Source organism: Carya illinoinensis, chromosome 14 (assembly GCF_018687715.1).
Source record: "Carya illinoinensis cultivar Pawnee chromosome 14, C.illinoinensisPawnee_v1, whole genome shotgun sequence".
Taxonomy (NCBI): Eukaryota; Viridiplantae; Streptophyta; class Magnoliopsida; order Fagales; family Juglandaceae; genus Carya; species Carya illinoinensis.
This window is the reverse complement of record NC_056765.1, coordinates 24,318,963-24,391,051: the sequence shown is the minus strand read 5'-3', so window position 1 is coordinate 24,391,051 and position 72,089 is coordinate 24,318,963. Positions and strand designations below refer to the sequence as shown.

Here is a 72,089-nt window from a genome sequence, read left to right as displayed (position 1 = left end):
GCCAGATTGGATGTTTAGTGGATCGAGACCTATTGGCATGTCAACCTTAAATTGGATCAGTTTATGAGGGCTTTGGTTGGTTTCTGTTTATATACTTATATGTATTTTCCTGCAGACCGTACCGAATTAAATGTTTGTCTTTTTTTCTAGGGAGTAATTTCTTACCTTTTCCTTAAACTCTTTGAACCCATACTGATATGTTATGTTTGCATGGTTTTTTGAAGGTTACAAAGAAGAGTGACTTGAGTGATTTTTACTTCAACCTTGGAAAAAATGTTGCTTTTGGTGCAAATGATACTGAGTTGAGGAAGCCAGAGAAACAGGCCGACTCAAGGAAGGCAGAAAGACAGCCTGAGTTACGTGAGCCAGAGAAGCTTGGAGAAAAAAGCTCTGCAGGTGTATCAGATAAAGTTGGGCCATCAGATAACTTAAATTTACCTTTGGAGGTTTCAGGCATGGAGGAAAAGCATCAAAGTTCAGCTTCCACTCTACCTGAGAGACAGTTCTTGTCCCCAGATGTAATGCCAGCTACCAACACTTCAGCTCAAGAAACTGTAGGTGAACAACCATCAGCAGAACAGCCGAAGCAGGACCATCATAAGAGGAATGAAGATGCCGTAGCTGCAGCTAAAGAACGGTTTTTGGCACGGAAGAAGGCTAAAGAGCAGTAAAATCTCTCTCACAGCATGTCATTTGAATTTGGAAATTCAGAGCAAATCCTCTTTCTTTTGAATCTGAAAATAACTGGTTAAGCATTGTCACAGGAGCTGATTCCAGTCTATTCTTCACACGAGCTTTTGCCTGTGCGTGTACATCTTGGCTATTTGATCTTAAATTGTGGCTCAGCAATGTATGCAATGCAGAGACCTTAAAGCCAATGACCTGAGACTTACCACACACGGGTACGTAGAGTAGGCTTATATGAGTCCGTGTGAATCTTTGAATTTCAGGTTACCAAACATGTGGAATGTTGTTTGCTATATTATCATACCGCTGAGTTGGCGGAGTGATTGATTTATGCTGCCATTAGACACAGATATAGGCTGGAAAAGTGATAGACATCGTTGCGTCTCGCTCTGTCCGAGTCGTGATCCAGCGTTCCACTTATATTACCAGATTTTAATCATTAAAATTTCTATTCACAAAAAAGTAAAGGAAGAAACAGAAGTGTCTTGGGATCAAAAGATTTTGATCCTACTCCACTTTTTGGGAAAATCTAAAGGTAGTAGAAAAAAACATAGCCCTCGATTGGCTGTTAATGCCTCGTCTCCTTATTGGTGTTGACGTGGTGGTCAACGGCCACGTCACTAATAGTCAATAAATTAATTGAAAAACTAATAATAATTTCAAGTGTTTCTTCTAAACCTTTTAAATTACATTTATTAATTTTGAAAAAGTATAAGCCCCATAAACATAATTTTTTTAAATAAAAACATCAAAAAGACTAAAATTGATGTTTAGTAAATATCGAGGGAGGTAATTGCTCATTTACCATGGCAACCAATATTGAATTTGTAAATGGAGTGTTTGATGAAGTGTTTGATAGCTCAAATTGGCCAGATCATGTCCCCAATCAAATTGATCTCACTACGTGAGAGTTCAATGCCCAAGCATGTGATTGGATCACGTGGGAGTTTGGCTTTGAACATGCGATCCGACTCCCGATCAAATAGGTCAAGTCATGTGGAAACTTGATTTGAGTATATGATTTGACCATCGATCAAACTGATCATGATTCATGAGAGCTCAACTCCTGAGCATATAAAGCTTACCCGATCTCATAAGTATCCAACCCCAATGAAAGTGGTCGGATTACATGGGAGCTCAGCTCTCGAGCACAAGATCCGACTTCTGATGAAATAGATAAAATCACGTGGGAGATCAACTATCAAGCCTGTATCCAACCCTTCTTCAAGTTGCTTGGATCACATGGGAGCTCCTTTCTCGTTGGGCGAGCAAAGAGATCTCGAACCTTGAGTGAGCAACAAAGCTTGAAAGTGTTTGCATCCTCTAGCAAAGTGTTTGTACGAAGAGCAAGCAACTACAAGCAGCATTTAGCTCGGATGTGAGCTAAAGTCCTTGCATGCAAGAGGGTGAGTGACAACATTGAAGAAATCTTGTTCCGTTTTCGAAATACCACCGGAGGCAAGTGCTCGGACTTAGGGGCAAGCAAACAATGCTTGCACCCCCAGGCCAATAAAGAGTACTCAGACCCAAGGGCGAGCACCCCGGGAGAGCAAGGAGAACTCGCACCCCGTGTGAACAAAGAGTGCTCGAACCCTATGCAAGCAAAGAGTTTTCAAACCCCAGGGTGAGCATAGAGAGTTTGAACCTTGGGGTGAACAACAACAACTCCTATAAAAGGCAATTAAAAGTGCTCACCCTCAAGGTGAATACCGTAAAAGAGCATGAAGGTTTGACTAGTGGCCTAGAGTGCTTGCTTAGTGGAGTGGGAAGAAAAGTGTTTGGAAAATGAAGCTTGGTTGGAGAAAATAAGGTAGGACGAGAAAAAGAAGACAGATTGAAAAATGAAGTTTGGTTGAAAACATGAAGGTATGATGGAAAATAAAAATAACCCAAAAAATGAGTTCAGTCAGAAGATGAATGTAGAACATGAAACTTGGGTAGGATAGAAAAATGAACCTAGGCGACTAAAAGAGCTTGCCTCGAAATTTGCTCCTCTTAGGGGTGAGCATTCAAACAAATGACTAGCGTGACTTTGCACTTGGGGGCAAGCAAAAGTCCAAAGTTCTTGCATCCAAGGAAGGCTAGTGAAGTGCTTGCAGGTGCAAGCAATAATACTTCTCAGCTCTATTTTAGGGCACGGGCATTCAAAAAAAAAAAAAAGTGATCTTTACCAAGTAACCATCTTCGGGCACACAAAAGTAAAAGTTTCACACTATCTAGGGCGAGCAACAATATTTTATATCCATAGGACGGACACTTTGGTGGCATTACATTCTCGAGAATCGTGCCCAATTGTTGAAGGAGCTCATGCAAATCGTACCAGCTCCTAGAATCTAATGCTTACATGGAAGCTCAGATTACATGGGAGCTAAACTCTCGAGCATATAAAGTGTACTTGATCTCCATAAATATATAGCCTCCGGTCAAATTGATCGGATTATGTGAAGCCCCCAAATCCCACGTATGGATACGGAAAAATTGAGATATCCAGATGATGACATCACGAGTCACCATCTTATCACCAAGTGCCAAGTGTGTGTACATACAACGAGTGTGCAATAGAAAACACGCAGCGGATAAACAGAGTCATATAACTAAGTACCAGAATTTTTCTTTATTTAATACAAAACCGTTCAAAACATATATAATAAGATATTACAAGCCATAAATATAGTTTCAAACCAAACTATAAAGCAAAAACTCCAAATCAATACTCCGGCGGAGCCGTCTCCTCGGACTCAGCCTCCTCCTCCTCCTCGATCTCTACATCAAAACCTACGGTATCAAAAATGGTGCCGCAGGTAAGTAAGATCCAAACGCTACTAGATAATAACATATTAAACTCAAATAATATGTATGAAAGAATGCAAATGCACATAACCCATAAAAACCACATTTTTTCACGCATGCCAAAAAAGCCCATTTTGGCCCAAAATAAAACCTTTATCACATATCCTTGCCATTATCTCCCAAAACAAGAAACCATCATTTTTTCAGAAAATGGATCACATAGCCTCCATAATAACCTCGCCATTTTCCCTGAAAATGGCGTAACCAATAACCAAAACCCGTTCCAATTATGCATGCACCATGATCTCCCTTAGGGATCATCCGCACACTCTGATTCCTGTGCCACACCGTAGATAATGACTATGCGTGTGACACCTAAACGAACGATGCCCAATACTCCCGCCCGACGCATACCTGGACCAGGCCATCCTCTAGTCTCCGCTACTCTAAGGACCATGGAGTCGACACGACAGCGTTACCATATCGTGTGATCCGGCCGTCACCCGGCGACAACCCAGGGGATGTCACTCAATATTATCCACTCTTGAGTGACCAAAGGAGCTTCACCGAGTATTCCCGGCTTGGGATCGTGACACACACGCACCCGAAAATCCATTTACACGATTAAAACGAGATTTTCTTAATTTAAATAAAATGCACATAAATGTATCATGAAATGCACGCCTCGAGATACAATTAACCAGCCAATCACAAAATAACAAAACCAAACAACTCCGTCCTCAATCCATCCAACCCCCGAACTTCTCGGACTCAGTTCAGAATCAACCAACCAGTCCAAACAATTTATTGTAAGAGCAAAAATATATTTAAATCTAAAGTAGAGTTTGGAAAATACTTACAGCGCTATAAGGTATTTTTTGAAAGCTCATGACGTTACAAACGGAGGAGAAAAAGTAACATAACAGTGTATTTTACACTATGGCCGTGGGTTGTAAATTATCTACTTTTGAACGGGGACAAACCAAGACACGAAATTGATAGGGAATGATCTAAAGATGTTTATGAAACTAATGGAAGTGAGTTTTGGCCGTGGGTGGTTGTGAAAATGGCGGTGGAAGTGCAAAAAGGGGCAGATCGGAGTTGAGCTCGTGGGAGCTGCTTCGGTAACAGATCAGAGCCGGAAATGGGTGGGTTAGGATGGCAAGAGGTAGGGGATGAAGTGGTAAAAATATGGTGGCTGGAGGTGGAGCGACGGCGCCAGAAATGACTCAAAACCTTGCGGCTTAGATGGGCTGTAGGGGGTTAACGGCGGCTTGGATGGGTTTGATTTTTGGTGGGGGTGTTCACCTGTCGGAGGGGAGTTGATTGGTGGGAGTGGTGTCGGCCACGTCGGCCGGCGGCGGTGGGTCTGGGTGGCTAAGCTGAACGGTAACGGGGAGAGAAGAGAGAGCTCACGCGCAGGAGAGGAGAAGGAAAAAGAAGAAGAAGAAAGAAAGAAAAAGGAAAAATGGAAAAAGAAAAAAAGAGAAAAGAAAAAGAAAAGATGAGGGAAAAGAAATGAGATCCAATCTTCACCTTCGGAGTCCAAAAACTAAACCGACGAAAACGATTTTAAAAACCATAAAACGACTAAAATAAATTAAACACCACATCAATTAAAATAAAATCAATTTAAAATACAATAATTTAAAATAAAAGAATTAATATATTAATTAAATTAAAAAACTCATTCAGTGAAAATATACGTAAAAACGAGGTATCACAGATTACATGACAGTTTGGCTCCTATACTTATGAAGTGTAGCAGATCGCCAATAGTATGACTAGTTTTTTGGATGGGTTCTTTCCTTTTAAATATTTGGGTGTCCCTATTGTGGTTGGTAAACTTAAGGTCTATCATTTTGGTGAGTTGTTTGAAAAAGTTAATAAGAAAATTGTGGGGTGAAAGATGAAATTGCTTTCTGCTGGTGGTCGAGTGATTCTTTTGAGTCATGTGTTGTTGAGCATGGCCACTCATCTCCTACCTGTTTTACATGTTCCTAATGGGGTGCTTATGGCTTTGAACAGGATTATGAGTTCCTTCTTTTTGGGTGATTTTTATGGTAAAGGTAAGCGGAAGTAAGTTGCCTGGAAACACATTTGTTATCCTACTGAGAAAGGTGGGTTGGGTATCTGTGATTTTGGGGATATTCAAAGGGTTTTACATGTGAAATTTGCTTGGCGTCTCATTCGGGGTCAATCTTTGCAGGCTGATTTTTTAGAGGCAAGTATGTTCAGGGTAGCCATTTATCCCTTCTAAATCCTAATAAGGGTATGCAATTTTGGAAATCTATTATCTATTGTGTTCCGAAGGTTTTGAGTAATTCTAAGTGGATGATGAGAGAGGGCAATATCTCTTTCTGGTATGATAATTGGGAGGATGGTGGTCCTATTAGTGGACATTACCTGGTTCTTGAGAAAACTTTGTTGAAAATCAAAGAGTATTGGATTGAGAATGGGTGGGATATCCCTCTCTTAGAAAGGCTAGTGGATCAGCAAAAAGTTTTAGAGTTATATCAGTTTTTGGCTAGGAGGAAGGATGGGCATGATGTTCTCATTTGATTGAAGGATAATAATGGAAATTTTATTACAAATAGTGCTTGGGATTGTATCCGCGTTAGAGCTTCTTCTTTACCTTGAGCCCATTGGATTTGGCATACTAATCTTCCCAAGAAAATTTCTATCATGATGTGGAATACTTCTCATAATTGTTTAAGTGTTGATGATAAAATCAAGAAAATAGGCATCCCTATAATTTCTAAATGCAAGTGTTGTGCCAGGGGCCATGTGGAGGATTTAAACCACGTGCTTTGTACTGGTGATTTTGCTAGATAGATTTGGCATTTGGCTTTGATTCAATTAGGTGTTCATATGGGTGTTTTCCAAACGTGGCAGGAGCAAATCAATTTCTGGTTCCATCGTGCTGGTAAGTCTTCTCAATTACGGATTATTTTTGGTCTTCTTCCATCCATTGTCTTTTGGAAGCTTTGGGACAGGCGTTGTAAAGCTCGGTTTAAGGATAAGGTGGACTCAGCTCAGTCGGTTTGACATGTTATTAACCAGTGGATTCGAAGGGTTGTTTCTTTATTTATGAAAGTTTCTAGGATCTCTTACCATGATGTTGCTATTTTGCATAGATTGGATCTTCCGGTCTTATCTCCTAACCCTAGGCAAGTTTGTGTGGTTAGGTGGACTTGGCCCCCACAGGGTTGGATGAAGCTTAACTCTAATGGTAGTAGTTTAGGGAATCCTGGGCTGGTTGGTGCTAGGGAGGTAATTCGTGACCATTTTGGTAGGTTGCATTCAACTTACTCTGTGTTCCTGGTTCAGGGGCCTAATAATTTTGCTGAGCTGAGAAGCTTGTTGGAAGGGGTTAGGAGGTGCCATCAGTTTGGTTTTAGAAGGCTTGAGATTGAGACTGACTCTCAATTGCTTGTCAACTGAATTACTAAGGGAGTGTGTAATATTTGGTATTTAGATGATTTCTGGGATGAATTGCAGGGTCTCTTGGGCTATATGGAGTATCGTTTGACCCATATTCTTCGTGAAGGTAATGTTATGGCTAATTTTCTAGCCAAACAGGGGAGCTGGGAGTTTAAATATGAATTGGTCTATTAATAGTGAAAATCTGCCCGATCATCTCAAAGGACTTCTTCGTATGGATAGAATTGGTCTTCCCTATTTATGTCTCTCGTAGTCTTCCATTGGTAAGTTTCTTTCTGAGTTGATCTTATTTTGCTTGCATGTTCCTTTTTGCAGGTGTTTATTGTTTTTTATGTCCTTTGTCTTGGCTCTGTAGTTTTCCTTTGAACTTTATTGAAATAGTGAGATTTTGATGCGTAGGTTTTGGTTTTTATTATGTAACTTCCAGGTATCTGACTGTAACTATGGTTTTCCTCTATAAAAAATAAGAGTTATCAATAAAATTGGGATATTAAAGACAAAATTATCTACCACAAATTTCCATCTAAGACCAGTGACAACCGTCACGGTTTTTGGTAAAAGAGTGAAGATATTTCTAGTACTTTCTTTATATTTCCATCTTTGTTGTAGCCACAAGTCATGCCATGGTTGACGAATAAACATGGCATTGCAATTCTTACGGAGAAGAATAAGTCGTGAAGCAAAAGGAGAAGATGAAGAATATAAGAATTAATAACAAGAAGATGGTAGATGGAGAGTGGGGAGTACAATAGAAGATGAAGATGAAGCTGGTTTTGGAGAATTCTGGTTCTCATCGGCTAAATTGATTTGAATCAAAATTCTTTCTGTTTAATTTAATTTATTGTAGTGGTATTTTACTTAATTTGGATATGAGGCATGGACATTTTAGCCTAACCCATATCTTTTGCAGGGGCACTTTGGTCAAATCAACAAAAATAGCGGGCATTTCGATCTAACATGACATATGTAGAGGGACATTTTGGTCCAACTCATCACAATGAATTCATATATCTTAGGGTCTAAACTAGCTCTTTTATTATATAATAGATGAAAATAAAACAATAATAATGCTACTTAATCATTTAATGCCACGAGGTATATTAAAAAAATTAAAAACACAGACACAAAAGGGTGGAGAGAACTTAGAATTTCAATCTCTCTCTTTTTATATTTTCGAACCTCATTTTGGTTTGAATATTATTCTTTGTATTTTTATTAATAAATTACATGGCACTATATCGTGGTACCATGTCAAGAGGGTTATCTAGAGAGTGGCCCAATGGCAATACTTATAAAACAATGTCAAAAATGTGAAATAATATTCCTTGCGGTGGAATCATTGTGGGATTACCGTTTTTAGTATATCGCCAATAGATAATAAAGATTTGAAAATGATTCTACTTAAGCTTGTCCTCTTAATTTGACTATTCATGTATTTTATTTTATTTTATTAGATTTTTTACTTAATAATTAAAAAATTAATTATTAATGTATTGATATGTTTTCAAATGTTTAAATATATTTAAAAAATGTTTAAAAGAAATAAGCTGTAAATCGTATCACATAGATTTATGCTCCAAAAAAGCAAAAAAATGATATAGATTTAAACACAAACGGTGCCGTTCTTTACTAAACCCTAAAGAAAGTCCTGAACCCTCCTTCCTCCCTCAGTGATAGCCCAATTGTCCAGAAACCCTTTTCTTTCTATCTCATCCGCCGCTTACACGGTCCCGAACCCTTTTCTGCCTCTCCTCCCATCTCCGCCTTCCACTGCGTTCTGTGGACCGGCTTCTGCTTCAACGAACCAAGGGGGGCTTCCGTTACTTTTGGCTAGGGAGAATTGGAGATTTCTGCTTTCTCATAGGTAAATGGCTCTCGGGCTGGTTTTGATTTCTAGGGTCGTGCTACATTCCTTTTCAACCTTTTCTAATTGGATGTTTGATTTTGTTAATATTTGGCTTTCGTTAATTTTGTTTCGCTGCTTGAGTGCTTATTTTGAGTTCTGGGTTTTTGTCTGGACTCATCTTTGTTGCATGCTTTTTTCTAGGTTCGTGCTAAATTTCTTTGCTTGTTTTTTTTTTTTTTCTGTCCTTTGCAGGGTCTTCTTATTTACATATATTTACCGAGTGTTGCTTCCTTTTCGATATCTGTGATGGGTTTTATTTGGTTAGGCCTTAATAATCACTAATATTAGTTGTGTTTTCTGCAATGGATTCTTTGAAATTTTAGTGTTGTGATACATCAACAGATTTGCTGGGATTTCCTCGACTGTTTTGGATTTGGTAGTTGGACTTTTAGAAACATGCTTTCTACTTTACAAAAGGATTCTCTGTTTTTGTTCATTTTATTGTGAATTCTTGTTTCGTTCATTTTTGCTATGAACAGTAGATAACTCATGGATTTTAAAATTCCAGGTCATGTTTCAGTTGTGACTAAAGATGTTTTTGAATTTTTCTTAGGTTTGAAACTTAGCACAATCACAAAATGCAGTCCATTGAAGCGCCCCTCTCCATGGATGTTGAAGTAGTTCCTTTCGAACCAAAACCTGAATCTGGATCCTTGCCGGCAAAGCCACTATTTGAACCTTTGAAGGCTCATGAAATGTCTGATGGTCGAGTTCAGTTTCGGAAGGTCAATGTTCCACCACATCGGTATTCACCTCTCAAGAAATCATGGATGGAAATATACACTCCAATATATGAGCAGATGAAGATCGACATCCGAATGAATCTCAAGGTTCGTAGGGTTGAATTAAAGACCAGACCCAACACACCTGATGTTAGTAACCTACAGAAGTGTGCAGATTTTGTCCATGCATTCATGCTAGGTTTCGATGTAATAGATGCCATTGCACTTTTACGTTTGGATGAGCTCTATGTGGAATCGTTTGAGATCAAGGATGTTAAAACACTCAGAGGAGAGCACTTGTCTCGTGCCATAGGAAGACTGTCTGGTAAAGGTGGTAAAACAAAATTTGCAATTGAAAATGCAACAAAGACAAGGATTGTGATTGCCGACACCAAGATTCACATATTAGGGTCATATAGGAACATTAGAGTTGCAAGGGATTCTCTCTGCAGCCTTATTTTGGGATCTCCTGCCGGAAAAGTATATTCGAAACTAAGAACAGTATCTGCTAGATTAGCAGAAGGTTTTTGAGGGAGTTTTGTTTTTTGTAGTTTTGATACCATGGAAATCTGTCCCCGGATGAAATATGGAATTTTGATAGTTCATTGCAAGTGTTGAGTATGATATACAATCAGGTATCAACATTCTGTTACGAGGCTTTGCATTGCCGGCAACCATTATAGGTTTTACATTATTAATTGATGTGTTCCTTTTTCCTTTGGTTTTGTGCTATTACTAGTAGTATTTTTGGTATAATTTGTGCTGGTGGATACTTCTATGCAACAGTGTCAACCTTGAGATATGCAAGGAGTCTTTCCATTCAATGGAGGGAGGTAGATTTGTTTAGTTAATTTTTTTCACTTATTTTTCAGTGATGCCTTTTTTTCTCCTGAAATATTCCAAATCCTTCCATTGTTTGGAAGTTAAGATGGCACATTTTTGGCTTTGGTTTTCAAGTTCGTATTCAATGTGCAAGGTTTGCTTGTGTGTCAGTCTAGATGATATGGATTTGTTTAAAGAGAACATCAAACGTTAGTCTGTTATATTGGGGAATGGGGATCGGTATTTGCCGAAGCTTCTGCTATATTAATGTGAATATTCGCAATTGAATTTATAACCTGCTTGTTTAAGACTCATGCTGGTATTGTCAGGCAACAATCTTTCGAATTGATTGATATGAACATTTTCTTTTGGAAAGTAGTCCTATTTTCCTAAATGTGTGACGCCAATCTAGTTTACTGGGCGACCCGAGTCTACTCTATTTTCCCAAACGGACGCCAACTCGCTCGATGTAGAAGCTCTCTACTCTTCTCCTAGTTCTGGGTCAAACCAACGAGTTGTTTGGTAAACGGTAAGTTATTCCCATTGTGCACAAGCGTGACGCTGATATCTCTTCAAAGAGATGTACTTCAGAGGATGGGGTACAAAAAAATAGTGGCTCTTCAGCCACCAAGTCGGGACCCAAAATATAAGTGTATTTCATCTATTTCACCAAGTCGTTCTTCGTTGCTCACCAAGGCTGGCAAAGTCCAGCATGATTGTCTCTCCAATTCCTCTCTCCGTCTCTGTCTCTGTCCCTGTCCGTTAACGGTACTGAGATTCATTGAAATTCATGTTTTATCTTTGAAATATAAATTCATCAAAGTTTGATGCCTATGAAATTCATGTTTTGTAGCTATTAATATTTTTCAATTCACTGAGTTGAGCTTTAACTCCTTGAGCATTTGTCGAAAAAATCCCATTTAGAATTAGGGGCAGATGAACTTAGGTCTGTTCTGAAGATTGATCTTGGAGTGCTTGATGTTAATACAGTTGCATTCCCAGTCTTCCATTTCAAAGATCAGTAGCTGAATTTGCAGCGAACACTTGGATGTTTAAGTATTGGGAGGCTTACAAATACATGATACTGAGTTGTTATTCACTGCATCAGGTGTATTATTAGAAATCATGGAAGGCTTACATGTCAACCTCCCATTGGTTGGTATCAAAAGCCCATACTCACCGCATCCTGTCGAAAGAGGGAGTCATCCGTAAACCATATACAATCTGCTAATGAAATTCTAAAACTCCACAACCCCTATACCATTAGGGAAGATGAGATAAAGTGGGTGCCTAGTAAGAACCAAGATTTCTCTATCCATTGTATTTGTGAGAGATTCAAATGAGTTGAAAGTGCTTTTGATGAGAGGCTGGAACTGCTCATTTGGAAAAGTTGTATGGAATAAGTAATACTCTTGAAATTAGAACATCACTTGCCAGACTCATACAATCACCATGCCCCTCGCACAACAACTCTGCTAATTTAGAGACACAAACACTTAAACATCCAAGTGTTTGCTGCAAATTCCATTGTGGATAAAGATGACTATGGAACCTAATACATTCCAATGAATCTAACAACTTTCTTTTATTTGAGGCATAAATGATCCACAATTAATAAGAACTAGAGACAACGAGCATGGGTTAACACTAAAAAAAGAGAAATAATATTTACAGTCTTAACATATAGTACAAGTTTCATCCACTTTTTTTAGAAAAAGTTGGTAAATCTTGAACCCACATGAACAAATCAGTTTTTTAATTATGAATCCTTTATTTTTTTCCGAGTGTATGAGATTTACATACCTTAAAATTATATCTAGTATTATTCCTAAAAAAATGCTAGATCATCTTGAAACATATGGCTATCAAGGTTAGGGAACTCAAAGGAAGAAGTTTGGACACCGACACCACAAGACCACTTGAAGCTAAATTTTGATGTTGTAGCAAGGCCAATATATAATATGCTAGACAACAACAAAAAATCCTCCATGTGTGGATTCGAGTGTGCCCAAATGAACCAGGTGTGGGGGAGGCAAAAGCCAGCTATCAATGAGGCATAAACCATTAGTAGCTTTTACATTCACTCCATTCTTGCTACTCATCTTTGTGCTCAAACCCAACATTGCATTCTAGTCCATACGATGCTTTCCAACAACTTTGTGTATCTACTAATTATTCTAAATGTGTAATTATCAGGATTTTTTTTTCACTTAAAAAAACAAAAGTTGCCAAAATTAATATTCCCAAACAAGTTTTTATTTTTAATAGAATAAAGAATGAATATATAATTATTTTCAATTTTTAAAACACTTCTAAGCCATACAAGACATCCGCATGTTTTTCCGGCCCATCGGTTACAAAATACACATCCCTCATCTTTTGGAAGGCATGCCACGTCAGCAAACTATCTGAACCCGCCTGGTGGCATTTCCCAACCGCCCGGTCCACTTCTAGGGTCCTGGCGACCCGGTCCAGGCCGCCATATAAGCTCTTACAGAACCTCATCATGTACTTGACGTCGTAAACATTGTTTCCGAAAAACACCCTCAAAATTTTCAAGAATTCTTCCAACCTACTCGGCAGGCTCCGGCGCGTGAATATCTTCACCAGGTATCCAAAGTCGTATGCGCTGTGGAACGTCACCCAACTCACCGAATCGTTGCAAACTAGTCCAGATGACATCATCAGCTCGGCAAAGCGGGCCGAGTCAACTCCCTCCTCCCTATTTCGATCGAAGTCAATCCCTTGCCGTCTCAGCAACTCGATTGAGTCGGGGGCGTGGGTATCACGCGCCACGTCGAAGTCGCTGAAGTTGAATTCCCAGATGAACCGGTTCCCAGTACCGAGGTCCGGAAGGTTCCCGTCGGCGTCGGAGAGAGTGAGGCCCACCTGGATAAGGTTCAAAACGTCAACGTTGCTCTTCAAAACCCGGTAATGATCGGACGGCTCAAGCTGACCAAAGTACGGCTTGGCGGGATCCAAAGCAGGCCTGAAAACAAGGCCGGGGAACTCAGTGTCCATGGAAATAAAGGGATAGCTGTCGATAACATCCCTTATCAGCTCAAATTCAGAGTCCAAATTAGCCGCCCAGACCTCTCGGATCACAATCGGTCTCAGATGTGGACTGGGATCGTCAGCAACCATGGTCGAGGGAGTTTAACAAAAAACTAAAAATTGAGGCTGCTTTAGAGATTGATCTGAGAGAAAAAAACAAGCAGGTCTTCTTTGCTTCGTTTTTAGTGAGTGGGAGGGGAAGTGCCATAGTGGGGTTATATACAAGGCTGCGAGGAGATGTTGCTTGGAAGGAGACGGGAGAGTGAGAGGAAGACCGAGAGAGAGAGAGAGACGACTTCGGTTTGTTTTGACTGAGTCTGAGAGAAGTTGGGGATCCGGAGAATTGGTCCTTGATGGCTGGCTGAGCTTCTTTGGTCAAATATTTATTTATCGCGTGCACGTTTCGTAATGTCTATGTGTCATGTATCATTCACCGTTGCTTTATTGCGTGTGATTTTCGTTTTTAGGATATGTTTTTTGTGACGGCCTCGTAAAATGCCGGCCGGAATAAGTAGAAATGCTTACTCTTATATATAGGGCTCGCCAGTTTTTATTTTATTTTATTTTATTTTTCTACTTAATGATTAAGAAAATATTTTTTTAATAGTATTATAAAATTTTTAAAAATATTTAAAAGTAATAAAAAAATATATGAAAAAAAAGCACCGCCGAGAGTCGCTCTAGGTAAAATGATGAGTCAAGACTAATGCTAAATATAATAGAGATTTATACAAATAAAATTAACCTTTAATAGTAGTATCTATATATCATTGTCACTCTTTTCAAATGATATTATATACACTGTCATGAGTTTGTCGTTTATAGCAAAATATAACAAACTGTACAAAGTTTCTCGCCTAACCAAAATATACACTAAAAATGATTTTTCATAGAAGACATGCCTTTGGCACCATTCCTCGAGCTGGGCTGGTCATTCCACCTCGAGATAACTTTCATGGGCTACCTGCATCGAGATCTATGGCTCCAATAACGAAACTACACGTGGGACCACCATTGCAAAACTTTTAAAAAATCTGAGTACATTTAATACTCATGATAGTATTAATAATCAGAGACAGAAATGAATATGCGTGCCCTTTTCCATGTAAGCAAAGTCAAGAATACATATAATTTTTCATGGCAAGAAATCATCCTCTAGGCAAAATCACATGCATTCTTAGACATGACAATGTATCATCCTCTGAACAAATCTCAAGTATATAAACATGACCAAAAATATCATTATGAGCAAATCATGCATATGCATAATATTATCAAGGCGAGGTATTACCTTCTTATCAAAACACATAAAATCATCAAATCTCATCATATAGAGTAAACACATGTACAAGCTCAAAAGGAAGATTTTGGCTTTTGTCTAATATCTTTTATATGGAGGGTCTATCAATCACAATCCTGACGTCGATCTGAATCTCGATATGCTTGAATGAAAGACATTTGATTTCATCCATTCATTTGCCCTTTAGACTTGAAGAAATCAAGTGACTGATGGACAAGATATGCACGTTCGTGCAGCTTGCCTTGGGTCCAATCTCACTGTCCTAAACCTCATAAGATCTCCCACATGGTGCTAAGTCATATATCTAAGATCAAACGATATGACTTGTAAGTCGTTAATCTTTTTTCCATAAGCTCAATTCAGCTGTGACATCTTTGTTGGAGTATAGGCATCTCGTAGGACACCTACCGCCCTTTGAGCTCCCTGTGTTATCTTGGAGAGCCTCATGTCTGCATCGAACTTGTCCTCGCTCGTTACTCGTCCTGATACGTTCAACACATCATCTACTTGCCTGTTGTTAGGCAAACCATCATTCATTACTCAGTGCTGCCCCGCGCCTCCTAGGCTCCCTACAATTTGTTGTTCGCCTTGCTCCTCTACACGCTGCCCGCCTGGCTGCATTTTTGTCGTCAGTATTTTGCCCTCGCGAGGAGATCTCTGCTTTTGATTCTATGCGGTCCTCGTATTTTTTTCCCCATCTTTATGGGTTGTAGTTTCTTAGTGAATTTCGCTAGCACAGGATAAATAGAACAACTCCATTGTAAAACTTCCATAGGTACTTTTGACATATTCCACAGCTTAGTTCTTTGTTCCATTTTATTATGATTTTTTAAAAATTTTGGCTCATAATTTGTAGAAGGACATGAATGGAAATGAACAATCTGGGCCCTGATTGTGTATTGTTGAAGCAATTTAGATAATAAAATTATTTAAGGTGATTTTAATAGAGTTTACTACATTAATTAAATAAGAAAAGAATTAGGTTGACAAAGGTTTTGCTGCGTTTTTTGGCTTCTCACTTCGGAGAAAGAGCAAGAAGGGAGAGTGATATGAACGAGTTATGGTAGGGGTTGAACCTAGGGCTGCCAGCACAAGAAGCACCAACGGTCAAAGCCGCCACATCGGCCGCCTCCTTTTGGTGTTAAATGATTAGGATGACAATGACATAGAGATGGAGATTTCTCGGCAAGCTAGGAAGAACGAGTCTCTCAAGGACACGAGTAAAACTGTAAAAGCCCCCTTGCAGTGAAATATATCCTTTGTTTTGGGTTTTATTCTTTCTATGAATATGATTTCTTATGGGCTTAACTTGTTTATTAGTTTCTGCTTTCGAAGATGCGGGAACAGCAGAAGAAATTCCTGGAAGAGGATTCCTCAGAATTGGATTCTATGGAGTTCGAGAAATACTACAGCCATAAAAGATTTCAATAAAAATAAACCCACAAAATCACTTGGTTTGATATAATAGTTATTTTTGTTAAAAATAAATTTAACGAGTCACCTTAGTTTATAAGTTCACTTTTGTGTAATTTACTTATGTATTTAGCACGGAGTTTATGATAAAATCAAGCTGAAAGAAAGCTGTTCTACCTCGAGTGCAAGATTGTGAAGAGAGAAAAAGTAAATCTTGATCCTTTTCTCCCTTTGTCTTAAGCGCTTTAAGGAGCATAATTCAATCACTGTCAAGTGGCTGGCTAATCCGGAAACTGCTGTAACTTCTTAAACATCAAAGAACAACATGATTAGTACCCTATCAAGAGCAGAAGTTTGAAGTTGAGCATCATAATATCAACATCACTGGCACATGTTTTATATGTAATTTTGTTATGGCAGTTATTTGTCTTATGAATTCTGCCAGTCATACCAAATTATATTCCCCCTCCATACTTCATGCTCATTTTGAGGACACCTTTGTCTGAAGCTATTAATGAAAAAAAACCTATATTTCAAGTTTGTAGAATCAAAGCATAGAGGGAAGGAATGATCCATTTCGATTTTCATCCTTTATCTTCTTATGAAGTCAATTCAAATTCTGAAATTCTGTCGATTTATGGATTGCTTGGCTTTGATACAATTTAAGAGCAACTTGGGCTAAAAAAATAAAAATAAAAAAGAGAAGAAGAAGAAGAACAACTTGGAAGTTGACATGGCTTTGAATCTGTGATATGTTCTTAAGGGCAATATGGTACTTAATTTAGGATTGTGGTTTGCCCCTTGTCCCAGAGAGATAGAAGGGAGGGGTGGAGGGAAGACACCTTTCTGAAGTTGGAAGCTTGAAGCATCAGTTTCTTGACCGAGGTTAAGGGACTGGAGTTTTCTGGTTGGAAAAATGGGGATGCTTGGGATGGGATTGTTACAGTTCTTACCAAACCTTAAAATTAAAAATAAATAAATAAATAAAAGTGAACAATACGTGAGACTGTTTTTGAGAGATAAAAGGTTAAAAGAGAGAAGCAAAGACGACCACCTCTCTGAAGACATGGACAAAGTTGTCACTGGTTCTCAGAGAAAGAAACTTGAAGAGCAGGCAAAATGAATGGAGGAAGAACATAAGCCTGAACTGCGAGAGGCGAAGGATGATTTACGACTTCTTATCATGCTCTTGTTTTATATTACTCGTTCTATGTTGATCTTTTGTTATTTTATTTTCTGCAGTCTCATGCCTTCTATATTTCTCCTTGACGTCACTCAGGCTGACGGCATATGGGCATTTTAATAGTTGGATTCCAATGTGATTGATCGTGGGGATATCTAACACATTATAACATCAGCTTTTGCTTTGATCCGTTCCCTGTAATTGGTTGATATTCACTAAGGTCTTGATTCCCGGTAATACACTTCCCTTGAGGTTGTCCCGCTGCATGCATTGCTTTAAAATGTTATCTGCAGTTGCAATTAGGATGAAGGTCTGAAATTCCCAAATTAAAACTTCCAGTGAGAAACCACTTCAAATGATAATAATGCAACAACCACAAGGAAGTTTCCTAAGCAGGAGAGATGCTTCTGGGGATGTTAGGAGCTCTGGCTTATGAACAGAGACTGACATTTTAAATCTTATTAAAACCTTTTATTACTAAGTTAATTGTGTAGTGACTGGTCTCCTCAATTTTTATGCAATTATCGATAGCCTGGAGCAAGAAGGGGTTGGAATGCTATTTGATGAGATACAATTTTTTAAAATATTTTCTTCGTTGTGTTTGGTTAAGTTTGATGCAGCCATAAAAAAAAAAAAAAAAAAAAAAAAAAATTCTTGGAAAAACAAGATAAATTTTTAAAGTAATTCGAAAATATGGTCTGGTTTTGATTCGGGACATAATGGGAACCCTTCATAGGCTACTTTAGTAAATATTGAATGTTAGTATCAATTTTCTTTGGGTTACAAAGTTTATCAGTTCAGTTTTAATTAAGTTCAATAAAATAAGGTAATCAATGTCGTCCAAGAAGCCATCAAGTAGGGTCAATAAAGTAGGGTCATCAACCTTGTCCAATAAGCCATCAAGTAGGATCACCTCTTGAGCTAGCTTTTGAGGTTAAAAGAGGTCCAAAACCACCCAACACAATACTAGTTGTTGTGTAAAACACACACCAACAATGACAAACAAATAAAAGCAAGCAACGATCAAGATCAAGGTCCAGTGAGGTGCATTGAAATACAAGATTGCAAAAAGGCAGCCTTGATCGTGCGAAATATATGAGGAAGCCAAAGGAAGTCAGGGCTTGATCACGCGAAACATATGAGGAAGCCAAAGGGAGTTAACTTTGTCGTTCCTAATGTAAGCCTGGGGAAGTTGGCTGAGGTTGCCAAGATTGGTTCAAGACCAGATACTCTTAGTTCAGTGGGAGTTGTGAATCGCCCAGTAGATATACATGACAAAGGGTGATTGTGTTGGGTGGCCTTAGACCTCTCTCAATCTCAAAAGATAGCTCAAGAGATGAGGCTTTTCCTCACATTTATAAACTAACCACCAGTCATTTTTACAATTGATGTGGGACAACCTCAACAATTAGTGTTAGGTGGTCTTGGACCTCTCTCAACCCCAAAAGTTAGCATAAGAGATGAGACTTTCCTTTATATTTATAAATTGACTACCAAGCCCTTCCACAACCTATGTGGGACAACCCCAACAACATGTATCAAATCAAGATTTCAAATCATGTAATTTGTAAAGTTGTTTAGATGGGGGTGTTCACCTACTTTGTCAGCTTATATTTGTTTAAAATCAGGAAAAGCTTGATGGTTTTGATAACTGATTAGGTGATGTAGGCTGATGTAAACTTCTTCTTCATGCAATGTGGTGTGAAGATGGGTATTCCAGATTTTTGAGTGAAAGACTGATCCTGTGGTGTTTACCAGTTTGGCTTGCTTCATTTAAGAAATTGTGAGGTGAGTGATGATCAGAGAGGAAGCTTTGCATAGATTAAACTGATTAGCTAGGCCTACAATTGGTGTTATCGTGTTGAAATAGATGTCAGAAGATGGGAACTACCAGCACTACATGGCAAGATATGAAGACTAACCTGATTGAGGTATGTGCATGCGAAGTGTCATGATAAGTTGATCGAGCAATTTTTTTTTTTTTTTTTTTTATTTTATCAAAAACAGGGAAGCTCGTCAATGGCAAGGCTTAAACAAAATGTTTGTGAATTTAAGACTTGATGTAAAGGAGTGAAAGATGCCTGCCAAGAACTTCCTATATTTGTGGTTGGTCTGAGAGCTAGTATAAGGTGAGAATTGCATAGAAAACTGCTATTTAATGTGGAATGTCATCCCAAGTGATCCTTGACATAGAAAAACACTTGGAATACCTGAGTATTAGTAATGCTGAGTCTCAATCCACATACAGATTGATAGTACTTGATCAAGACCATCCAGCAAGAAAGCCTAAAATATGTTTCAAGCAGACGCAACAGGAAACCTGAAAGATAGAAGTGTGTCAGTGAGAAGGGAATGCAGGAAATCCAAAAGAAGAAGAAAAATAAAATAAAAAGTAAAAAATAAAAAAAAACAAGGGTCAGTACTAGAGCTTAATCAGCAAGCTGAATTTTGTAAACTACATACAGGAGTGGAAACCAGTCGCTGGAAAGAGAAAATCAGAAGCTCTTAATAAAAGACCCTAAAGCTAACCATGGCAGACACTTTTCCAGGAGTTAAATTAAAGAATAGAGAATCCTTTATTGTTGCAGCAACATAAGATTCCTCAAGAAGAATTGAAAGAGTGCAGCTCAAAACAACAAAAATAAGAAAAATATAGAAGCCATAGGCTCCGACTCTTATTTTTAAGTTTCGATACCTTTTTCTGTTTTGCTTTTGTAGTTTCCTATGGTTTAGTAATTCATTTTCTTCGAGCTTTGAGGGTGTGATTGTCTTCTTAACTTGTAAATTGATTAGATTCATTTCTTTCTCTCTCCTTCAATTCAATGACGTAGGCCCCGTCTAGATGTTGAGCTGAGTTGAATTTCTTATGAATAGTAGTGAGTTGAGATGGTAAGTAAGTTTTGTGGGACCTGCTTAAGATGACTTTAGATATGTTTGAATATTAATATAAGTTTAGATATATTTATGGGAAGTTGAAAAAAGTTGTAGATTCTACATGTAAAGAGGTGTTAAGTTGAAAAAAGTTAAAGGTCCCACATGTAAAGAGGTTTTGAGTTCAAATAAGTTTAGTGATATAAAAGTTAGATATTTAGATGTTAGACTTAACTTAAAATTAGATTAAATTGAGTTGATCTCGCTTCAATCCAAGTTCCAAACATGGCCTTAATAACAAACAGCCAACAAATTTTAAAAATTTTTAGTTCTTTTTGTAAATTGTAATAATAATAATCTAACCATCCCTCAGCCATTGAACATCAAACCCATCCAAGAAGCCTTCTACAGCTTAGTTTCTTAGAATACCAAGTCAATTTGGTATGAGAGACCTCTATGGTTTTGTCCCATATCAAAGTTTCTAGAGGTTATACAAGTGGTACTGTTTGGCCATTTGAATTTTTCATCTCAAACACAAAATTCTCATCTCATCATTACAACTTTCCCAAATTTCCATACAAAATATAATAAACAATTCAACTTTTTCTTAACTTTTTCAAATTCCAAAATAATAATAATATTAAAATATAATATTTTAATATTTAATCTTAAAACTCAAAATTCTCATCTGAGAATTCTCAATGGTCAAGCAGAACCAGATGAGAGATTCATGCTTTCGATTTGTGGAAGTCCTTATCATAAAGTTTTCCAATGTAAGTTGGATGGACATTTTCCACTTTCTGTTTTCCTCCTTTAAGACTGAAGGCTGAGGGGTGGGGGTGGGAGTTTTTGTAGAAGAATTGCCTCTATGGTCCTTTTTTCTCTTCCTTCCATAGCTTTTCCTTTCTGAATTTTGTATATCTTTGAAACATCTAAGTGATTTATGTTCTAGATTTGACGGATAAGTGGATATAATTCTTTGATTTGAAGGAGACCAAAATTTCGGTCGTGATCTCAAAAAAATTTGAATCCATCCATGATCTTAAACTCCAATAGACCCAAAGTACAGGAGTTATTGAACCTGTTTTCCCATTACTCATTTGAAGAAATACATTGAAAAGAGTTTATTCTGTGCATCTTTCCAAAAACATAACAAAAAAAGGCTAAAGAAAATAAGCCAGCTTATTGGTGGTTTCATACTATATCTCATTTATTTTCTTTAATGTCATTTCTGCTTTTTGGGGGGGGGGGGGGGGGGGGGGGGGGGGGGGGGGGGGGGGGGGGAAGTCTTAGTCGACTTCTACTCTATAAAAAAAATCATGATTTTTTATTTGAATCATCCATAATCAGCAGAGGAGCTGCCAGTCAGGAAGATAGGGGAAGTGCCTCTTGGTATTAAGTGGCTCTACAGCCACCGTCCTGACAAGTGTAAACTTTTTTTTTTAAAAAAAAAAAAAATGTATTTTTAAAATATTCTTAAATATTTAAAAAATAAATAGAATTACAATATCAATAACAAAATATTTACTTAAATCATAAATAATAAAAAAAATTAAAAAAAAAAAGTCTCGAAAGAAATCCTCAAAACCCATTACCAGAATCTCAAGCATTTCTCCTTGTATTTGTTTAATGTGACAGCCTTGTCTGGTTTAGAGGCTCTGATGCCCATTGGCATGACAACCTTAAATTTGATCAAATTATGAGGATTTGGGCGGTTTCTGTTAAGGTTAATGCTACAAGGCCGCCAAGTCCTTACTGTTGGGCTGACCACTAGTTCAAAATTTTTTTTTTACAACATTTTAAAAGAATGCAATTTCTCTAGTTGGCATTTAAAAAAATTAAAATACACTAACAGTTAAATCCAAGGGGCTAACTAGCAATTTCCTTCAGTTAATATGTTATATACAATGAATTGAATGTTTCTAAACATCATTGGCTGCCCATTTTTCTTTGATCCCATACTGATCGATAACTTATGTATCGCACTGTTGTTTTGAAGGTTACGAAGACGAGTGACATGAGCTATTGGTACTTCAATTTTGGAAAAATGTTGCTTTTAGTGCTGCAAATCATGCTGCTTTGAGGAAACCAGAAAGGCAGCTTTGACACTAGGAATGCAGAGAAATGGCCTGAGTTACGAGAGGTAGAAAAGCTTGAAGAAAAAAGCTCTTCAGTATCATCAGATAGAGTCCAGCCATCGGATAGCTTAAATTCCACCTTTGGAGTTTTCAGGAGTGGAGCAAAAGCATCCATGTGAAACTTCAACTGTGCCTGAGGCTGAGAGACGGCTCTTGTCCTCAGATGCAATGCCAGTTACGAACATCTTAGCCTTCCTGTTTTGGGGAGGATTCTGTTGCTTTTATGAGATATTTAATCATGGTGCATTTTTTGGCCTCAACAATATGGTCGATGACCCTCTCCATTCTCGTGGTGGTGTGCTTGGAATGGCTCGTCCCTAGCTTACTGAATGATAAATGATTGTAAGTAAAGAAGACAAATATTTACGTAATTTGGCATTGAGGCCAATGTCCACGGATTTTTGGTGTCAAATCCACTATAAATATAGTTGAATACAAGCTCTTCACTTTTACTAAGCTATCTACAATCACTCATGAAGTTTTCTAAGAAAAATAGTCTAGTCGCTCTTTGGTCCCCCTCCTTCCTCACCAAGTTCACCCCAGTTCAAAGGAAGCTTGATCCCTCTCTCCCCTCTTCAAGTCCCTTCCTTTTGTTTTATGTCTTGTTTTTCAAGTTTATGTATATTTTTGCTTTAGGACAATCAAGACTTATAGCTGACAATTTTCTATTTCTTCATCTCTCTTTTACACCCGTTGCTCTTGATGGGCTTTACAGTTTATGCCCTCACTCATTTTATCCCAACAAGAAGTCTTCCTCAGCAACGAATAAGAGGAAATAGGATCATGAAAAACTAGAGATCTTGGTATGTGATGGTAACGCCAAAACCTATTGAATTATTATAGTGCATAGAACACGCCTTGTGGCCAAAGAGACCTGAGACCAATTAAGATCATGAGTAAAATGTTCTTGTTATAAAAAAGTTACCACTTGAAAATGCTCTTGTTATAAAAAAGTTAAGAGAAAGAGAATAATAAGGAGAAAATAGTTAATTATTTATATCGCTTTCTATGCTATTGGCTATATGATGATGCCAAGATGGTTAAGTGGAAGTGCAAGCCACAAGGATGTTGAGAGGGTATGGCCCACTAGGATGTTATGAGCGACTCCCCTTGTGGAAACAAGCAGCAGGACTGGTGCACAACCTAGGCAGACAAGGGTTGATGTTTGTAGGCAATTGAGAGTTTACCTTGGTGCTGTGGAATGTGATGGAGTGACATTAATAACCTCTTAGGAAGGGGGTTCTACAGTATCCCCATGTCTCCCCTTAAACAGTTAAGGCCAGGGAAACAAATGCCATTGCTTCAAACAATATCATTCACATGCCATCAGTTTTTCCTCACCATCTATTGTCCTAAAACACCTTTATAAACCAAGGGAAATGGTCAGGACACATTGCGCAACATATTTTGGCTATGTTTTTGTACTTCTGAGTCTTTAGGAAGGATTGTGGTAATTATATCCTCTACCTTGTCAGTGCTGGGAAAATGAACAATAGTGCTTATAACATAAGATTATATACCCTTTTTTTTTTATATCCGTGGGTGTTCGGCCCAGCTTACACGCACCTCGACTAATCCCACGGAGCCCTGGAGTTAACGGCCAGGTAAACCTCCAGTGGCTCTGAGGGGACTCGAGCTGGTGATCATTGGGGAACAAACCAAGGCCTAACTAACTGAGCTACCCCTCAGGGTTCATAAGATTATATACCTAACATAAATTAATATAAATACATACGCCAAGCCAATGTTAATGAGCAAATGAACTCCAGTACACAGTCCACCAATTCAATCACTGAATGCTTACTCATGTTTTCTTACATAGATCAGCAAAATGATCCATTACAGACTATAGTTAGATGGGACACTCCCTTAACTCTATCGAATGTTTCATCAAAATATTAACAAAGGCATAATAACAAAGTCCTTGGTGTTTTCAAAGTGAGAGCACAGAAACACAGATAACACTCCAAAAAGCATGGCAGGGATAAAGACCAAGATAAAGCAAAACCAAATCAAATCATCAATGAGTGTCAGTTTACAAATTACTTATGGAGAATAAAAAGACAAGCTGCTAAGAAAACTGCTTCCCCAATGATGACAAGCCACAAGTATGTTGCCCTGATGGGCCAAACAAGCAAAGAAGAGCCTTAAAATAATCCAGAGTTAACATATCGTGAGCAAGCCTAGTTTGATCCAAACACATCAAAATTATGCCTCAGTGTCATAATTTGTGATCAAAACAAGACATATAAAAAGATTTGAGTATACAATTGAAACACAGATTATCATAGAGGACAAAGATATCATTGTAGCTATCTATCAGAAGGCCAATGTCGCAGCAACAATTTGCTTTTATTCATTCCATGATACCCGATTTCTCTTCATTTTGCACTTCTCACCATTTAAACTAAACTAATTCCCAAGTTCCAAATGAAAAGGCATACAAAAACTACATTTTTTCAAAATAAAATCAAAATACGTTCAAAGATAACAAACGTTAAAACCTATACATTTGACTCCGCAATGCGATATCAGCATGAACCGATACAGAACACAACTGAAGAAACTGTACAACTAATCATACTAATTCAAATGTAAAAGAGAATTACGATTATTTCCTCATATTTAAACAAATCCCCCATTTAAATATGGAGATACTGATAATTTTATCAAACAAAACTAGCAGTGAGAAAGCCCTATTTATTTACTCACAAACCAACCCTGCAGTCCTTGGCTCCACCGACGAGCGTCCCAGAGCCGCTACTATTGGAGGAGATACCGACCGACAAACCTTCACATAAGACCCTAAGCAACCGATTCCTCGCCCTCCAACCGCCTGCTCGGAACTGAACCCTAGCATCAACAATCACACTGAAGCTCACAGAACCACCTGCCCTGTCACCGCTGATATCATTCACGACCCATCTGTGCACGTAGGTGGCGGTGGCGGAGAAGGACGCGTCAATAACCGTCTGATTCCGCTTCCCCTGTTTGAACGGTGGGATACGCGTCTGGGATATGAGCTCCGATTTATAGAAGAGGAGGGATTGAACTTCCTCGTAGGAGATGGACATCTTCTTGTTGGGGTTGTAGACGGAGAACCCGACGTTCCATAAGCCGGTGATGGAGGAGGAGTAATTGGAGCCGGAGGAAAAATTGGAAACGGAGAGAGAGTCGACTTGGAAGGCGGGGAGACGGGGGCGGAGGACGAGCCAGAGGATGAGGATGGAGACGCCAATGAGGAAAAAGACGACGATCATGGCGGTGAGGAAGCGGCGGGCGAAGCTGGTTGAGGAGGAGGAAGGGTAGGGGTAGGGCTGGGGATTGTAGTAAGGGTAAGATTGTGGCGGTGGTGCCTGGTAAGGGTAGGCAACGCCGGGTTGGGGCGGCGGGAAACCGTTGGGGACTGGGTAACCGGTTGCGGGTCTCGAAGGATCTCCTTGCATAGCGCCCAGACGAACGAATACAGCGAGAGTGAGACAGAGACTCCTGTCAAATTTTGGTAAGAGGGAAGGGCTTGTTGTCAGTCGATTTTTTTTTTTTTGAGAAAATATTGGGAGCAGTCACTATTTAGAATCATCTGAATCACATCTTACGTGTCATTGAGTAAAATAACCAAAACACTCCACAAAAAAACTAACGTTCTGCGCTGTTCCGCACCGTTCCGCGCCGTTCTACATGTTTTATAGTCTTTTTTCTCCCTCTCTCTACCCAGTGTGTCGCCCAAGTCCCCCCAAGCCCGCCCAGCCCCAGCCCCCGCCCCTCCTCTACCCCCACCACTACCACCCGTGTCGGCATCCTCTCCCCCACCCCCACCTAGCGTCGCCATCCTCGCCCCCACCCACAACCTGCATTGCCATTCTCTCTCCCACTCGTACCCCCTGTCGCCCATCTAGACCAAATGAGAGGCATGACTGAGCATGGAGGGGGCTGAGAGAGGTGTGGTGGAGTTGGTGGTGGCTGATGGAGGCTCTAGGTGGAGGCTGAAAGTCGTGGGTGGCGGCATACGGTGGGGTAAGGGGCAAAACCCATTTCGGGTGAAACACATTTCGAGTCTGGAAGCCGTGGGTGGCAGCATAAGCCATGGGCTTGGTGGTGCTCGACGGTGGGGCTGGAGGCTGACGACGGCGGTGGTAGTAGCGGAAATCGTGTAGGAGAACCCATTTCGGGTTGAGAGAGGGTGCTACACGTTGGGGCTTCCATGGAGATTTGAAGGTGGCTGGAGGTGGCCAGCGTGATGGAGAGTCGAATAGTGGTGGCCAGTGGCACTACAGGTAGCGCACGGCGGGGTTGGGTGAGGTTGTGAGCTGAGAGAGGGAATCGGGTGAGGGGAGAGGGAATCGGGTGAGGGGAGAGGGAATCGGGTGGGGGAGGGGGAAACAGGATTTTGTTATTTAAAAAAAAAAACAGACACGTAATGTATGCTCCGGATCAGCCATGAACAATGGTTGATCCGTAGCAAAGCTCTTTCTTTTTTCTTTGAAAATGGTTGCGGTACAGTTACACAAAATTAAATTATTTAATTTTATATAATTTTTATAATATTTTTTAATTTTTATATAAAATATAATAAATAATTTAATTTTTTCAAATTTTAAAATAAAATTAATATTAAAAAATTATACTATAACAATATTTTATTTAAATTTTAACAAAACATCTCATCTCATCTGAAATATGTAACCAAACAAGATTAGAAGTAATTTTAAAAATAAATTTATAAATTTAATATATATAGTTTGATGTAATACGTTAAATTGTAAAATTATTTTTATTATAAAATAGATCGAATATGCCACATCAACCCATATCAATTTTATTAACTTATTTATGTTAAATTTCTTTTAAAAATCTTTTTTTCAAGTCTTAATTGAAATATCTTTAGCCTAAAGTAACCTCAATTGTCCAAGACTCACCGATTATTAAAACATGGTGTAAATGAGCTTCTTTATTCGTTTCATGGAAAGTTAACCAATTAGCTTTATATTGAAGCTATACTAAATTAAAGGTTTTAAAATTTAAAATAAATAAATAAAATATATATGTAAATGGTGGATGATGTTACCTCATGGGGTGGTCCGGTCACCCCACATGGGTGGCCAACAACTACCCCCTGAGTTGTCTAATACCACTCTAGCATTGGAGGTTGTGGCTGCTACGACAGTGTATCTAAAGTCATAGAGGCGATGCAGTGTCAAATCGAGGTTTAACAATAAATGAATCAACTTAGTGATGAATTGCAATTTGCATTGCCTCAATTTCTTATTCTATACCTTTGAATGGGGTACCACAGGAGAGGTTTCGGACATCAAGAGGGATTAGGCAAAGTAACCCCTCTTTCATCTTACCTATTCATCATGTGTGTGCTTTAAATTCACTAATCAACAATGTTGAGAAGCCTTGGCTCATAATGGCTTTATCCATTTCAAGAGATGTCCTTCACATTAACCACCTCTTCTTCGCAGACGACAATTTCTCCTTTGCTTAACTAATTCTTTGGAGTGTAACAAAGAATGCTAAAATTACTAGATTTTATACGAGCATGCTTCAAGTCAAAGATTACGTAAAGTGAAAACCTCAATTTCCTTCTACATAAACAATAAAAAGGAGGTGAGAGACAACATTGTTGATACTACAAGCGTCAAATTTTTCAAGACTTATGAGAAGTACCTAGAATTCCAACTTTGATAGGAAAGTCCATTTCAAAGGTGTCTTGGACATTTGGGGGAGAATTTCTATTTGAAAGACGAAATTCTTGTGCCAAGCAGGGAGAGAAATCTTTATGAAATCAATAGTTCAAGCTATTTCCTACTTGTAGCATTACTATGGGTGTAAAAAAAAAAAAACCTAATGAATCGATAAATTGGACTGAATCAAACTAAACTGGTGGGTTTGGTCTGGTACCGAGTTTGGTTCGGTTCTGTACTGGTTTTATTTTTCTTAAAACCCGTCAAAATAGGCTCGGTTCCGATTTTTTTTTTTTAAACTGGACCGGATTGGACCAATTCATATATATTTTAATTTTTATATTGTATATAATTTTTATATAATATATAATTATATATAAAATAATTTTTTATTATATGATAAATTATTAATTAATATAATATTAAATTTTAAAATCTTATATCAGTATAGTTTATTGTATTAATAGTTATACTAAAATTATACAGTGCATATTAATAGTGTATTAATACTATATCACTATATATATATATATTATAATATATCACTATAGTCTATAATACACTACAATATATTATATATCACAATAATCTATAATATACTACAATATATTAGTACTATGGTATTATATATATATATATAATATAGTATATAGTATATCAAAACCAAAAAAGCAGATAGAAATTGATAAAACCGGAAGAACCGGTTTATATTGGTAACTGGTGCGAAATCAATTCTTAAAAATGTAAAACCGATTTATATCGATTCGGTCTCAAATTTTATAAAAAATCAGACCAAACCGAATTGGTTACACCTCTACGCATTATTGTTTTTAAGTTCTTTATAACCTTGTCGAAAAAGATCAATATATTGATGTAGAGCTTTTTGTGAGGGCAAAAGGAGAAAGGGTCAAGAACTAGATGGGTAAACTCAAGTCAGACCAAAAAATCTAAGAACTCAGAAGGCTATGATTTCAAAATAAAATCTTTACAAGAAGAAGATTATAAACTGTCCTAAGTATCCCATATGCATAACCCAGCTAGAAACTATAATTCATGCCTTATGGGAATGTGACGCCAGACATAATATATATTATTCTGCAAGCTAGTTTCAACAGATAATTCACATATAATGAAGAGAAGAGAATCACCAAAAGATAGAGAAAACGATTCAATGTGCAATCGGACAACTTAGCATCATCTAACTTAGATGCTCCTTCATCAGAATGCCCAACTAATAAGGATGTATGGACTCTGTGTTCAAGAAAGTTGCAATAGTTTTATGTCAAAGGAACCCCTTTCACTAGTGCTATAGAAGATTTTACAAAGAAAATGGACGAAGAGGATGATGAAAGGCAAGTGTTGGCTACAATGAGAGTTGAAGATAAGCCCAAAAGCTATAATTGTGGAGACACAAGCAATACACTTAGTCATGAGCTTGTGTCATGATCTAGGCTCTTTCAACGTCATTTTGGAAGGAGATTCCTTGCAACTAGTAGAGGCTATTAACAAAGAAGAAAAACAATTGAGCAAGTGAGGTCAATTGGTAGAAGATATTAAGAGCATTCTGATTGGTTTTTAACTCATGGGAAGTTAAGCATGTAGGGGAGATAATTTTGTAGCTCATACCCTAGCAAGAATATGCTTTGAGTATATATGAGGACATCATAGATATTGAAGCAGAATCTCAATGTATTGGTTGAAAGAGAGAATAACAAACAAAAGACGAGGCACTATTAAGATATGATATAAATAATTAAACTTTTATTTTCTCATCAGCTTCAATTTTTCGGACAAATGGTGATTTGATATGGTATTATAGTGGAGATCTTGGTCTTGAACCTTGCTAATAACAACTTTTATCTTCCGTCTTTATTTTCAAAATCTCAAAAGTATAGTCTTCTCTAGTTCTAGCATTTATGCTGTGGAATATGTGGGTATTGTTATGGTCTTATTATGTAGCACACTCCACTAACAACAATGATGATTTTGGACAAACAACACCTGTTGAGAAGTCTATGGAACCACAGATTCTAATCTATGATTTGCCACTTGAGGTAAATGCTTCCATTGTACTCTAATCTAGTTTTTTCTAACAATCACCTTATTAGGTTGTATGGAAATCTAATTTAAAGAATTGTATCATAGCCTCCCATTCCACATGGTGACTACATGGTTTTGATTGGTTGGTTAATTTGCCCTTAATATCTTAATTATAAAATTAACCCTTGATGATATGATCATGGCAGTTCCACTTCCTATATATGCATGGTATAACAAGTATTATTATGTTAACCATTGGATAGGCAAAGGTTTATAGAGAGAGCAACTTAATGGAAGAAATATAAATTCATGTATAGTTGATTACTTAAATGCTATTTATAATTACAAGGTTGTTGCATTTTGAATAATTTTGGTATCCTCTTCCTCTTTAATGTCTGTGCACTATGCAACTTCATATATGTAAGGATCAGTTTAAGTCAGAATCTTTATAACCAGTCTCTTTCACCATACTATCAATTACTTTAGAGCAATGCTACTTTTCATTTTAAAATATGTTATGTTATTCCAGTCATATATGATGATATGTCACGTTTAAGTAGCTTCTTTTATCAACCACTTAAACAACATCCATTTAAAATATGTCAAATTACCAAATTTAGCAGGAAATGAGAAGAACTTCACGAAGAAAAGTATATTCATTAGTTTAATAGTTTAGTCTTTTTTATTTTAAACTTTTTCATTATTATGAAGAGGTTCGTGCTCAGCAGATATTCATATATTGATTGATAATTTGAGTTCTACTTTAGCTCCCTAAACACTAGCTTTCTTTTCTCTTATTCTTTGGTTTTTTTCTTATTCTTTTTATTTTTTTTCCTTTTTTCCCTTCTGGCTTTTGCCTTGATAATCAGAGTACCACAAGAATTCTAGTTGGGATTGCAAAACTTAACAATGATAAACTTCTTTCAAAATGGGTCTTTTATGGTGCTATGATTCACATGAATCATTAAATTCATTACTATACTTTCTAGGAATGTAAAGCTTGGCCTCGATCGGTCTAGATTTGGGCGCCCGATGGCGGTCCAGAGTGGCAGCACAGCACCCATACGTATGTCAACCGCAACAAATAAAAGATAAACTTAGCAAGCATAAATGAAGAACAAGACGCACAGATTTACATGGTTCAACACTAAGCCCATGTTTACGGGTCGTTTAGAGTGCAGATTCACTATAAATAAGAGTATTTTACAGTCTCTCCCAGCCTCTCTTAGCTCACTATATAGGTGATAAAATTGTGCCCATCGTTTGGAGATTGAAGAAGCTCTATCTCTCCCGGTATCCCAAGAGTCGTGTTGCTATCCTCTCCAAGTCTTTTGTCTACTCCCTCTTTTTTTCCTTCCTACCTCCTACTTAATGCTCGCTCCATCCTCCTTTATGTCATATCCCCTTTTCCCTTGACATCCTATCACATCCCCAGCCTTTGTCCCTCTCACTCCCCCCTCCCTCCCTCTCTCTCTCTCTCCCTTTTGTAGGGACACTTTTATCCTTTCTAGTCACAGCACGATTCTTAAGGTTGCCTTGCTCCCAAGAGAACTTTGAGAAAATCTCTAAATCAAGCTATTTGCAAAATGTTGGAAATGGGGCATATTGGTAGTAACCCTCACTTTGAATGGTCAGAGAAACCTTTGAACCCCTGGATGCATCTTAGGCGGTTGTCGAGCCCATCAACTCGTTCTCAAAGGAAGCCTACCAAAGGTGGTTGTGGAACTTGGAGGCTCATTCCCGAAGGTAACCTATTAGCGGTAGCTTTGGCACAAGTATGGGTACTTGGCGTTTGCCGGAGGAGAGGCAACTGTCGAGGCCTGAGCACATAGCATCGCCCCAAAGAACCAAGTGGGATCTAAAATTGACTGCGTTGGGTGGTAGGGGAGGACTGGAACACTTGGGAGAGGTGTTCCCCTCTAACTGCTAAGGTGCAAGCACAAAACATCGATCCCAAGAACTAGGTGAGAGCTAAAATCGACTGTGCTGGGTAGGGCTGTGCATAAATGGCCTTAGGCCGATCCGTCCGCAAGATCCGAAAGTGGCTCACTCGAAAAAAGTCGGGTTCATCGGATCAAGTTGCATAACGGGTTAGTTTACTCTAATACCCGTCGAAACCGATAACCGTGTAATCTCATGTTTTGAATCTTCTCCTCCTCCTCAAACCCTAGCCACCTCTCCATTCATCATCACTATTCTTCATCGCCGTTGGTCATTACAGTTCGTGGTTGCTGTGGGTTGTCATAGCTCGTGGTCGCCGTTCGTCATCACTGTTCTTCATCACAGGTTTCTCTCTTAATTTCTCTCTCTAGCAGATTTCAATCTCTGTTGGATCTCTCTATGCCCTCTCTGTTTTGTCTGTTGGGTCTGTTGGAAGATGATCTGCATGCCCCTTTAGCATAATACGAAACAGTATTTTGATAATCGAACAACAACTCAAAACCAAACAAATGATTCTTTGTGAAAAAGAGACTGTCGTCTGTCTTTAGAGTTCATACAGTCCCCTATGGCCATAGCATAAACCTCTTCAAAAACAGAGGAACAACCTACCTTATCACCTTTCTCTAAAGTAGTTCCTCCAGAAAAGAAAGGACAAAAAACAACGTTAGTATGAAATTATGAATTCTTCTCTCTGTGTCAATAATAGTAATTATATGTTCATATATTCTGAATCCCCAATGGGTATTTGTATCTGAAATCTCTTGGGGGTTTAATGAGAGTCTGCACAATCTTCTTATGGCTCTTGAAACCCATCTTTGCAGCTATGACCATCTGATTCCTCATCTGCTTTTGCTACCTTGCCGTCGTCTCCAATACTTAATAGACCTTGAACAAATAAATCACCTTGAACATGAAGTCTATATTTCTGCCATGGCATGATATCTAAATAAATCACCTTGAACTTGAACAAAAGAGAGGAAGGAATTATATAGGATAAAACTTGAGAAAACAGGCTATGAATACCCACTTGCAAATGGCTTTTCACTTCATCATTTGTTAGACCATCCCCCTGCATGAGTTCTCTAATTTGTTTCGGGGGAGCCACTGCAAAGGAGAGCCATCCAAACAATTAAGTACATCTGTTTCCCATTTGTCCAGCTCGATATAGCTGTAAATTTTTGATTAGTGTCGGCACAGACACATTAAAGGATATGTTCATCTACACAGCTATGTGGTTGAAGTTTTCTTTCTTTTTCTATTTTTTCTTATTCGTGTGGATAACCACTACAGAAAATTAGGCAGTATCAGGTTTTAAGACTAGGCCTCTCCCTCCTAAGCAACAAACACATGGACACACGCCCACAATATTATATATATGTATCATGTAAGTGTGTGTATGAAAGTGTAGTGTCCCACCTGTTAATGCATGCATTTATTAATAGTTGAGATTAATGTCAGTAATTGATCAAGCATTTATTAGTAGTGGTTGATGTTATTGTGGAGCCACGTGTATGCATGCTCTCATCATTGTTTGACTTACACTATGAGTTTTATGACTTATGCCGCATATATACACTACACATTATGTACCCGGTTGGGTTTTGCCTTCTCAAGAAAACTTCTTTTGTCGAAAAAGATAAAAAGAAAAAGAAATGTACGTGCATGCATATCATACTTTACTTTAGAAAAGTTCTCACATTTTAAACATTTTAGTAATATCTTGATTTTTATAAGTAATATTATAAGTCAGCTTATATATAGATTACTTCGAAGGTAACACTCATATAAATTTAAGAGATAATGAGACTACTACTCTTTTAAAAAATCGATCACAAATGATTTCAAATATTAACTTGTCTAGTGACACAAATCACCCTCCTCATAAAAGGAGGGCAAATAAGGACCCCTCAGTAGTGTGGGATCATTTTACTAAAATAGATGGATGCCCTTTAAATGATCCAAAAGCGGAGTGTAATTATTGTCACAAGATTTACTCTTGTCATCCCAAAAGACATGGTACATCAAGTATGCTGTAGCATCTTGGTACTTGTAAGCAATATCCTCATGGAATTAGACTTACGGATCAACAAAATATGAGTCGTGATAGGCCTCTTGAGGGAGTTGGAGATAGTGATGTTAATAACTCGGCAAATGCACATAAGTTTGATTTAGAAAATATACGAATGGCAAATGCTGAAATGATCATTTGTGATGAGCTTCCATTTAGGATAGTAGAAACCCAGGGATTTAGGAAGGTATGTAAATCACTTGAACCAAGGTTCCAAGTGCCATCTCGAATCACTGCAGCGAGAGACTGTATTAAACTGTTTAAAATGGAGAAGGAGAAGTTAAGGAAAATATTTAAGACGGTTAGGCGGGTTAGTTTAACCACTGACACATGGACGTCGATTCAAAACTTAAATTATATGTGTCTTACTGCACATTTTATCGACTCTAACTGGAAACTACATAAAAGAATTCTAAACTTTTGTATGATCCCTAATCACAAAGGAGAAACTATTGGAAAGTGTGTAGATTCATGTCTACAATATTAGGGCATTGACAAACTCTTTACTGTTACAGTTAACAATGCTTCCTCAAATGATGTTGCCATTGAGTATTTGAAAAATTTTGAGGTCATTTGTTTGAAGAGAAGTATATTCACATCAGGTGTTGTGCCCATATAATGAACCTCATTGTGAATGATGGGCTAAAAGATTGTGATAATTCAATCACAAGAGTGCGCAATGCAGTTAGGTATGTTAGATCATCTCCCGCAAGAATGGAGAAATTCAAAAAGTGTATAGAGAAGGAGAAAATTGATTGTACAAAATTGGTATGCCTTGATATTTCTACCAGATGGAATTCGACTTATCTAATGCTAGAAGTTGCAGAAACATATAAAAAACTTTTTTTGCGATTGGAGAAGGATGATGATTCTTTTGTTCGTTATTGTCGTAGTATGAACTTGGGCCCCCCTAACTCTACTGATTGGGAGAGAGTTAGAGTATTGATAAAGTTTTAGAAAATTTTTTATGATGTTACTGTGAGACTTTCTGGCTCTTTGTATGTCACATCTAATGCATATTTTCAGGAGCTTTTTGGCATACAATCACATTTGTCAAAAATGAGTTGAAGTAATGATGCAGTGTTGAAATGTATGGCGGAAAATACGAAGATTAAGTATGACAAATATCGAGGATCAATTGAAAAGACTAACTTGATGATATTTATTGCTGTTGTTCTTGATCCAAGATGCAAATTTAGTCTTTTGTATTTTTGGTTCAAAAAGATATATGGTGGTAGTTTAGTCGAAGAAATGATTGCAATAGTAAAACACTTGATGATGAATATTTATTGGGAGTATAGTATTGTGTATGGGAGTTCAAGTGGAGTTTCCTATTCTGAGCCTCCTTCCTCAGTTGATCCTACTATGATTGATTCTGATTCTCAACAAAGTTTTTGGATTGAGTATGAGCAAGAAATTATTGAGTCTAATTTAATGAACAAATCAGAGATTGATCAGTACTTAGAACATGGTTGTGAGGCACAAACTCCTAATTTTGATATTTTGGATTGATGAGAAATCAATGAAGTAAAATATCCTATTTTGGCAAGAGTTGCACAAGATGTAATAGCCATTCCCGTTTCTACAGTTTCTTCTGAGTCAGCCTTCAGTGCAGGGGGTCTTGTGCTTGACCCATTTCGTAGTTCACTATCTCCAACAACAGTTGAGGCACTTGTTTGTACACAAAATTGGTTGAAGGATCCAATACCCATTGATCTTCGTGCCTCCTTGGATAATATTGAAAGCTTTGAGGTGGAATTGGGTAATGAATTTATTTCTTATTTACATATTTATTAAACTTTTTCATAATATTTATTTTTATATCATTTTAATAATCATCATGTGTTTTTTTAGAGTTTAGTCCAAAATCAAGCTTTTCTTATGATGATGAAATTGAAGAGTAACTCAAGGCTTATGCCTTGCTGAATGGTATGATTTTTATTTTCACTCCTTTATATATGTTTTGCATGAATTAAAAATTTTGATTTGATCTTTCCCAATGTTATGAAATTGCAGATTATGGAATTGAGATTGAGGAATTTTGTTGCTGCCTTCTCAACAAATTATGGAATTGGTTTTAATAGTTTAGTAGAGGTTAAAGCTATGAGGGATGGCTTTGTACTAGAAAAAGATGTTTATTTTGCAATTTTTCTTTTGATAGCTTTGTACTAGTGTTTTGCTCATTCCTTAGTAGTGAAATGATATTGATTTGTATGGAAAAGAGACGTAATAGATAGAGTGGATGTAGAAATGAACTCACATGCAAGAACTGGAAAAAAAAAAAAAAAAAAAACGATCTGTCCGTACAGACCCGCATGTACGAACGGGTTGGGTCGGGTTGGCGCGTTCTGGACATTTGGGTCGGATCGGACCATGCACATAACCAACTTTAGACTCACAGGTTGTAGGCCTAGTGCTGGGTGGTAAGAGAGGACCAGGACACTTGGGAGAGGTGTTCCCTCTTTTAACCACCGAGATGTGAGTGTAGAGCATCGACCCCAAGAAACAGGAGAGGACTAAAATCAAGTGCGCTAGACTGCAAAGAGGGACTGGGACACTTGGGTGAGGTGTTCCCCCCTTTGATCGTCAAAGTGTGAGAGCAAAACATTGACCCCAAGAACTAGGATGGAGCATAAATCAACTGCGGTAGATGGCGAGGGAGGACTAGGACACTTAAAAAATGTATTCCTTCCTTTGACAGTTGAGGTACGAGAATGGAGCATCGACCATAAGAACCAGACTGGAGCTAAATTGACCGCATTGAATAGTGAGGAGGGAATGGGACAGTTGGGAGAGGTTTTCCTCTTTTGATCATTGGTTTTTGGGCAGGATTTATCGGCTTACGATGATGGGAGACTGAGACACTTGGGAGAGGTGTTTCCCCGCTGGTCGCCAAGTGCTAGCACGACTTTGACATTGGTGGGAGATGGATTCCACGGCGTTAAGGTGAGAAGTGACTGGTACACTTGGGAAAGGTGTTCTCCCGTTAACCGCTAGGTGCAATGGGAGACTGAGCTCGATCACTTTGCTCTAAAGGAAGTCTAAACTCGATCTTGTTGTTGCGGTGGGAGGCAAAGCTCAATTGTGTTGCTTCAACAAGAGTCTAGGCTCAACCACGTTGCTTTGGCAAGAGTCTGAACTCAACCGCACTGCTGTAGTGGGAGATGAAGCTCAACCGCACTGCTCTAGTAGGAGTTTGAACTCGACCTCCTGCAAGAGTCTGAGGTAGTCAATGTGGCATCTAATGGTGGTCCTGCCAACTCATTGCATATGTCTTCTTGGCCTTCCAAGATGCAAGACGACACATGTCCTCTACATGCATTGCATATGGTTGCTAGGGACCGGGCTTGGTGGCTGGCAGTGATGTTTGCATGGGCCATGCTACATGTAGATTTGTGGTGGTGAGATGGAGTGGTTGTGCAGCTTGTGGTGAGATATGGGTGTTGGGCAACTTCTGGCGAGAAGGGTGGTGAGATGTTGAGGTAAGGAGCCTAAAGAGGAGTTAAAGAATCGAGGCAAGGAGCCCTCTCTCCGTGGGCTAGATATTGCAATGATGGTGGGCTAGATGGTTCAGTAGACGTAGAGGGCGAGGAGTTGTGGTGAGGTGGCACTCTCCCTGGGCAAGATGCACTTGGGCGAGACAAGGTGTCGAGCTTCTTGTGACCACCATGGGTGAGGAGGGTGCTAAGGCCACCATGCTCGGGTGAGGAAGCTTGCTTTCCATGCTTGGGCAAGGAAGGTGGTGAGATCCTCAGGGAACACCCGCTGAAGGCAGAATATGCCAACAGGTCAAACAGTGGCTATCATTCGCCTCATACACTCGTGGTTGGCATGGAGTCTATGTCTAACGTCGAGCTTCAGGTGGTTGGGTGGTGTTTCCATGAGGTAGCTTCCCGACCGATGGGTTGTTAGGGTCCCGCTACCTACCACAAGGGTGGTGGTCAATAGAAAACACTTATGAGCTCGATGGTGACCACTGGTGGGTCCACAAGCCCATGATCAGGCAGCTCATAGGAATCCCGTGGTATGCTTCAAAGGTGGCAATTGGAGTTTCACAACGGAGGGCTCCCTTAGTTGGGCACCACCTCAGTTGGCCACATAATTCATCAATGGCCCTTGTGGTGGCCGCTGGTGCCCTCCCTGTAGAGTAACTAGGCTGGGCTGAGTGGCCTTCAACCACCATGCTCTTCTCGTGCATGTGGTAGGGCGACAGATGCCACTGTTGTGGTCTGGGACTACCTAGCCAAAGACAAAGAGTGTCAGTGGACCTCGTGGTGGCTGCTAGACCCACTATGGGCAAACGACAAGCCTTCAGGTGCATGGTGATGTGAACCCATAGGGTGCCGTGCAAGGCATTGTGCATTCCATGCACAAGCTGAACTCCCTTACGTGCACTGTGCACTTATGTGCATAGTGCATGGTCGTCCCCCACCCATGCATTGTCTATTGTGCACTTAAAGTGACCAATGCATTTAAGTGCACAGTGCGTGCCTAAGCTATGTGTTCTCACTGTTTTATTTTCCAACTACTGCATTTGTGAAAATATGAGATGTAGACTTGAAAGTACTTATCTAAGGGGAATTCCATCTACTCACTTAGGGGTGATTGTGTACGACAAAAAATCCTCATTCTCCCACTTCCAAAATTGGAAGATCCCACAGACGACGTCAACTATTAAAGCATATTTTGTAAGAAGAAGACTGAATAAGGATAAAGAGTCATTCCTGGTACATGGTGATGGTTTGGGCCTTTATCAGTCTGGGTTTGGGTGCCCAATTGCGAGTCAAAATGGCAGCACGATGCCCATACATATGTTAGCTACAACGAATAAAAGATAAACTCAGGAAGCATAAATCAAGAACAAGATGTGCAGATTTATATGATTCAGCACTAGGCCTACGTGACTATGTCCATAGGTCGTTTAGGTGCAGATTCACTATAAATAAGAGTATTTTATAGTCTCTCTTGACCTCTCTTAGCTCATTGTACCGGTAATAAATTTGTCCCCCATCGAGAGGCTAAAGAAGCTCTGTCTCTACCGATAGCTCTGGAGCCGCGTCTTCGTCCTCCCCAATTCTTTTGTCTTATCTCTCTTTATTTCTTTCCCACCCCTTACTTTATGTCCCCTCCATCCTCCTTTATGTCACATCCCATTTTCCCCCTAACATCCTATCACATCCCTAGCCTTTGACTTACTCCCTCTCTCTCTCTCTCTCTCTCTCTCTCTCTCTCTCTCTCTCTCTCTCTCTCTCTCTCTCTCTCTCTCTCTCGTAGGGACACATTTACCCTTTCCAATTACTTTTTAAATGTTTTCCAAACACTTCTTTCTCTTATAAGCTTCATGCTACTCTCTTTACTTAAATGCCCCCAAGTTTATATAAGGAATAACATCAAATCAGCAAGTGGCACTCCAAGTATCAAGCCTAGAAATCAAGCCAGATCAGTTTAGATGTATATAGTCAACTGTCAAGCATATTTTTCTCCCTTATTGTAGCATTTTGTTAATTGCTTTATTTGTGTATAATTTTCTTGTATAACAAATTATAATTAGCTATATGACAGCTTGTAAAGCATCTATACATGTGAATAATATACATCCTCTCTGTCTCAACACGTGAGATAGTTTCATCTCAATATTTCTTTATGGTATCAAGAGCCACAACGTGTTGAAAGAGAGTGGTTTTTTTTCCCTTCCAGAAATGACTTCCTCATCATCTTTTGTATCTTCTAATAATTCAGATCTCTACCTATATCCTATTTCGCAAAATGTTTCAAACTATGTTTCTCTCCAACTTAATTCCAACAATTTTCTCTTATGGAAAACCCAAATGTTGAATATCCTTGAGAGTTATGATCTCCAAGGCTTCATCACGGTGAAATTTTTGCACCACCAAAAATCTTTCTTGCTGAATCCTCCATCTCTTAGCTAAATCCACTCTATTAGAAATGGAGAAGGTCTGATAGGTTGGTAAAAGGTTTAAAAATTTCCTATGAAGTTTGGAATGCTCTTGTTCATGCATTTGCAAGAGTATCTTTAGATCGAGGTCTTGCTCTTAAGCAAATACTCACTTCCATCACCAAACGATCTGATTGCTTAAGTGATTATCTAAGAAAATTCAAGATCATTTGTGATGAGCTTGCAGCTATTGGCAAGCCAGTTTCTGATCACAAAATGTCTTGGTGGCTCCTCAATGGTCTTGGCAAGGATTTTGAGGTCTTCATAGCCACAATGATGAGGCCCCCTGTCCCTTCAAACTCTGAGGTAGTAACATTACTTGAAAGCTATGCTAACAGGTACAAACTTGATGCCCCTCCTACATCAATGGTGTTCTATGAGCAAAAGTCTTATAAGAACAAGAAACAAAATGGTCCCTTCATTTCCAAGGAAATTCAACTAGGTCCAAAGCACCAAATTGGGGACAAGTCTCCAATAATTACTCTCGAGGTTTTAATCAGAATCAAATTTCAAGCAATAACTCTCGAGGTTCAAGCAACAACAAACCTGTACAAAGAGAAGAAATTGTTTGTCAAATTTGTCATAAAAGAAATCACATAGCCCAGAAGTGTTTTGATAGGTTTAATCATTCCTTTACATCTGATAACCTTCCTAAAAGTTTTGCAGTAATGAAATTGGAAGAACCAATAGAAGCCTCTTGGCATCTAGGCACTGGAGCCACTGATCACATGCCAACAAATCAAGGTACTCTTCAATCTATCACTCCCCATACTGGTAATGATGGAATAATGGTTGGGAATGGAAAGATTTTGCCTATTGCTTGTACTGGTCAGGTCATGATTGGCTCTGCTCAATCTAAAATTCAGTTAAATAATGTTCTTGTGGTACCTGACATCAAGAAATATTTGCTATTAGTTAGTAGGCTAACATTAGACTATCCCTAAAAATTTGAGTAAAAGCTACAAAATTGCCTTTTGTTTCTAGAGCACAAACTGTCAATGCTCTTTTCTCACTGTGATTATGTGGACCAGTTCCTACTCCTTCTAGAGAAAAATTCAGATTTTATGTTATTTTCATTTATGAGGCTACCAACTTTTCTTGGTTAATTCCATTAAAGCATAAATCTGAATTGTGTCAAGTTTTTATTCAGTTTTACAAATTGGTTATTTGTCAGTTTAATACCAAAATATAAGTTTTTCAAAGTGATGAAGGTGGCAAGTTTAATAACAAAAATCTTATCACTTATTTTCAAACCATGGCATCATCCACCAATCTGTATGTCCAAAAACACCAAAGCAAAATGGAAAAGTTGAAAGGAAACATCAAAGCATAACAAATTTGGGCCTAATTTTGATGTTTCATGCTAAACTCCCAAACATAATCTGGCTAGATTGTTTCTCAATTGTTATATTTCTTCTAAACAGGTTACCCTCTCTGGTGCTTAACATGGATTCCCCTTTCTTTAGACTCTATAACAAGTATCCAGATTATACACTCTAAGGGTCCTTGGTTCCAGATGTTTTCCCTGTCGTGGAGACTATAAATTGAATAAATTAGAACCTAAGCCACTACCATGTGTTTTTATTGGGTGCAGTAACAAGCACAAGGGCTACAAGTGCCTCTATCCACATACTGGTAGGATCTATATTTCAAGACATGTTGTTTTTTATGAGTTTGTCTTGCCATACTAACAACCTACTCAATTATATCTTCTCCTGTTAAAGGAGATTTTTCAGGTTTTGAGGAATGTCACAATAAGAGTCGGCCATCACCTTCTACATTTGCACCCCTTATTGCAAGTTACCCTGAAACTGATGTTGAAAATTTTTTCTCAAATCAACAAGTCTCAGATAGTTCAGCAACTTCATCTCACAATGCTTCTCAAGCAGGATCTTTATTACAAATTGGTTCCCCATTACAAATTGTTACTGTTGAACCAGTATTACAGGTTCCATCATTGCAACATCAGATGCAAACTAGGACCAGAAGTGGTATTCATAAGCCTAATCCAAGATATGCAAATTTGCATAATCTGGTGATCATACCAGCTAACCCAAAAACCATCAAATCAGCAATGAATCACCATGGATGGTTTGCTACAATGGAAAAGGAATTAAGAACCCTTGCTGAAAACAACATTGGGAATTAGTTCCAAGAACACCTAGAATGAATGTCATTGGATGCAAGTGGGTATACAAGGCTAAACTCAAAGCAGATAACACATTGGAAAGACTCAAAGCTCGATTGGTTGCAAAGGAGTTCAGTCAAGTGGATGGTGTGGATTTTTCAAAGACCTTCTTTCCTGTTGCAAGGCTAGCTACCATCAGAGTTGTTCTTATAATTTCTACTATTAAAAACTGGCCACTTCATCAACTAGATGTTAATAATGCCTTCCTCCATGGCTATCTTAACAAACATGTTTTTATGCCCCAGCCTTCAGGATATATCAGTAAGGATAATCTAATGCATGCATATAGATTGCAGAGAGCTTTGTATGGGCTTAAACAAGCCCTTAGAGCATGGTTTGACAGGCTAAATGATTACCTTCTTCAATTTTGTTTTTACTTGAGTGTAGCAGATCCTAGTTTATTTATTTCACACTTAGAACATGGAATGCTAATCCTACTACTTTATGTAGATGATATGCTGGTGACAGGTGATAACCCACAAAGAATTCAGTGGTTAATCACACAGCTCAGTAATCCGTTCTTGATTAAGAACCTTCGTTTTCTTCATCATTTTCTGGGTATTGAGGTTCAAAAAGGTGGTTTTAATATATTTTTATCTTAGCATAGGTACATTGTGGACCTCCTCACTCGAGCCAGTATGCATGAGAGTAAGCTATTATCAACCCCAATGCCAACAAAAGCACAACGGAAATCTGGGAGCAAGAGTTATTTATTGATGTAAAAACATATAGAAGTCTTGTGGGAGGTCTACAGTACCTCACTTTTACAAGACCTGATATTTCCTATAGTGTGAACTATGTTTGTCAGTTTATGCAAGCTCCAACAATGGCCCATTTTCAGCTTGTAAAGAGAATCTTAAGATATCTACTAGAGACTAGAACTCTTGGTATCAGAATTCTGTCCAACAGCTTTATTGATTTATATAATTTTTCATATGCAAATTGGGCTTGCTGCTCAATTACAAGAAGGTCTACAACAGGTTTTTGCATTTTTCCTGGAGGTAATTGTATATCTTGGAGTGCAAAGAAACAACCGACAGTATCCAGATCAAGTGCAGAAGCTGAGTACAGGGCTATGGCCTCTACAACAACAAAATTAACATGGTTGTCCCTACTTCTCAAAGATCTTGATGTTCCTTTAAACAAAGTTCCATCACTGCATTGTGACAACTTAAGTGCACTGTACATGACAATTAATCATGTTCTACATGCTCAAACCAAGCACATAGAGCTTAATTATCATTATGTTCGAGAAAGAGTAGCTCTCGAGCCACTTGAAACAAATTTTGTATCCTCAACTAATCAACTTGTTGACATCTTCACTAAGCCTCTTCTCAAGCCACAATTTAAGTAACTACGACAAATTTAGACTATGCTCTCTACCACAGCCAAGTTTTGAGGGGGAATATAAGGAATAGCATTAAATCAGCAAATGGCACTCCAAGTATCAAAATTAGAATCTAGCCAGATCAGTTTAGATGTATATAGTCAACTGTCAAGCATATTTTTCTCTTATTGTAGCATTTTGTTAATTGCTTTATTTGTGTATAGTTTCCTTCTATAGCATATTGTAATTGGCTAGATGACAGCTTGTAAAGCATCTATATATGTGAATAATATACATCATCTCTTTCTCAACAGGTGAGATAGTTTTATCTCAATATTTCTTTAGTTTATTTGTTCTTCCCAACCCTTGTATATGGTGATATGGTACCGTGTAAAATTTGTCCTTATCAATTCAACAAAATGTTTATTATACAGTGATTAATTTAGATTGGAATTGTACAAATTGACTTGGTAGCTCATGTAACTATTGCTTTAGAAAAAGTTGTGAGCCCGATTAAGTACGTTCCTTTTTATTTATTTATTAATTTATTATTATTTTAAAAATATTATCTTGCTTTTAGACATAAAATCAACATTTATACAGTCATGCATATGAATTTTTCAGTAATTTTTTTTAAAAAAAATATATATTTTCTCTTCAATTTCTCGACGAGATAAGAGGGACTCCCTCCTCTCCCTCTCTAATTTGTTTATATCTCATTTTTTTCCTTTTCTTATCCACGATTTGAATATGCATGATCAATAGCTTTTCGGTAATTAAATGGTCATGTGTGTCTCACCAGCCAATAATATTTAAAACCTAGTAGATGCCAACTATATAAAAGTAACACGTCCACAACCGGTACCAGATCGATCTCTCTCTCTCTCTCTCTCTCTCTCTCTCTCTCTCTCTATATATATATATATATATGCCAAATAAAAGTAACATGGGTTTTATCACATCATTATATATGAATATATATAATAAAAATTTTATATTATTTTTTAATAGTGATAAATGTACCACATCTTATATAACAAGATAAGACCGTGGTGTAAATATAAATTTTTTCTCAAGTTGTTTTCATTTGAACAACCTTGATTTCTTCAAAAATGGCTTTTTGGTCACCTAAACAACGATAAGATTTTACAATTATAAATAAATAAAATTATCTGCTTTAAATTTCATTATAATTATAATATAAATAGTTAATTTTTCATAAAGGAGTGCATATTATCTATACAACATATAACTGTATCTAATATTATCCTCCATTTGAAGTCTTGTAAATATAATAATTTAATTTGTAAGATTTAAATTTTAAAATTTATTTTTTAAATAAAATTATATCACATGGATAGCATATAATGTAAAGACCTTTAAATATAATTATTATTATTTATTTAAATATTAAAATTTGTATGATTATCCTTGAAATTATAAACTAATTGTTAAAAAAAAAAAGAATTCCAACTAATAGCAATTAAATGCCATGACAAATAACAACTGATGAGATTACGGGCTTTCAAGTTTCCACATCAGTTGCTATAGGCTCAATTAGTGATTTATGAATTATCCTAATTGGTTGTTGATCACGTCTTCAACAATAACAAACTATTTTTAGCAATTTAAAATAAAAAATTAATTTGTCTTCTTTTACTTTTGATCCGTTTAAGGCTCTAAAGTCCGTATAAAGCAATGTATATATGTATATCGTATACATTCATATTCCATACACCGAATAAAATTATTTTTATTTTAAAGTAGATCTAACGTACTATTTAAAATCATAACAGTTTGTCCATTTATTTTTATAAAAACTCTTCATACCTGTAACACTTTTTCACATATATATAGAGAGAAGGGTCCATCTATTCATCATTCTTACACTATATATACCTGCCAAAGGAAAAGAATAAAAAGATAAAAAATAAAAACAAAATGACATACATTAAAAAAAAAAAAAAAAAAAAAAAAAAAGAACCACCATTTTACCGTGCAATATTTTGAGAGACAAATATGAAAAAAGAAAATAAAAGAAAAGATCAAAGAATGAAAGATTCAACAACAAATATTTTTTTATGCTTAGAAAATAAGCAACATTTTATACTAGAGATATGCAAAAGTCTCTTAAATTTCTCAAAAAAAAAAAAATGATAGTTAAAATTGTGAAGGTAAAAATATTGCATAATTATTTTGAAAAAATAAATAAATAAATACTAGATGTATATAAAAAAAAAAAAAAATTAATATTTTAATAATAAATCTCATTATTTTTTAAAATAACTGCATAAATTCTGTACATTTCGCCTGTATATAGTTGAACTCTTCCTAAAATTAAACAGTCAATGACTCGAACTCAAAAACGCAAAAAAAGAAAACCAGCACCAAAAAAACTTTCAAGAAACAGCTCCCGGGCCCAAAGCTAGTACGAGGATTAAACACCCACGCAATTTTCTATGATTTGATCTTCGAGCATTCCAGTTGATTTAGAAGAAGATGAGAAGATAACCTTGAGGTTCTTGCAATTAACAGCCATTGATCTTCTCATGCTAAGCCAATTTCCAGCTCTAAACGTTGTTGAAACCCCCATGTTCACGTCAAAGTCAACCCACCCACGCCTTAACTTCCCGCCAAGGTCCTTCAACTCCTCTCCCTTCAGACAGCGATGCGAATTGGGTTTTAGCTCGGCAGTTAAGCTTGTTCGTTCCATCTTCTCCAAAGAGAGAGGTTTAATCGAAGTCATAGAAAGAGGGGTTTTCCGGTAAACCACAGATGCATCGAAATTGTCAAAGTACAAGTTTATTTTCTTGTTGGGATTAGTCATGAGGATTACGATGCCAAACCTTCCCCTTATGATCTGTTGTGATTCAGAGACAACAAAATTGGAGACGTTGAGGGAATCAACTTTGAAAAGGGGAGTTTTGGGTTTTAGGATAAGCCATGCTATCGAGATGATACAGCTGAATATGATGAACATAGAAACCAGGACCAATATCAGGCGGCGAACAGCAGAACACTTGGCTACGCCGTCGGTGGGCGATGATGTAGGGTGGCCGGAGCGATGGTACGGATGTGGGGGTAGGGAGGCGGCGCTAGAAATGGAGTTGGCAGTCGAAGAGGTGTAGGGAAACTGCATATCGTAGGCCGGTTGAGAGCTATCTAGCTAGCTAAGTCTCTTTGCTTGAAATTTAAGCATAGTTCTGATTTGGGATATGATGGTAGTGATGAGGAGAAGAAAGGCGGGTGAGTTTGAGGCTCTTAAAATAAGGTGGTGAGAAGAAAGGTGGGTGAGTTTGACATGTAAATGCGAATCTGCGATCATCAAATGTCTGCATTCAATCCGCTTTGCAGAGAAAAAACTCGGGAGGTTCCTGTGACCGCGTGGGGAAATTTCCTCAGCGAGTAAGTGTAGACAGAACTCAAAACAAGAACAGAATTTCTGCCTTTAATGGTCTAAACTCTAAAGGGCTATATCTCATTGGTCTGCTACTATACAAGCACGAGAAAAACAAAAATTGACCTGCCTAAATAAATAAATAAATAAAAAAAGAAAGATCGAAAAGGCAATAATATCTGTACACACCATTCAACCGTCTTGACTTTAGAGTTTAATTTGGATATTTCATGCTGTAGATATGACAAGAATTTGGTGTGACAACCAAAAAGTAGTGAGGAAAGAAAGAGGCAATATTGCTAAAAAATTATAGACCGAACGAGAGAGAATATCCTGAAATCAAGTTTCAGGGTCATGAATTTGTGAGACTCCCATGATTGCCTATCAATATGAAGTGTAAGTAATTGAGATGTACAGAAAAAACTTACCTTGCTGCTTAGCTGATAAGAGGCAAGTCAATGGACTTTCTAATTTCATTTCACCAAATATATCCCTCCAACCTTTAACGGATATGATATAAATAACATGTTAAAGGAAGTACAACTTTTGAATACAGAACACGAGGTTTATCAATTCTTTGTTGGCTCCATGGTAGCACGTTTTAGAACAGGACCAAGATCTTTTGCATCCTCTTCCTTGAGACCTGATTGATTAGAAACACCTGATTTTTAAACTCAAGGTTTTAGAGCCACTTGATGATTTAAGATTTGCAGGAGCAGTCATGTTTCTCATCTCTATTTCGTCCCTCGCTACATTTATCAGCTTACCAACGTCCAAATTCTGCACCCCGATCTCTACGGTTTCCAAAACTGGCTGTCCAGTTACAACACGGAAACTAGTATGCCGGATAACATGTATGATGTCATCAAATGTTGCGGAGAGATGGGTGGCACCTGGTTTTTCAACTGTTGGATTTGGCAAGATGAGAGATGAAATGGGAGTGCTAGTATCAGGCTGCTAATTCTTTTGGCTAGATAAAACGGGAGATGCAATGGAAGTGGTAGTATCTGCAACCGATGATAGAAGTTCCCTTACAGTGAACTTGTCATCACCACTGGATGCAGATTTAAAGTTCGATTGGATCATTGTGTCAGGCCTACTACTTGGCGTGCTTAAAGAGGTATCATCTCTATAAACAAAGATTTCTTTAGAGCTCATGGCTGGGAGTTCTTGAAACACACTTGAACTCACTTTCTGGATGGTATTTTGAAGATCAAGTATCTCCCTTGAGGTTCGGACTGAGCACATCACAGGTTTACTATCATGTTCATGGTTTTCCCCAGCCATATCTCGAAATGACACTGGAGAGCAGATGAGCAGTTGGGTGGATAAGATTCTGTCCGGTAAGTATGAGTGATGCACTCATCATCAGGAAGTATCTGTCCTCTCATGTCTATAAAAGAAGTTGCAGCATCATCACAAAGCTCAAATCCTTGAACCGACACTGAAGTTAAGACAGAATTGCTACTATATATCTGTTTGCATTCCTTTTGAAACTCTGTCTTGAGCCTTTTGAGGCTGGATGACCTGCCTAGAAACATGTGTTAGGCAACTGTTAGGTACTTGAAGAGGAGTCCTGTCAACTTCTTGGGGCATCTCACTTGCACCAAACTTGACGTTACTGCTTACTGCATTTGGATCATCAAGCCCCACCTGCTTCATCCGTCCTTGAATAGATGATCGTCTGACCACATTAGGAGGGGTTCTTTGCCTTGGCTTAGCAGGAGGTCCATCTTCGACGGCCAGTTTTACAGGACCAGATGGAGTAGTCACATCATGTCTGGGTTTAGTTTTAGGTGAGGATTCGATTACAGGCAACTGCAGAAGAAGATCAAGATATATCAGTGATCAGTTCAATAAACTTAATGAAACTATGATATATAATATGATTCACAGTGGTACCTGGTGCTTTAAAGGATGTGATCCCTGAATCAAACGATACTTTTGCTTGTGCAACAGTAGGTGTATCTGCGTTAGACTTAAAACAAGAAGCAATAGCACTATGTTTAGGCAGTTTAAGCAATGCTTCTGTGTTGTTTCTTTAGGGCAGTGCACCAGCAGCCTTTGTTCGATTGACCCTCATTGGAGAACTATTTGCTCTAACTTTCCCTTCTTTTAAAGCCATCATTATATTTTTAATGCTTTTTGGTTTCCTCAATTCGTTACTGGATATACGTTCATGATGAACATGTTCCATCACTTTTCTCTCATTCATTTTGACCATGCACAAGTTGAGCAGATTTTCTTCTGCACTAATTAGGAGCTTCTCAGAGCCATCTTCACCATCACTAGAAGCCAAATCAGTATCACCTTTGCTACTTGAGACCATCGCTGGAGTGTTTTTTTCACATGAAAGCAAAGTATCTATGTCACTGCTAGAACTAGTACTGTTTTGGCTTTCAGCCATGATTCTCCGAGAATTACGAGTGACAGAAATAGACTTATCTGGGGAACATTCTGTTGGAGTGAATGATGGACGGTATTGATCGACATAAGTTTGCAAATATGGGTGCTTCAGAATCTCATATGCCTGAAGAAGAAAATAATCCAAATTGTTACAATGATTAATGCTGGTTAAATATTTTTGACTCGACGCTGAATTTAGAAGGGATGCTTACACTTGGCCGGTGCTCGGGGTTTTTTCTTGGCATGCTTTTGATTAGTGCTTTTCTGCGTGCATAATGTAAGAAAGATTGTTTATAACCCTTTCACTATTCAATCTCTAACAGGATGTAATAAAGTATATTAAGTTGATTTAATAACCCCATAGTCTTTTACAGTCATAGATGGCTCTCTCTCTCTCTCTAAATTATCACCAAGCTATTTTTTTTCTTTTTTTAATATATAAGTAACATATTTTATTAATGAGAAATAGTTTGGTGGTGGTGAATTATCACCAGGCTATTTCTTGATCCAACAGCACATTTCTTGATCCAACAGCACAGTAATTGTAACGCCCCAGTCCCGCAGGGGTTAGAAAGTTACTTCTTGTAACTTAAAACTCACATTTCATCAAGATATTTATAGACTCCAAAATATAAAGTCGTCAGAATATTACAAAATATGTTAATAAAAATGGACAATCCTCATAAATCTTCTATGAGTAATCTACTAAGCTTAAATAATCATCTCACCATGCTCCATAATCTTGATCCTCCGCTGAACTATTTCAAAATCATCTGAAAAATGTTGTGCAGATAAAGAGTGAGTTTTCAACAACTCAACAAGTAGAGAACATATAATAGTGTACAAACATGAGCATTTACAGAGTTTACAATGCAAAAAAAAAATTATTTTTACTTTCAAAATGCTGAATTAGAACATGTTATCAAAAATATCAGAGCATAAGTTTCAAAAAATATTCTTATTTAAAGTTCTTTTAGTACAACATAATTGAAATATTACATCAAAACAGAATTCCACATTTAACCTCTGTGGTAGAGTTGTGCAAACTCTAGTGGCCAACCAAACAGAAAGAATGTGAATCTTCCCCTTATTATTCTCGGAGCTCCAAGTGTACACACAGGAAAGACCACGCAGAAAACCACTTTGCTTCCAAAGTGGGTGCACCGGAAACAAAAAAAGTTGGTACTAACCCGAACAAAAGCCACAGTTTTACACTCGTGGTAAGGTTAGAATGGAACAGAAATAGAAACAAAATATCATGCCAGAGGTTTTTAAAAATCACATCATATCATATCATAGTACAAAACATCTTCAAAACATAATAGAATCATATTATAAATTTATAATTTATGCAAAAAATTTCATATTCGCTTTATTTTGCATAGTTCAGAAACAAAATGCCAAAATAGCTCATGTATACACCAATCATGCCAGAAATACTTTATTCTTATACAAAATTTCATGATAATGCAGAACAAATAATTGAGGTGTTTCAAAATTATTTTCATAACATAATATGCATATTTTTTTAAAATCAACTTCAGTTCATTTTTTTATACAAAGTCTAGTATAAAAACTCCGCTTATCTGGACTTTTTAACTTTTCAGAATTTACCCACAACAATGTGAAGGAAAATCAATCGTTACCTATAGAAAATACATGTAACCTGAATAAATCTCCAATTTAACAGTTACATTGTAATAACACATTGGAAATACTTAATTTAATTCCTCAAAATCCTAAAATTATCTTAATTCTAAAATATCATCATTTTCTTAAATCATCAATATCCATATACACTACAAGAAATAAGGCCATTTGCAGCGCAATTTTTTTTGTTGTAATTAAAATCGCTGCAATAGGTATCTTTTAGCAACGATTTTATATCTCCTTGCAATTTTTCCATAAAAATATGCGGTTTAAGTGGGGCGGTCACTAACTTTGTCTTTTGCAGCAATTATTTACTTATAGTGGCGAAAATATATGTTGCAACAAGAAAAAGAAATAAGCAATGGGGCATTATCGTTGCTTTTCGTCTGGGCGCCAACTTACACAATTTACTTTCATTTTTCCCCCCGAAATCATACCTCTCTGAATGAACCACCAGCCCCTTCTCCGCTTCCTCATTCTTGTCGATTTCTCCTTCCAACAAATGCCCAGGTCACCAACTTGATTCACACGGCTGGAAATCTACCTCCATTGTCGATTACGTCCAGAACCCTAATACATCCCCTTCATTTTCCTTCCGTGGAAGCTACGGAATCGTTTCCTCCTCCATACGACCTTTGTTCCTCGGTCATTACTACTAATTAAACTATTTCCTTAACCGATTGCAACAAGTATCAGAGGTTGCCGTTCTCGAGCGAGGATCAGTGCGGTCGCTCATCATTCTCGAAATCATCTATAGGTATCTCTCTCTCTCTCTCTCTCTCTCTCTCTCTCTCTCTCACTCATTTGTGTGTTCTAACCCTACCTCTTTTTGGTGATTAGTTTATCATTTGTGATATAGAGAGAAGTTAGGGGACGGGGATTTTGGGGCTTACCATTTGTGAAGAACTTTTTGAGGTCTATTGGGGGTATATAGCGTCTGTGATAGCATATGTGTTCTTGGTTTGGTTTTACAAAATTTAGGATTTACGAATTGGTTGAGTTCAATCAGATTTGACGATTTTTTTTTTCTTTTTTCCTGGTTGATTTTAGGGGTTGAATCAGTTGTTCCTCTACTTTACGGGTTGATTTGGGACTATATCTGAATAGATTGGACTGAAATGTTAGATTGACTTCAATAGGATTTGGTTTTTACATTGATTTTAGGGGTTTATTTTTTTGGATGACCAGGCGTTGATTTGGAACTATATGCGTTGAGTCGTTTGTTCCTTGTTTTGTTCCTCTACATGTAAATTTGTTATCATGATTTCATGGAATTTCAGTAGGTGTTATGAAAGCTGCTGTATGTTTGCTTGACGTGGGTTTCACTGGTCTTAAGGCAACTAACTTGTAATTTATACAAGATTTTTTTGGTTCTTCTCACCTAGAATGCAACTTCTAGGCTTTAGACAACATCATATCTATTTCTCCAACGTTGGTGACTCACTATGGTGTCATTTGTGCATTTATAAAAACACAGATCATGATTGCTCTAGCCTCAACATATATATCACACTTGAGGCCGCATGTAGTTTGACTGTTTTGTAAATCTTGTATGCTTTTGAAAGCATGATGCATTGACAACCTATGTACATGGTATGTTATTCTTTTTAAGGAAGTATTGACCTGTTGGAATCCTTGCTTCAATTAATTAATCTACTACATGCTACAGACTAGCTTCCCCAAAACCCAAGAACTTATATGGGCCAATTCATAGGCTAGGATTAAGAGTGCAATTCATGCCCTTGGTGTTGAGACTGTAATATTTGATGATAAGCTTTCAGCTGGGTTAGATTCCTGACTTTATGGTTATTATGTCTATAGCTATGCTTCTTATTTAAATTTTCTCTTCTGAAATGTGGTATTTTATCTTGTCAATATTGGCTCTTCCTATTTCCTAGTTTGCTCGAACCTGTTTTCACCAATTATTTATTTGTTTTTATTTTGGTTCTACTACTCTAAACTTTCCATGCCATAGGGACTCCTGCCAATGGAACTTTGAAGTTTCAACCATAAGCTGGTTTTTTGTAATTCGGCTTTGACTTTCAGTAAATTCAAGATTTCTGCTGCTTTGACCTTGCCCTGTTTTACAATGTAATTGCATAAAAGTATAGTACATTTTTGGAATAGTTTGATGTGTGGTTATTTCTTAATGGTTAAATGGACTCCTTTCTCTACACTTTTCTTTGGATCTTAGTTACTATCCCTATCATGCTTAAATATATTGAAGTATGTTGTGGGCATGGTATGGGAGTTTGGTTTTAATCGATTGCTGAAACGTCAACTGCAAATGAAGTTATGGCTAGGCCCCGATTCTTAGGGTTATAGTATTCCCTATTATAAGCCTACTCAGATAAGAACTTAGATAAAGAATACTAAGTTTATGTATTGGCCTGATCAAAGTACTCTTTTGGAGTTTAGAGTGAGCCTTAATTTCTTTTCAAGTGTATACCTCCCTTAAGAGGCAATTTACATATTATGGTGGAATAGAATTATGAGAAAGTGATTTTCTTTTCTTCTCCCTCTCCTGTGCTTTTAATGCTTCTTCTACTCCTCTCTTCTCCAATCTCCGCAGCTTCTTCTCTTTTTCTATTGTTTTCCTTTCAAGACTTTGCAGTCCTACATCACACAATTGAAAATAGCCAAAGATATATCTCATTTTTCTTGTATATCAAATAGGTATTTCAATTTGACATAGTTTTTAGATATTTTGAGTTTTTGGTTGTTTTTTCCTTTTTTTTTTTTAAGGAAAAAAAAACCAAAAAATAAAGTTGATTTTGTATATATTTAAATTTTATGTGTTTGAAAATGAAGTTAATTTAGGTTCATAGATGGATTTTATGTATTTTGATACATAGATTGTTGGAAATTATGAAAATGAAAATAAAAATTATTCAAAAAAAAAATTTAAGAATGCATTAAAAATGGAGGTAAAAAAATTACAAAAATAATAATATTTTATTATTATATATAGCGAGATAGCTAACCCAATATAGAGTTTACATTTTGAGTGATCAGTCAAAAGCCAAAAAGTGGCATATAACCCAAACTTTGCCTAAACGAAGTCTAGAGTCCACATTATTTTGCATTAATTGACATTAAATTTCTAAATAATTTGAGTTTTAATAAAATAAAAAAAACTCAATAAAAAATAAATATATAAATAAAAACAACAAAAAAGATATACAGTTTATTTATCATCGAGTTCTTTGATATAGATACTTCCTCACCTATTTTAGTAGTATATTAGAGTTGTGTATATCCTTGTTGATGGGGTTTGAGAAACTTGTAATACTGCACGTGGCAAGCCAAGTTAATTCGCTATTGTTTGGTTAAGCATAGTTTGTTGTTATGGAACAAGGTTCTGTCATTTCATGTGGTGTTTTGTTGTGTTAGGAAAATAGGAGTCCCATGCTAGTTATCCAATAAGCCATTGCTGGCTATATAGCTTGTACATGCAGTTCATTGAATGGTGGGTAGCATTAAAATGTAGCTTTACTCAGTCTATTTGTGAGGTGCGACTCCTCTTTTCCTTGAGATGCCACGAGACTCCATTATTGGCAGCCTCTAGATGAAGAAGGGCAAGAGACTCTTTGTTCATAAACTGTAATTCAGGATTTTTCCAAATCTTTTTGGTGTATAAGTTTTGTTTTGTCTTTTGCACTATATAATTGGCTGACATTCTTATAATTTACGTTCGAAGCTATAATAAATATATGGTCACCGAGCAATCTCTGCTATTTGTCTCCTCACATGTTACTTCTGCATACAAGTTTGAAGTTGCAGATTTTCCCAACTTCCTACCAATTTATTTGAGACGAACATCAAGATGAAAAACGTGCAACATTATTATTTCAATTTGTATGAGCAAGATGCCAACAATTCTTGCCAATTCATTTGACATGAAAATGGTATCACGCTTCTTTCAATTTCTAATAAGTCAGCTTGATCAATCTGTTTCTCTCTATTTTTCACGTTTTGAATTTTCTTATGGGACCTGTTTCGAAGTAAATGAGTGCTTCTATGCTTTATTGGGGATCATGGCGATATCCCAAATCAGGGTTTATCATTAATCTAAATAGATATTACATGTTATTTTTATTCAATCATTAATCTAAAATATCATTAGTGAATGAGAATACTCTCAGTCAATATGATTGAAAAACTTTATAATTACTTAGAGCAATGGCGTTAGTTTCATTAAAATCATCTCTAAAATTTAGCTAAAATTATATATTCGTTATTAAGTCCAAAACCATTTAAGTCACACTACAAGAAATTGGACTTTTTGCAGCGCAATTTTTTTTTGTTGTAATTAAAATCGCTGCAATAGCCTGTCTATACATGCCACAATTGAATTTTTAGCTTCAACCCAACCCCATGAGAATTCCACCAAATGATTGATATATTTAGTAAACACATGGGATTATCTAAACTTGAATGGCTTGTTTGTTTTTGGAGCTGGGTTTGAATTAAAGCTGAATGGCTTGTATCGAGCTCAAGCCAGGCTTAACAAAGTTACTTTCTAGCTGGCCAAGCTCAAACATGATCTAATTTGCCTTGTTTTGAGTCATGGCTCAAAGTAGCAAGCAATTTTGATTGATTAACTTGAACTCAACAGCATCTACAAGCTAAATTATCCATTAATGACTAAATATTGTCTCCACTGATTCTGCTAGGCATATATAGCATCGAATAGCAGTTTTTAGACTCATTGGATCCCTGAGAGGGAGATTTTTTATACTGTCATCACTTAATTCAGATTATAAAAGTGAAATATATTACCTTTATCCAGTAGAGAGAAGAAAGGCTGCTAGATTCTAAAATTGAAATATTTTACCTTTCAGTTCCAGTGGTAGGTGAAAAAAAACAAAAACAAGAAAGAAGACAAAGTAGCATGATTAAATCCAGTAACTTGTTGGAGACCTGCAGCAATATTGCTTTTACAGTTACCTGCAGTCCCTCTTGCCAACATGGCTATGAATCATAGTTTTTGTTCTCTACTGGTGGTTCCCAAATGGGTTTAGCATTATTGAGACCATTCATTAACAGGACAAATCCAAGAAGATATTGCTTTTGACCTGTTGTGAAGGATAGATCTATAAAAGATGGTTGCTTTGCATCATCAGAAATGTCTTTGTAGGTAAAAGATAGACCTCTAGATTCCCTCTTTTGTTTAAAGGGTATCCTTTCCTTCAATCATCACAAGGCTTTTTTAAAGCAAAGGCCTTGATACGATATGATAACTTACTCAAGTCACTTTTATTCCCATATATATATATACTAGTGGAGAGGCAACGTGCGATGCACATTTGCTTAGTTGGGTTTGTTATTATTTTAGACAAAAATAATATTTTTTATAAAAAATTGATGTTAATAAAATATTTGCTGTGGATGGAAGGAATAATAAATTTTATGAACTTTTTTAGAATAAGTATAGTGAATTGGAGGATATTAATTAGATGATAGCACAAATAAGAAAAAGTAAAAGATTAGTTTCCAATACAACATAAAGGGATGAAAGTTGATTCTATTTGTAGATTTGCCAAATTTGTTCAGAGCAAGCTTAGTTGAAGTTGAATAAAAAAAATTAGACATTGCATCACATAAAACGAAATAAACAGAGTGCAAAACAACCCCACACCAACAGCCACTGCACTAAGAACCAAAGTGCGGCTCCTTTCAAAACCACCCTGTAAATTTACTCTATCCAGACAATACAACAAGCCAAACATACTAAAAATTTTAGAAAACCAAACTTCTTGATCACAGATACCAAAAGCTTGACCATCAATCATATTATATTATTATATCCATATAATCTAGTAATATACATAGCACCCGGTTGGAGGAATAAAATAATTCTATAGAAATTATTTTTGCAAAAACAGATAACAGTAACATCTTTGAAATGGAAGATGACATTATCATCTCATAACAACATGCACTAAAACTAATTTAAGTTGAACAACAGAAAATAAAACACATTCTTTACATAAATTGAACATACAAAATCATTATTCAATTTGCAAGCTCTTACCGTGAGAATTGCACATCCAAAATGACAACTTATAAACACCATTCTTTACATAAATATTATAAGGTTTGACATCTAGGTGAGAAATTTCTCTTTCATGTATAAACTGCAATGATTTCTGAATGCAATCATGTGCAATCTTCATGACCTATACATATGAAGAGAATAATAAAACACTCATAAAGAGCAGAAAAAATCTATCCTAATATGAAAATGAAAAATTGTTGTGAAAATAAAAAACTTACCAAAAATAACAAATTGGCTAAATAACAAAAATTTCACTATCTCATTTATTTATTTATTTCTATAAGCACTTATATATCATTTATTATTTATAAAGATAGAAAATCATATCTTTTTTGAATAAAAAAAAAATCATCCACACAAAATCATATCTAATCATGAAAAATATTAGCATATTACTTACTTCCACATCTCTTCCACCATATCCCTTGACCTTGTCAATGGTTGGCAATGACCTCTTATCAACAAATTATTATGCAAAGGAACTTTTTGAACACCGTATCTGGTATCAATGGTCTGTCAGCTTTCCACTTGATAGGTTTTTAGCCCAACCTTAGAGCTTTCATAATCCCACTTTTTCCCAAGAGATTTCCATCTTGTAAAAACATCATTTAATTCGACTAAGATATGTGCCGAAACAAAGCAAACCATATGATCTTTTGAGTCCTCTCTGTTCATTATATCAAATGTTAGAAAAGCTGAGGGGAAATATTCCACTCAGTATGTAAACGAATAAGCATAATGATAATAAAAAATAAATAAACAAAAAATAATCAACCTGTTCAAAGGCGGGGAAAGATATCCATTCAGGAAAATTATCACCGCAAATTTTCTTCAAATCATCCCGATTAAGGGATCCAAGGAGTTTTATATCGACAGCCTACAAAAGAATAGAATCATTCCTAATATTATTAACCAAGTAAAACGATAAAACCTATATCTGATATCACATCTATGAAGAATGTTAGCTCAGCTAAAGCTGCTTATCTAACTGGTTCTCTGAAATGGGCCCGAGGCTAGACTCAAAAGAAAATCAACAAAAAGTTTGCTTCGTGTGACTATTTATAATTAAGAACACTGACTTCAGTTTTGATTCTTTTATGAAGGTGCTCAAAAGAGAGATTGTCCAAGTGAGTATGAAAATGAGAAATAAGATACTTTCACAAAAAATTGCATCTCAAACCAGAAGTAGCAAGGATCGAACCATAGTTTTTTTTTTTTTTTTTGACAAGTAGTTCCTCGTCAGCAACTGCAGGCCACAAGTTACCAAGGTAGCAATATTCACCAGAATCAACCCAAAAATATTATCACTGCCTTGGTAGGTAGACCAAAGACAAGAATACGACCTCAAATTGTTACTTTTGAGATGACCAGAAAACTTCCAACCTTCTACGCCAAAATAGTAATAATTGGTTGCCAAACTGAATAGGTAGTGTGGCAAGACACACACAGCCACAGCCTCAAAGACCATTCTTCCAATTAAAAAACAATGCTCTCCACAGCAAGCTTTTCTTTAAGTTCTTCAATAGCAAGAAATGATAAAAAAAAAAGGAAAAAAAAACAACGCTCTCTATAGCAGCAATAATGAAAGACAGTATAACCATTATTACCGAAGCTGTTTTGGAACTTGGCTGCTCCCTCATGACCATTTTACATTTTAGAGCATCTCATTCCAGATTATTAGCTAAAAACGCACAGAAGAGTTGTAGTTTGCCACCAAAAAAAAAAAAATCATCTTTTATCATAGCAAAAATCAAAGCTACTTTCGCTTTAGATAGTAGAGAGTTTATAATCCACACACAGACAATGTTACCATTTAATTGAACTCCGTGAAATAGCTAGCTACAAATTATTTACAATTAGAAGTTCAAAAAATATCTTCAATCGGCGAAACCACGCCAAAAGTCATAAGAATTTAATTATTGCAAAATAAAGCAACAAGATTGTATACAAAACCTGCAAAAGGAAACTAAAAATCAAATGATCACTCATTTCGATTAAACAAGCCCGCGCAAATAATCAAGCATTTACAGATCCATGGCCACAAAACTTTGATCAGGAGAAGTATAATTATCTTACCCAAAGATAGGTACCATTCCTGGGAGGTAATTAGAACCATCAAGTGCCCTGGACCATTGCTTGTTCTTGTCAAGTTGTTCAACTTGTTCCCTAGTAAAGCTGCATATATGGTAGCCGGAAAAAATAATAAAAAATGAAATCAATTAGATATAGATAATAGAATGTGACTGAAAACATAACATATCCTTCTCGTTTTTAATTAGTTTCTTTTTGGCATTAGCATTTTCTTCCTTCGGCGAGTAACTGAGTAAGAGAGAGGGAGAGAGATAGATAGAAATTTCCTACCACTTTAGAACCCATATATATACCATCCACCACAATAACAATTCACCTCCACAACACAAACTTATATATCTACTATATATATAAATGAGAATGTTACATATGGTAAAAGCTGTACTCAACGGAAACTGAATAAAAGGATCAGGGCTCATTCAGAAACCTCTGCGCACAAAACCTCTCCATCTCGTCACCACCTCTTTCCCTGCAAACCTCCTCCTACATCTCCGCCACGACGTCGTCCCAATCCCTCGTCGAGCCATCGTATCCATAACCCCAAGGTGTACCCCACGCATGATAATAGTGATCATCGCCCAGCACCTTCGCTTCCGAAATCGCATCCAGTATCTCCTGCAACCCACTTCAGTTTTGATTCTTTTATGAAGGCGCTCAAAAGGGAGATTGTCCAAGTGAGTATGAAAATGAGAAATAAGATACATAGACAAAAAATTGCATCTCAAACCAGAAGTAGCAAGGATCGCCCCATTGTTTGTTCTAGTTTAAGCATCACAAAAAAATAATCGAAAGATATATTTGCAACTTTTCTCCACCGGTTTTCATGTAAACTTAAAATCATGTAAACTTAAAATCCCTAACCCACCGAACCAATCATTCAACGCAAATCTCCAATTTAAACATGAAAAAAGAAAACAAGAAAACAACAACTTGAGACGATTCGAGAATAAATATAAACAGAAATAAACTTTGGATGCATCCAAATTTGGGTAATACCTTAGCAATTCGCTTGGTGCTCCGGTACCGCATCATTTGTTTCCATCCCGCCATCAATGCAATCCCGAATACCATCCCCATGAAAACCCCTGAAATTAACCCCATTTTCCTTTGATCCAGGTTGCAAATGAACAATTCCCCAAGAAGCAATTAAATCACAAACCGAATTTTCCCAAAAAAAAAAATACAGAGCGAGACTTACAGAGTAACGAAGGAAAGACAGCAAGTGCATCCGGAAGAGAGAGAGAGAGAGAGAGAGAGAGAGAGAGAGAGAGAGAGAAATGGGAAGACCTGAATAATTGGGAGTGACACCCCCACTGCATGACTTGCTTGCTCGATCGCTGTAGAAGTTAAATCTGCGTGTCTGGAAAGTGTCGGTTACTTTTGTTTGCAGTTACTTGCTGGCTCTAATAACTGTTGGGAATCAGGACCTTGAACCAGGTCGTCCTCGACCAGACTTCGTACGGTGGTGGGTTTCACAGCTTTGGTGATTTGGGTTTCACAGAGGGAGAGACAGGCGTTGGGGAGATGATGTGGTGGAGATGATGGAAACAGAGGGAGAGACAAGTGTTGGGGCTGGGTTTCACAGCTTTGGCGATTTGGGTTTTAGCTACATGAAGAGAAATGGAGGGCCGCGAGAAATGGATGGTAGAGGGTCTGAGTTGAGAGAAAAAATGTGGGAGGAAGACGAAGGCGAGAATGAGAGATGGACTTGCGGCCTAAAATTTTTCTGGGGAGAAAATATCACTGACACAACTTAACATTAAAGACCAAAATATTCTTATTTAAACGGATACAAAAGATGAAACCAAAAGGATAAAAAAGACAATTAACAATCAACACGGAATAAATGCACGGAGTGGTAAAACTACTGTTCTTAACACTGTAGCTCGTCGATCGCCGCTTATATAATTACTATAGATATATGCTTTTCCATCGATCATGGGCAGGTTTAAAGACAGATATTTCATTAAATAGAATGAAATCGCCATATTCAGAAATTTCCCCAACATCCATTAAATGCCCTCGTAATAAATATCATCTTTAATCAGAGTGCGGGCAGCAACATTTGGTTTTGCTCCTCATGTGATTAATAGACCATGAAAATATTTTGGTCTATTACTTAAGTAGAGCTTTGGTGCCCTCAAGTAAAAAGCCAGCTAGACTCCAATGCTGTTGCTTCTCCTGTTGTAAACATTGAGTCATTAGCATTATTTTTTTAATTCTTACATTTCCTGTCTAAAATGTTTGTTCATCATATCATTCTCTCTTTTCTTTGTTTTTCAAGCATTCTTTTTTTATAACTTAATCTTGAGTACATTTTACTTTTGTGCTTTTCTTTTCAATTATATTTTTCTTATGCAGTTCAAATTGGTGCTACTTTGGATTGGCGTTGTTTGAAATTACTTGTGTTTTTCTTTTTATTTTGGACTATGCCTTTCACGTACAGGGTTATCTCTAGATCTGGAACTTTTTTAAGAATCAAGCAACTTACATGACACACCATTATTTGTATTCTAGATATTTATATAGTACATATAGCAAGTTTTACGAGAAACTCAACCAATTATTCATGTGTAGCCTTATGCATTTTGTTTGCTTACAGAGAACAATATGGTAAATTGTTGCAAAAACTCATCTAAACTGATGCTACAAGAACTAATTCAACACATAAGTACACGATAACGCAAGTAATGCGCAAACAAAAAGAATCAGAAGCTGCTAGTTTTTGCCCCCTTCATGCTTTTCCACCACTAACAACATGCATGATATGTTCGGAACATGCCTAATTTGTTGGGATCCACCATTAATGCAGTTGTTTTTATGCACTTTGTTGTTAATAGTTGTCAATATATGTAATTACAAGTCTATATTAGCAAGCTGTATGACTTGAGATTATCTATCAAACTTTTCTGGAAAATTTACTTGCAACTCTACAGACACACTTCTAAACATGTTTTTAAAGGCAGCTGTCATTATGGGTTCTTAGAAAATAGTTATAACAGAATTTATAACTAGTGGCCAAATTGGTTCTGTTTTCCCAGACTTAATATGGCTGGAAATGTATATTTTCTGTTATAAACGCACACAGAAAAAGACCAACCGAGGTTACTAAAATGGAGAATTTAGTATGCATAAATTTATGGAGACAATTTCTAATTAGATGAAGGCCTACATGTTTCTTTTCATATTATATTAGCCTTGCAAAACACCAAGATTTTTTCTGCCACTTGTGTTGGGTAAAAATATATGGTGCGTAACATGTAACCTCAATATGTGCATTGGAGGGGTTTTTCTAGGTTGTGTACTGCTGAAATGAATATGTTAGAGATGCCATACAGCCATGTTAGAACTTTTAGTTATACTTTCTATGGATGCTCTTAAAAGTAAATCAATTATCATAGTGGTTGATCATTTGCATAATTATGCAGGTAGACTAAAGTATGAATACAAGTTTTGATATGTGGCCATACATTGATAAGGTATTATCCTATCTGATAGTTATTTTGTTTTTTGGATATTTATGTTAGGGTCAGGATCCCCATTAAGATTTTTTATGTTTGAGCCAATTTGCAGTAGATTAGAACCATAGCACAAACAAGATTTCCAAAGTACATGCATAACTTATAATATAAGCTTTGATGTATTTTGGCCTAATTTCTAGGTTTAGCAGTGATGTAATAAACTGATAAATCTAGAAATCACTTCTGAAGATCATCTAAGCAGAGAACTTTATATACAATATGTACAAACACGTTGTATGTGAGTACTGCATGTAATTGCTTGTAAGATAATAATTACTTTCAGATGCATATATATATATATATATATACTGTTTGTATAAATTGAGTAAAACCTTCTAGAGGGATTGTGTGTTTCTTTCAAACATATTTACAGTGTAATTATTTATACAAGCAGCAAATTTAAAAGTGCTAGTTTCGTGCTTAAGGGTGTTTTGCTTAAATGACTGTAAATCCATTTCTAGATTTTAGATTCAGACCTTATGTTCTACTTTTTGGCAATTGGCGATAATGAATGAACATTGATGTTTATAGGCCTAATTGAGTATTATTTTCTTGGTCATTATTCAATGTCTTATGTGTTAAATTAATCGGTTTACGTAACAAAAATCTATATGGTCATTGACAGAATGGATCGAAGAGATTGAAAGGCTGGATAATGTTGAACAATGAATCCCCCCCCCACTTGATGCAGACATGTTGAAGCTGTTCTACCCAATGCCCAGGTGCAAATTGTTATCGATGACATGAACTAATTCTAACTATAGAAGAGCAGGACAGTTGAACAATTGTTGATGAATATGGAGATTTTCAATTAATGTTTAGGAGCAAGAAATGGGATCTATATATTTAGTAGTTTGTATGTACTTTAGGTTTTGCAAGTAGAAATTGGTCCACCCTTGTGTATATAGCCCATGACTTTATAATTAATGTAAATTTCCAATTGAGTTTAGATGAATGTATGTGTTTGATTTATTATATTTCTCAGGAAAAGGTTTTTTCCTATAATGAAAGTAGTGAAAGAATTTTTCTCTATATTTCGTATTTCTAAATTGGGTGTTGTCAAAACTATAAGTGTTATATAGTAATGGAATAGAATTGGATAAAGGTTTATGTGTGAATGGTTCATGTAGGAAATTTTAAATTTGTGGTGATGCCAATGATGTGACACCCCCAAATCCCCACGCCCGAACACGGAGAAATCGAGACGTCCGGATGGTGACAACCCGGGTCACCATCCCGTCGACGGGTGACAAGTGTGTGTAAAGGCAACAAATGTGCACGAAAGAACACGCAGCGGATAACGGAAGTCATAACTAAGTACCAGAATTTTCTTAACGTAATACAAGTTGTTTAAAACGTACATAGGTAAAATATTACAAAAATACAAATACAGTTTTAAACAAAGATAAAACATAGCATCAGCAACCCGGCGGAGCCGCATCCTCCGGCTCAGCCTCCTCCTCCTCCTCCTTGAACTCTGCACCAAAAGCTACGGAACCAAAAATGGTACCGCAGGTAAGTAAAACCCAAACACCACCAGATAAAAACACATAGAACTCAAACAACATGGATGCAAGAAAAACCAATGCACATGCCCCGCAAAACCACATTTTTACCACGCACGCCAAAAACCCATTTGGCCCAATAAAAACATATTCTTAAAAACCACGCCTCGCCATTATCCCAGATAATGGCCCAAACCACCATTTTCCCAGAAAATGGATCAAAAGCCTCAAAACCAAAACTCGCCATTTTCCCAGAAAATGGCCCGCATCCGAAAACCATAAAAACCAACCGGTTATGCATGCACCATGATCTCCCCTAGGGATCATCCGCACACCCTGGCTATGTGCCACACCGCAGGTAACGACTACGCATGTGACACCTAAACGAGCGATGCCCAGACTCGCGTCCCGCGCGTACCTAGCCAGGCCATCCTCTAGCCCTCGCCAGCGAAGGGCCACGGAGTCGGTGAGTAGAGCGATGCCCAGACTCGCACCCTGCGCGTACCTGGCCGGGCCACCCTCTAGCCCTGCTCCCGTCGTCGCCCAGTGACAACTCAGGGGACGTCACTCAGTATTATCCACTCCCGAGTGACCAGAGGAGCTCCACCGAGATAATAACCCATCCCGGCTTGGGCTCGTGAGATACATGCACCCGAAAGTCCAATCACGCCAACAAAACAGGATTTCTCAAATAAAATAAAATACACGTGCATGCCCCATACAAATGCAATGATCAACGCACAAAACAAACAACCAATCATAAAACAATAAATCAAGCAACTCCGTCCTCCATCCATCCGACCCCCGAGCTCCTCGGACTCAGTCCGGAATCAACCAACCAGCAGCACTAAATTATTGAAAGAGCAATATATATTTAAATCTGAAAATAGGGTTTGGAAAATACTTACAGCGCTATATGGCAATTTTAGAAAACACGCGGCGTTGCGAACGGCGCCGGAAAAGCAACGTCACAGTGAAAATTCACTGTGGCCGTGGGTTGTGAAAAATCCACTTTTGAACGGGGATAAACTAGGACACGAAATTGATAGGGAATGGTCTAGGGATGGTTGTGAAGCTATTGAAAGTGGTGGTTGGCCGTGGGTGGCGGCGGAATCGCCGGAAATAGGCCGGATTTCCCAAAAAGGAAAGCAAGCTCGTAGGAGCTGTTCCGGTAGTCATTGGAGGCCGGAAATGGGTGGGTTAGGAAGGCAAGAGACCGGTGATGAAGTGGTGAAGAAATGGTGGCCGGAGGTGGAGCGACGGCGGCGGATCGAGCTGAAAACCGTGCGGCTTTGTTGGACGTTTTCTGGCCAAACGGCTGGCCGGATGGGGCTGAGGTTCGGAGGAGTGGTGCGCCGAAGGGAGATGAACAGGATGGTGGGGGTGGTGTCGCCCACGGTGGCCGGACGGCGCTGGGTCGACGGTGAGAGGAGTCCGGCCGTGGGTGAGGAGAGAGAAGAGAGAGAGAGGCCGGGGGGGCTCGATCGGGGAGAGAGAAAAGAAAAAAAAGAAAAGAAAAGAAAAAAAAAAGAAAAAGGAAGGAAAAAGAAAAGAAGGGAAAAAGAAAAAAGGAAAAAAAAGAGAAAAAGGAAAAAAGATGCAAAAAGAAATGAGGTCCAATCCTCATTCCGGGAAACACAACTAAACCGCCAAAAAGAGATTAAAAACCACAAAACAACTTAAAGAAATAAAACACAACATCAAATAAATTAAAAACCAATTTTAAAATGCAATTAAATTAAAATAATTAAACTAATATATTAATTAAAATAAAAACAATTATTTCAGCGAAAATACACTCAAAAGCGGGTCATCACATCCTCCCCTCCTTAAAAACAATTTCGTCCTCGAAATTGCAGATCAACCACCAACTTAAAGCAAGCCACAAGAAAGCACATAAACCATCTGTGATCAAGATTAAGACACATACCTTCCTTATTCAAACAAATACGGGTACTGCTCCCTCATGTCCACTGCTCGCTCCCAAGAGAAGTCTTGAGCTAACGGATCTCCCCAAGCCACTTTAACTAAAGGTATCGTCTTAGACCTCAACTGTTGCTCCTTCCAATCCAAAATCTGCGACGGAACAACTTCATAAGTGAGATCCGGTTGCAACTGAATACCCGCTGGGTCGACAAAGCGTGGTTCTTGCTGTCCAAAGCTCTTCTTCAGGGATGATACGTGGAAGACATCATGAACATCCCCAAAATAATCTGGCAAAGCAACTCTATAGGTGACAGACCCTACTCTCTCCAGAATCTGAAAAGGGCCGACGTACCTCGGATCTAGCTTCCTTTTCTTACCAAAACGCTTAACACCTCTCATGGGAGAGACTTTAAAGTAAACCCAATCACCAACTCCAAAAGATAACTCTCTCCTCCTGGTGTCGGCATAACTTTTCTGACGACTCTGAGCTGCCGCCATTTTATCTCTAATGATCCGGACTTGGCTTTGCATCTCTTGAATTATTTCGGGTCCAATTACCCTACTCTCCCCAACTTCATCCCAACACAAGGGCGACCTACACTTTCTCCCATAAAGAGCTTCATAGGGAGCCATCTAAATGGTCGCATGGAAGCTGTTATTGTATGCAAACTCGATGAGCGGCAAATGGTTTTCCCAACTTCCTTGGAATTCTATGACACATGCTCGCAACATGTCTTCCAGGGTCTGAATGGTGCGCTCTGACTGACCGTCTGTCTGCGGGGTGATAAGCAGTACTGAACTTCAACTTAGTACCTAAAGCTGCCTGCAAACTCTTCCAGAACTGCGATGTGAACCTCGGGTCTTGATCCGACACTATACTCTTTGGTATGCCGTGTAGCCGTACTATCTCTTTGACATACAAACGGGTCAACTTACCCAAAGAGTCGGTGTTATTAACAGGCAGAAAATGAGCACTCTTCGTTAACCGGTCCACAATCACCCAAACAGAATTCTTCCCACTAGGCGTTCTCGGCAAACCCACTACGAAGTCCATCGTGATGTCATCCCACTTCCACTCAGGAATAGGGAGGGGTTGGAGCATACCTGCAGGTCTCTGATGCTCGGCCTTCACCTGACGGCACGTGTGGCATTTCTCCACATATAAGGCAACGTCTTTCTTCATTCCATCCCACCAGTAATTTTTCTTCAAATCTCGATACATCTTTGTACTGCCGGGATGAACTGAATACGGGGCCGCATGAGCTTACGCCATGATCCGTTCTTTGAAATCTGAGTCCTTTGGGACCACTCTGCGATCTCGGAACCGAAGTATCCCATCATTATCCAAGCTATAGTGCAACGGCCCTCGAGATTTTCGGACTCTTTTCCTGATGTTCAGCAGCTTCGGATCCTTTCTTTGGAGAGCTTTCAATTCTTCAAAATCAGTTACCCGAATATCAAGAACTGAAGACAAAATCTCTACTTGCTGCGAACTCTCTATAAGGAGCCTTCTCATCCCACAAAGCAACGATTCCAATTCTGACGGCTCAGCTTCATCTTCCAAATGTGACTTCCGGCTCAAAGCATCAGCAATTATATTAGCCTTCCCCGGATGGTACTTGATCTCACACTGATAGTCACTAATTAGCTCCAGCCATCGCCTCTGCCTCATATTCAAATTTTTCTGGGAAAACAAATGCTTCAAGCTCTTGTGATCGGTAAATACCTCGCAAGCTTCCCCATACAAGAAATGTCGCCAGAGCTTGAGGGCAAAAACAATCGCAGCCAATTCTAGATCGTGCGTCGGATAATTCTTCTCATGGTCCTTTAGCTGACGAGATGCATAGGCTACAACCCGTCCTTCCTGCATAAGGACACAACCCAAACCGAACTTAGACGCATCACTGAAGACTACGAATGGCTTATGCGGTTCTGGGAGTGCTAACACTGGTGCCGTCGTCAACCTGTTCTTTAATTCCTAGAAGCTTCTCTCACATTTCTCTGACCAAACAAATTCTGTATTCTTCTGAGTCAAAGCTGTGAGAGGTCTGGATAGGCGAGCAAAACCCTCTACAAATTTTCGGTAGTAACCGGCGAGCCCCAAGAAACTCCGGACCTCGCGCACTGTTGTCGGGCGCTGCCATGACAAAATGGCTTTACCTTACTAGGATCAACTACCACTCTGCCCCGGGAAATTACGTGCCCAAGGAATTTAACTTCTTCCAACCAGAATTCACACTTACTGAGCTTGGCGTATAGCTGGTGTTCTCTCAACCTCTCAAGTACCAGACTAAGATGATACACATGCTCTTCAACATCTCGGGAATAAATCAGTATATCATCAATAAATACTACCACAAAGGAGTCCAGATAAGGTCGAAACACTCAATTCATCAAATCCATAAAAGCTGCAGGGGCATTAGCTAACCCAAACGGCATCACCTTAAATTCATAGTGTCCATACCTCGACCTGAAAGCAGTTTTAGGCACATCCTGGTCTCTAATTCTCAACTGGTAGTATCCCGACCTCAGATCAATCTTAGAGAGCACAGCTGCTCCTTGAAGCTGGTCAAACAAATCATCAATCCGCGGGAGAGGGTATTTATTTTTGATGGTCACCTTGTTCAATTCCCGATAGTCAATGCACATACGGAGGGTTCCATCTTTCTTTTTAACAAATAACACTGGTGCACCCCACGGCGACGTACTAGGCTGAATAAATCCCTTCTCTACCAACTCTTGCAACTGAGTCTTCAACTCTTTCAATTCAGCCGGTGCCATGCGATAAGGAACTTTATGCACAGGAGCCGCTCCAGGTTCCAATTCTATAACAAACTCCATCTCCCGAACAGGGGGTAGTCCGGGCAAGTCATCCACAAACACATCGGGGAATTCTTCCACAACTGGGATGTCTGCCAAAGACTTCTTCTCAGACTGCGTGGACACCATCTGCACCAAGAATGCATCCGCTCCCCATGCAATCTCTCTCCTTGCCTGAATCGCCGATATAATCATCGGCTTTTCTTTTAATCTACTCCCCGCAAACTCCAGACAATCACCATCTGGAAGCTGAAAGCTAATTATCCGACTTCTGCAATTAATACTCGCAGAATATCGGTATAGCCAATCCATCCTGAGGATGATATCAAAACCCAACAGCTTGAACACCACCAAATCAGCATCCAGGAATCTTCCCTCAAAATTTAACGGGCATCCCAAAGCAACCTTGGAACACCACACCATCTCACCATCGGGTAGAGCCACTACCATAGCCTTCGGCAACGGTTCTGTGACCAAATCACACACCCGTGCAAATGTGGAAGACACAAAAGATTGTGAAGCACCGGAATCAAACAAGGTACAAGCATAAAACTCATACAAACGGACTCTTCCTGAACCAAACACACAACCCATGAAATCCAAAAAGCAAAGAATAAACCAAAAACACCAAAAGAAATAAATCCAACTTAAAATTATATTAATCCATACCTGTGATTACTCCAGCATCATGGGTCGCTGGTGCCTCGTCATCCACCTCTCCGGGTGTGACAGCATAAACCCGGGCTTGCACTGTTTGTCTCGAGTTTATCCTTCCACCGCGTCCACTTCCACGGCTTCCTTAAGCTGCTCTTGGACATTCTCGGGCAAAGTGACCCTGCTGGCCACAATTATAACATCGAGCCCCACCAGAAGGGCACTCACCCACATAGGCTCTATTACAAACTCCGCATACAGGCACACGTCCTCCCATGCGAACACTTGAAGATGCTTGCGGTCGAGTCCCGGTCCGCTGAACAAATTTCTGAGGCGAACCCGAGCTGCTTCCTTCACCAGAAAAACTCCGCCTCTTATGCCCTGGAGGGGAGCCCATACTCAGATTGTTTTCTCGTTCCACCAGGGTGGCCACATCCACTAATTCCTAAAAAGTGGATATCCGATGGCTGACCACCATACGGCGTATGTCATGACGCAGCCCCTCCTGGAAACGATCTGCTCGCATCTCCTCAGTGGCGACAAGGTGAGGAGCAAACCGCTCAAGTTCTATGAACCTCCGAGCGTACAGTTCCACTGTCGCGCCCCCTTGGACCAGATTGGAGAACTCTCTTGCCTTTTACTTCCTTACCGTTGCGGGAAAGAAGCGGTCATTGAACTCCTTCTTGAAACGCTGCCAGGTCACCGCAGCGAAAGATCCCAATTCAGATTCCAACAACACCCTCTTGGTATCCCACCAATCAGAAGCGGTACCTTGCAAGAGATAGCTGGCGTAGAGTACTTGTTGTGCCTCAGTGCATCCACACACCTCAAAGGTTTTCTCCAGATCTTTGATCCATTTTCCAGCCTGAAGTGGATCCTCATTTCCAGTGAAGTGTGGAGTCCTATGCGCCAGGAAGCGCTCATAGGTGCATCCGGCTTGCACCATGCTACTGGACCCTCCTGGATACATCCAAGGCCCTCCCTGATATGGCCAAGGACCTCTTGGTTGTGGCCAAAACCCTCCTTGTTGCGGACAAGGCTCTCCTGACGGTGGATAAGGTCCTCCTGATGGTGGCCAAGGACCCCCTTGTTGTGGCCAAGGTCCTTGTTGTGGCCAAGGCCCTGTCTGTTGAGACCTCGCACTCTGCTGCATAAATTCCGTCATCTGCCGTATTGCTTCGGCTAGGGAGTCATCCCTGGAGGTATTGTCCCGTGGCTCCTGAGTATTTTTCCTTGGTCTCCCCATATTCCTACCACAACACCACTCTTGACCCTCCTTTAAGAAAACAAATAAAACCATCATAAAACCAACAAAAACAAAACCAACACCACACAGCAAGAAACAAAAGAAACCAGCTTGCAAAAACATAACCAAATAAATACAAACAAACAAACAAGCTCAAACAAATAAAACAAATAAAACAACTGTACTTAACATAATTTTTAAAACAAAACTTTAAAAACATTCTGGTACTGCCTACGGGACATGTGGTTTTACCCAGAGCCAAACCGCTCTGATACCACCTGTGACGCCCCCAAATCCCCACGCCCGAACACGGAGAAATCGAGACGTCCGGATGGTGACAACCCGGGTCACCATCCCGTCGACGAGTGACAAGTGTGTGCAAAGGCAACAAATGTGCACGAAAGAACACGCAGCGGATAACGGAAGTCATAACTAAGTACAAGAATTTTCTTAACGTAATACAAGTTGTTTAAAACGTACATAGGTAAAATATTACAAAAACACAAATACAGTTTTAAACAAAGATAAAACATAGCATCAGCAACCCGGCGGAGCCGCATCCTCGGGCTCAGCCTCCTCCTCCTCCTCCTCGAACTCTGCACCAAAAGCTACGGAACCAAAAATGGTACCGTAGGTAAGTAAAACCCAAACACCACCAGATAAAAACACATAGAACTCAAACAACATGGATGCAAGAAAAACCAATGCACATGCCCCGCAAAACCACATTTTTACCACGCACGCTAAAAACCCATTTGGCCCAATAAAAACAAATTCTTAAAAATCACGCCTCGCCATTATCCCAGATAATGGCCCAAACCACCATTTTCCCAGAAAATGGATCAAAAGTCTCGAAACCAAAACTCGCCATTTTCCCAGAAAATGGCCCACATCCGAAAACCATAAAAACCAACCGGTTATGCATGCACCATGATCTCCCCTAGGGATCATCCGCACACCCTGGCTATGTGCCACACCTCAGGTAACGACTACGCATGTGACACCTAAACGAGCGATGCCCAAACTCGTGCCCCGCGCGTACCTGGCCAGGCCATCCTCTAGCCCTCGCCACGGAGTCGGTGAGTAGAGCGATGCCCAGACTCGCAACCTGCGCGTACCTGGCCGGGCCACCCTCTAGCCCCGCTCCTGTCGTCGCCCAGCGACAACTCAGGGGACATCACTCAGTATTATCCACTCCCGAGTGACCAGAGGAGCTCCACCGAGATAATAACCCATCCCAGCTTGGGCTCGTGAGACACACGCACCCGAAATTCC

At 38.2% G+C, this 72,089-nt stretch overlaps 5 protein-coding genes, 3 long non-coding RNA genes and 1 pseudogene across 12 annotated transcripts in view; 3 read left to right on the top strand and 6 right to left on the bottom strand.

Moving 5' to 3' along the window:
• Positions 1-1,016, top strand: part of LOC122294675 (nuclear speckle splicing regulatory protein 1-like) — an 8,380-nt gene extending 7,364 nt beyond the window's left edge. Inside the window, exons 5-6 of the mRNA XM_043103588.1 lie at positions 225-667; positions 765-1,016. Of these exons, the coding sequence (XP_042959522.1) occupies positions 225-667; positions 765-771 (450 nt within the window). The 3' untranslated portion in view covers positions 772-1,016. The remainder of the gene's footprint in view (positions 1-224; positions 668-764) is intronic.
• Positions 1,017-8,487: 7,471 nt separating this feature from the next.
• LOC122294723 (RNA-binding protein pno1-like) lies at positions 8,488-10,264 on the top strand. The gene is made up of 3 exons (XM_043103644.1): positions 8,488-8,595; positions 8,753-8,785; positions 9,381-10,264. The coding sequence occupies exon 3, from the start codon at positions 9,406-9,408 to the stop codon at positions 10,078-10,080; it is 675 nt and encodes a 224-aa protein (XP_042959578.1). The 5' UTR covers positions 8,488-8,595; positions 8,753-8,785; positions 9,381-9,405; the 3' UTR covers positions 10,081-10,264.
• A 2,351-nt stretch (positions 10,265-12,615) lies between these two features.
• On the bottom strand, positions 12,616-13,756 carry LOC122294722 (probable CCR4-associated factor 1 homolog 11). Its single transcript, XM_043103643.1, has one exon. The coding sequence runs from the start codon at positions 13,513-13,515 to the stop codon at positions 12,673-12,675; it is 843 nt and encodes a 280-aa protein (XP_042959577.1). The 5' UTR covers positions 13,516-13,756; the 3' UTR covers positions 12,616-12,672.
• Positions 13,757-24,663: 10,907 nt separating this feature from the next.
• Positions 24,664-25,866, bottom strand: LOC122295073 (uncharacterized protein At1g08160-like). Its single transcript, XM_043104103.1, has one exon. The coding sequence runs from the start codon at positions 25,774-25,776 to the stop codon at positions 25,039-25,041; it is 738 nt and encodes a 245-aa protein (XP_042960037.1). The 5' UTR covers positions 25,777-25,866; the 3' UTR covers positions 24,664-25,038.
• Positions 25,867-31,188: 5,322 nt separating this feature from the next.
• Positions 31,189-33,176, bottom strand: LOC122293977. Its single transcript, XR_006237424.1, has 2 exons — positions 33,026-33,176; positions 31,189-32,883 (listed from the first exon to the last, which is right to left on the bottom strand). It is a non-coding gene; the product is annotated as an uncharacterized LOC122293977 (long non-coding RNA).
• A 12,798-nt stretch (positions 33,177-45,974) lies between these two features.
• On the bottom strand, positions 45,975-46,676 carry LOC122293719 (NDR1/HIN1-like protein 10). Its single transcript, XM_043102213.1, has one exon. The coding sequence runs from the start codon at positions 46,674-46,676 to the stop codon at positions 45,975-45,977; it is 702 nt and encodes a 233-aa protein (XP_042958147.1).
• Positions 46,677-47,503: 827 nt separating this feature from the next.
• On the bottom strand, positions 47,504-49,702 carry LOC122293717 (annotated as a pseudogene).
• Positions 49,703-51,143: 1,441 nt separating this feature from the next.
• On the top strand, positions 51,144-52,776 carry LOC122294951. The gene is made up of 2 exons (XR_006237812.1): positions 51,144-51,747; positions 52,660-52,776. It is a non-coding gene; the product is annotated as an uncharacterized LOC122294951 (long non-coding RNA).
• A 4,065-nt stretch (positions 52,777-56,841) lies between these two features.
• On the bottom strand, positions 56,842-61,058 carry LOC122293342. 5 transcript variants are annotated; one of them, XR_006237245.1, is made up of 7 exons: positions 60,430-61,058; positions 60,139-60,227; positions 59,533-59,767; positions 59,128-59,226; positions 57,827-57,928; positions 57,452-57,718; positions 56,842-57,172 (listed from the first exon to the last, which is right to left on the bottom strand). It is a non-coding gene; the product is annotated as an uncharacterized LOC122293342 (long non-coding RNA). The 5 variants fall into 5 exon arrangements; XR_006237244.1 differs by having other exon boundaries at positions 59,570-59,767; XR_006237243.1 differs by having other exon boundaries at positions 59,128-59,767.
• Between the last annotated feature and the right edge of the window lie 11,031 nt (positions 61,059-72,089).

What these genes read in the sequence shown, in the direction of transcription:
- LOC122294723 (XM_043103644.1), top strand. Translation starts at nt 9,406, where the DNA reads ATGCAGTCCATTGAAGCGCCCCTCTCCATGGATGTTGAAGTAGTTCCT.
- LOC122294722 (XM_043103643.1), bottom strand. Translation starts at nt 13,515, where the DNA reads ATGGTTGCTGACGATCCCAGTCCACATCTGAGACCGATTGTGATCCGA.
- LOC122295073 (XM_043104103.1), bottom strand. Translation starts at nt 25,776, where the DNA reads ATGCAAGGAGATCCTTCGAGACCCGCAACCGGTTACCCAGTCCCCAAC.
- LOC122293719 (XM_043102213.1), bottom strand. Translation starts at nt 46,676, where the DNA reads ATGCAGTTTCCCTACACCTCTTCGACTGCCAACTCCATTTCTAGCGCC.